The sequence below is a fragment of the Solanum pennellii genome, chromosome 5, assembly GCF_001406875.1.
Source record: "Solanum pennellii chromosome 5, SPENNV200".
Lineage (NCBI taxonomy): Eukaryota > Viridiplantae > Streptophyta > Magnoliopsida > Solanales > Solanaceae > Solanum > Solanum pennellii.
In genome coordinates this window covers 35,572,811-35,643,051 of record NC_028641.1, presented here as the reverse complement: position 1 = coordinate 35,643,051, position 70,241 = coordinate 35,572,811, and the positions used below count along the sequence as shown (strand labels likewise).

At 39.3% G+C, this 70,241-nt stretch overlaps 3 protein-coding genes across 3 annotated transcripts; 1 reads left to right on the top strand and 2 right to left on the bottom strand.

Annotated features, from left to right (window-relative positions):
- Nucleotides 1–6,231: 6,231 nt before the first annotated feature.
- Nucleotides 6,232–7,539, bottom strand: LOC107019453 (transcription factor SPT20 homolog). Its single transcript, XM_015219952.1, has 3 exons — nt 7,125–7,539; nt 7,022–7,074; nt 6,232–6,954 (listed from the first exon to the last, which is right to left on the bottom strand). The coding sequence occupies exons 1-3, from the start codon at nt 7,537–7,539 to the stop codon at nt 6,232–6,234; spliced, it is 1,191 nt and encodes a 396-aa protein (XP_015075438.1).
- Nucleotides 7,540–43,609: 36,070 nt separating this feature from the next.
- LOC114077170 lies at nt 43,610–44,090 on the top strand. Its single transcript, XM_027916853.1, has 2 exons — nt 43,610–43,991; nt 44,086–44,090. The coding sequence occupies exons 1-2, from the start codon at nt 43,610–43,612 to the stop codon at nt 44,088–44,090; spliced, it is 387 nt and encodes a 128-aa protein (XP_027772654.1).
- A 9,282-nt stretch (nt 44,091–53,372) lies between these two features.
- On the bottom strand, nt 53,373–54,656 carry LOC107019451. Its single transcript, XM_015219950.1, has 2 exons — nt 54,385–54,656; nt 53,373–54,162 (listed from the first exon to the last, which is right to left on the bottom strand). Exons 1-2 carry the CDS (start codon nt 54,654–54,656, stop codon nt 53,373–53,375), a joined length of 1,062 nt encoding a protein of 353 aa, XP_015075436.1.
- Between the last annotated feature and the right edge of the window lie 15,585 nt (nt 54,657–70,241).

The following is a 70,241-nucleotide window of genomic DNA, read 5'->3' as shown; positions in this document are numbered from 1 at the left end:
CCCCTTCTTAACATTAATGGCTAATTAACAAAGGTATTCTAAGGAATTAACACACCAAGCAAAGAGATTACTAACCAAATTCTTTGCAGATGCTGACCAAGAGTTGCATGGTTGGTTTTCTCCATTTCCATGGCTGCCTAAGCCAAGTGGTGAAGAAGATGATATGTTGCAATGCATTTCACCACCTCATTTATAATATGACGTGGAGGCAGCCCCCCTCTACACGTGTCCCACTAAGGCCAGCTCCCAATCTGATTCCTTTTAATTTGCCTTGAGTGGTGGGGCCCACTAGATTAATTTAATCCTAATCAGCCACTAATTAATCCCTCACTTAAAGTTAATGGCACTTACATTAGCCAAATCATACTTAGTATCACATTTGGAATTAACATCCTTGCCTAATATTTCTTTAATCACTTGGAACTTAAAATAAAATCTCATTCCCCGGACTTACATCTACTAGTTCATGACGCGCACTACGTATAAAAATACGAGGCATAACAGTTTAGGTCCTCAACTTTCAAGGGCAATGCAATCTTCTAGCTTTAGATTTTGTTATGAGCTTATTGACTCTATCATTTATTTCCTTGTTATTTGAATATTATATTTTTGTATGACCTATATATGGTCTTGTTGAATTGATGTAAGGGCTATGCATATATTGTGATATCCATTTAGATGGTATGAGAGGAGACAATCATTGAGACTATTTCTATGTTTTTATATATATATGTGCAATAAAAGTAGAATACTATGTAAAATTCCTATATGAAGGGTCTATGTATACTCGATATGAATATATATTATGTGTATGTAGAGGTCTATGTAAACCTCCAAGTACAGAAAATAAAAGTTGTAAAATATTCCGCAATTTTCAACCTATGAAATGTAATTACATGAAACTAAGAGGCTAGTCTTAGTCATTCAAAAGGACATCAACACCGGTTACGTCTAAGGGGTTTAGCATTTGAGGTTTAAAATCTATGGTTTAATATTTAATGTTTGGGTTTTGGTATTTTGGGTTAGGATTTTGGGTTTATTATTTAGGGTTAGGACTAGGGTTAAGGTTAGTTTTTTAGGGTTTTTGGATTTATGGTTTAGGATTTTAGGTTTTGTATAAATGGTTTAGTGTTTAATGTTTGGGTATTTGTATTTTGGGATTTGTGTTTAGGGTTTATGGTAGGGCTAGGGTTAGGGTTAGGGTTAATATTAGGGTTAGGGTTAGCTTTTAGGTTGATTTTTAGGTTTAAGAGTTAGTGGTTAAGGATTTAAGTTGTAAAAACTATGGTTTAGGTTTAATGTTAGGGATTTGGTATTTTGGGCTTTGGGTTTAGGTTTTAGGTTTTAGGGTTAGGGTTAAGGATAAGGGTAGTGTTAGGGTTCGTGTTAGGTTTAGGTTTTAGGTTTTTTTTTATAGGTTTTAGGTTTTGGTGTTTAGGATTTTTGGTTTAAAATCTATTGTTTAGTGTTTAATTTTTGGGTTTTGGTACTTTGGGCTTTTTTTTGTTTAGTTGAATAACCCTTGGAGGGGTAGGGGCTGAGCGACACCCCCAGGCCTTATCATTAATAACAAAAAACAAAATACAAGGAGGGGGGCATAGACCTATCCTCCGATCCTAATATGGTTTAGAGTCGACTTTCCAAAAGAATGTCAACTCCGCCCCTTACAATTGCAAGATGAAACCAAAATACTAAGAACCTAAGGAGAGGACTCCTCTCGTTACAAAGTATCTAGGAAGCATAAATTAGGGAGACTCTCCCTTTACAAGAAAGCCTATAAACTAACTAACCTATACCCCTATTCAAAGTAGCTATATTTTTCAAATATAGCTAAGTTGAAAAGGTAATAATATCAAGGAGGATCAAACATCATCTTAGTCTTCTTTCTTCTAAAGCTTGGCATGTTCAGTAAGTCGATTTGGTAATAGGCTTGTGCTTCTTTAGGTAATTGATTGCTGTTGAAGTAAACTTGAGGAGCTGCTGTGTTGTGGCTGTGCTTTGAAAGTGCATCTGCTACCCAATTTGCTTCTCTGAAAATATGAGAGCATTTGAAGTTATGAGTTTGCATGATAAGGTGTTGGAGTCTTTCAAGCTAATTGGTAATACTCCATTGTGGGGCTGTTTTCTTTGAAATCCAGTACACCACCAATTGAGAGTCTAACTCAAGTAATATATTTCTGTATCCTAGTTCAAGTGCCCAAGTCAGTCCAAAGAGGGCAGCCTCAATCTCAGCCTTGTTGTTCGATCCTTCTCCAAGAGGTGTTGAGAAGGCCATCACCAATTTGCCTTCTTTATCTCTGAGGATACCTCCAGCCCCAGTCTTTCCCGGATTAGTGAGTGCACTTCCATCTGTATTTATCTTGATCCATTGATCCGGAGGTTTCATCCATGCTACCATGCACACTTTGATGTCATGGATACACTTTTCAGTCGTTTGGATTAAAGTCGTCCAGCTTGCAGGCCATTTAATGTGAGGGAAAACATTTTTCAGCATTTTGAATGTGTCTTTGTAGACTGCATACTTGACGCGGCTGATGTTAGTTGCTTTGCCTCCGTATTTGCATGCACACCTGTTCTTCCATAAATTCCAGCAAATGAAAATTGGTGTGGCTTGCAGCAATAGTTGATGGCCTGCATTTCTTGGCCTGACTGTCCACCACTGTTTGACCAGTGCCTGCAGTGTGGAGTGGTCAGCCTGCAGCCCTGCACTTCCTGCAAAAAAATTCCACACTCTTGCTGCAAATTGTCCTGAATTGAAGGTGTGATCAATGTTGTCCATGCCTGCTCTACCAAAACAACAAAAACAATGTGATGGCTCAATGCCAAAATTAGATAACTTTTCATTGGTAGGGAGTTTACCCCTTAGTGTTCTCCATAAAAGAAATGAAGATTTGAAAGGAATGCATTTATGCCATAAAAGAGAGTTGAAGTAGTTCTTATCCTTTTTGTTCCTGATTTCTTCCCAGGCAGAGGAGCAGCTGAAGCTGCCATGACTGTTGAGTTTCCAAACAGCTTGATCAGGCATGTGCTGTTGGTGAGGAATTTCTGTAGCCAGGATGCTGGATAGTTGGCTGACTGGCGCATGCTCCACCAATTTGCTCCAATTCCATTCCCCATTTCCCCAAAATTCTGCAACTGTACTGTTGTTGAACCTGTTGCTGCTGCTTGTGTGTTAAGCTAGTGGCCCTGTGCCAAGCCAATTGTCCCACCAAAAAGAACAATTCCCGGCTTGAAGTCTCCAATGAATGTGCTGCTCAACCTGTTGTCTATTAACTAACGTATGTTTCCAAGTCAATGACTCTCCAGTGTCCCATTTCTTGCTAACCGGATTTGATCTTTGACAATATTTAGCTCTCAAGAAATCTCCCCACAAGGTTTGTTTTGTTATGAAAATCCACCATTGCTTGAATTGGAAAGATTTACAAACATCTTGTAGGTTCCTCATCCCCACCCCCCTTCCTCATAAGGGTAGCTCAGATTTTTCCATGAAGACCAATGGTATTTTTTTCTATTACTTTTCCATCCCCATAAAAAATCTGCAATAAGCATTTGAATCTGTCTGATGATTGTAGTTGGAGGGGTTACTGCAGATAGTAGATGTATAGACAAGACCTGAAGAACATGTTTGGAAAGTACAGCCTTGCCTCCATTACTAAGTTGTTTTGTTTGCCAACCTGTAATTCTGGAAACGACTTTGTTAAGAAGATCAGAAAAATAAACATTCCTAGGTCTGCCAACAAATAAAGGGCAGCCTAGGTAAGTGATAGGGCCCTGTTTTTGCTTGAAACCTGTCAGCCTTTTAAATTTATCCCTAGTGCTATTGAAAGCATTAGAGTGTAGCATAAAATGGCTTTTATCTCCATTGATGAGCTGCCCCGAAGTATTTTCGTACTCCTTTAAGGTATTCATTAGGAGTTTAAAGGTTTTGCATCTTCCAGAAGTAAAAAAGAATTATGTCATCCGCAAAACTCAGATGGTTCACTTGGGGCCCCCTCTTTTCCATGGTGAAACCATGATAGTCTTGGTGATTGTGAAGCCTATTGAGAGATCTTGATAACACCTCGGCACCTAAAATAAATAGGGCCGGGGAAAGTGGATCACCTTGTTTGAGGCCTCTCGTAGAGCGGAAGAAACCATACCTTTTGCCATTGACAATAATAGAGTACCAATTGTTGGCCATGATTCTCCAAACCATATCAATAAACACCTCATTAAACCCCATTTTCCTTAGAACCAGGCAAATATATGACCAAGAGACCCTGTCATAAGCTTTTGCCATGTCTAATTTAATAATTACATTACTTCCAATGTTGGGTTTCTTGATTTGGTGAATGATTTCCTGAGCAAGCATAATATTCTCAGAAATACTTCTCCCTTTCACAAAACCAGACTGATTAGTTGAAATTAAAGACGAAAGGATAGGACTAAGTCTGTTACTTACTAGTTTAGATAAAATCTTACTAGTGAAGTTACTCAGACTTATCGGCCTAAACTTATTAAGCTTGTTTGGATTATTCACTTCAGGGAGCAACACAATGCAAGAATGAGAGAAGTACTTAGGAATCATTTGGCCACTGAGAAAAGCATGAAGTACTTCTACCAAATCATTCTTCATGATGTTCCAGCACTTTTGAAAGAAGTACCCATTCATACCATCAGGACCAGCTGCAGAGTTAGAATTCATAGAAAATACTACCTCTTTAAGCTCATCCATATTAGGCAACTTGGTAAGCTGAGTGTTTTGGTCCTGATTAACCATCCTTGGTATGCATTCCAAGGTGTGTTCATTAATATGCTTATCTTCACCTGTGAAAATGGTATTGAAGTGCTCACAAGCCGCCTGAGCAATATTGTTCTCACCTTGTATCCAATCTCCATTTTCAGTGACAATTTTGTGAATAAATAATTTCCTCCTTCTTCCCCTTATAATGGAGTGAAAATATTTGGATTTGGTGTCACCATCTTTAAACCATTGGAGCTGAGTTTTCTGTTTCAAGATAGTGTCCTCTAGTTTGAGGAATTTGATATATTGAGCATTTAGTTCATGGAGGGCACTCCTATTTGAATCCGTTTGGTCCAGGATGTATTTTTCTTCCGCTTCATGCACTTGTTCCTCATACATCCTAACTTTTTGAAAAATATCCCCAAATTCATTTCTAGACCAAACACTAAGAGTATTTGATAATCTTTTCATCTTCTGATGAAACTTCTACATAGCATTACCCTCCACATGTCTATCCCAGCAATTTTTAACAGTAAGCATGAAGTTGGGACTGTCAACCCAACAGTTAAGGAATCTGAAATATTTAATGTGGTCGGCTTCAGTGGATACCATTTCTAAGAGTAAAGGACAGTGATCTGACCCCGTAGTATATAAATGAGTTATGGTAGTTTGAGGCATCTTTTCTAACCATAGGTCATTAACTAAGGCCCTATCGAGTCTCTTCCAAATTTTGTGATTAATGCCCCTCTTATTAGACCAAGTGAATCTGTGTCCACTGAAACCTATGTCTACAAGACCACAGGCTTGAATGACAGCAATGAAGTCCATACTCTTCCTCATATTGTAAGGTAGATTTCCTAATTTTTCATCAACATCAGATATAACATTGTAATCCCCCACTGCACGCCAAGGATTGGTACTCACTGAGGCATGATGAAGCATTTTATCTCAAAGAGGTCTCCTAAGATACTCTTTGCACTTTGCAGCGATAAAAGTACTAGTAAATTGGTATTGTAAGTCTTTGTGTTTCATGTCACAAGTGATTTGCTGTTCATCTTCATCAAGAATCAATATCACTGTTCCAAAAAGCCCAAATCTTACTATTACAATTACTAGTAGCATTATCCATGTTCAACTGCACTTTGAAGCTTTGAATATTAACACTATCTGAGAAAGGTTCCAAAATTGCAATAACTGATATATGGTGCATTTTCCTGAGCATTTTGAATCTTTCCAACACTCCTTGAGTGTTGATCCCTCTCACATTCCATATATTTGTACTAATCATTGGGATGATCTGGATGAAAATAGCCTTGTATTAGGTCTGCCTGCAGTGACAATATTGGCATCTTGTTTTTTGAAGTGGAATCTGTCATGTTGAAAACCCCTAGGAGATAAACACTGACTTTTAGTTACTTGTTGAATCTCATTCTCTAGTGTCTGATCATTATGAGGGCTAAAGGCCCTAATGAGAGCCTCACTAGTCTCATCATTATCCTCAGAATCTTCTAGAGACCAACAAGTTCATCTTCAGAATTAACCACAACATATTCATCCAAGATAGGTTCAGGATTAACCCTACACCTCTGTTGCATCTTATCATGAGGGTCTGATGTTTGAGGAGTCATATACTGAACCTGTAAGGGAAGAATATTTAAACCTTGGTTATCATCGACCATTACAAATTTGTTACATGATTCTTCCCTTACTTCCTGCTCTTGTTCACTGTCCTTGTCTTGCAGCCTGTTTTGCCTCTTTTTTGCAGCATCTCTTTTTTGTTTACTGGGCTTATTTTTACTCTTAGGAGTGCTGTCTGTAACCATAGTAACACTTTGCTTCCCTTGATCTTTATCATTCCTTTTTTCAAAGTGTTGTTCCTCTATATTTCCTTTGGCGATCTGTTTACTGTTGTCACTGTTCTGAGTTTGCTGCTGAAGTTGTTGTTCTTTTTGTTTCTGAGTGTTTTTAGCATTATTAGAGGCTCTATGGTTTGTCCTAGGGTCAAAATCCAACCCCTCATGCATAACATGAGTCAAATTCCCCCCTTTGGTATCCCCTTCCTGCATGTTAGTGGCTATCTCCTGACACCCCCCATCCATACCTCCAGAAACTTCTTCATTATGACCAGCATCAACATTAATAATATTGGGGGTTTTGGGGTTTGGGAGAGTTAAGCCAATACCTGAGTTCCTGTTTTTGTTGCTATCAATAACCTGCTGTCTTGGAGTCTTCTAGTTATTTGGATTGTTCTTGACAGGTTGATCAGTCAAGTTCCCATTTCTGGGATGATCCATATGCCTTGCTGTTTCCCTGATTCCATCCTGCCCTGTTTGTTGCCTTTCTTGCTTTTCCTGCATTACAAGATTTGTAAAAATATTTTGAGTTGAAAGGATAGATATACCTGCATTTCCCTGCTCTTGTTGATGGCTGCCACTGTTTCTTTGCATTGGAGGAGTGACATGTCTCCACACAGATTTGGAGGTATCTTGTTCCTGAGTTTTTTGGTGTTTCCTTTTTTGTACTTGCCACTGTTCTTCTTGTATTTCTTCTTGCTGCCCCTGCTCCTCTTGACTTTGTATGTTTTTCTTTTGTTGTTGACCTGTCTGTTGTGTTCTTGATTGATTCTGATCCTCATTTTTTCCATTTCCTCCCTGTTGATTTTTGTTTGGTTGATTTGATGTCTTTGTTGTATCTTCCTTTTGATTTTTCCCCTGTTCTTGCAATTTTCCAGAACCCCTTTCTTTACTGTTTTTTCCACCTCTAGTTCCTTTTTTTCTTGATCTCCTCATCTCTTCTTTTGATTGTGCACTCTTCATCCTTGTGACCTTGGTGTTTGCAATAAAAACAATAACTAGGGATCCCTTCATATTCAACTTTTAGACATCTTCCCTTGTTGGGGTTGGAATGTTTGAATCCCAACCACACATGGGAAGGTCTTTCCTTGGTAAGATCCACCTGGACCTTAACTCTAGTGGTACTGCCCCTAGTTCTTTGAGATGTAGGTGTATCCAAGAACAACACTTTCCCAATTCTCTCCAAAATAGTTGATAAAAAAACTTTGTTGTAGCAATGCCAAGGAAGGCCCGGAATAGACACCCATATAGGAACAACTGGTGTTTCCTCTTCAGGAGTAAAATCAGGGGTCCAAGCTTGTATTCTCATAGCTTGTCCTTAAATATTCATTTTCAGCTTTGTCCAAACAGTTTTGTAGTCAAGTTCATTATCCAGGTCAATGTAAACATGTCTAGAATTGAAATATGTGATTTTAACACCCCCCATCAGTTGAGTTTGCAAAATGAAGCTTTCTCTAACTTGCTCCATCCTAGGCATTGTGTTAGTAAACTTTCCCACAAGAGTATATTTACAAATCTCCGCTAATCTAACATAATAATCATTCTCATCAATAAGCACAGCGGGGAATCCTTGTCTAGTCGTATGAACAGGCTCATTCAAAGTAATTGGAGTTTCATTTTTTTCCTGATTATACCTCAACCTAGCAGCAAAAGACTGTACCACAGTGTAGGGGGCAGGTTCTGAGGTTTGATCATTTTTACGGTTGTTATCAGGTTGTTGGCCCCGCTGTTGATTAATTGGGTTCCTAGTAGTAGCCTCAGCAGCCTGGCCAACCTTGAAAAGTTATTGGAAATTTTGGGAAAGTTGTTGTGATACTCCTCCCTTGCCCTCTCAACTTGGTTATCAGAATTACCTCCCCCCTGCTTATAGGTGTGCCTACTGTGATCAGGTTTCTTCCCACTATTCCCTTGTCTCTGATCTGATTTGGCTCCTTCGAAATTCCTTTTTCCTTTCTCAGTTTGCTGCTCCTGCCTGTCTGATTGATCAGATTTTTCCTTAGCCTGTTCATGTCTTTGCTCATTTGCCTTCCCTTATCTTCCACCTTTGTCATCATTTTGCAAATTACCTGCATTAAGAATAGGAGTTAGGTGTGATGAATTACCTGTCATGGCAAAGGAGAAATTGGACGTTTCAGTTGTTGATGTTGTTGAGTGTGTGCTTATGTTCTTCGTGTTAGTGCCCTGTTGCTCATTCGAATCTTCCCCCTGCTGATTGTTGTTTCCTGTGTTTGTTGTTTTTGCTTCAATTTCTTGAGGAACAATTGTAGTGATGTCTCGTTCCTCCCTTCGAACACAGCTTGAGGTATCCCCTGCACTTTCATGTCTCCCATGTTGAGCCATGGACTTGTGATCAGTGGAAGGTGTTGGATTGTTGTTATTGATGCTTCCCCTGTTAGAATAATTGAAGAAACCTGTTACTAGAGTGTTTTGGGCCTGAGAGTCAGCCTCTTTCGACGGCCATCCATTGATTCCGGCATATGGAGCTGTAGCGTCGCCATAGTTCTCACCGCCGGCATTAACGACCGTCCATTTGCTTCGAAATTTGGCTGAGAGGGGCCTCATCATTAGGGGAACAAACCCCAGTGATCAAATCCCTTCGAATTTGACTGGAAGTTGCTCGAATATGGGTGCGCGACTCCGGCGATTTTGACGCGATTCCTCCCAAAATCGCCTCTCGATTTTGAGTGTTTGGGACGATGGAAATGGCAAATTTTTTGACCTGTAATAGATCCTGATGAGAAGAGTTCATTTCCATAGTCTGTTCCTCTCGATTCCTACCAGAAACTCGCAGGTTCCATCGCATCTTTGACCTGCAAATTCGAGGCGATCTGAGGTTGTTCTTGGGGCGTGCTATACAGGGTAAGGAGCCTTCATCAAGGCGCACCTTTTGGGTTTGGTCCGGCGGCCATTTGACGGCTACCGGCGGCCCACGCGCTGTTGCGGCGCTGGGCGAGTCTGGAATTCCAGCCGTTGTGAGAGAGAGAGTCTGCGAAGAGAGAGAAAATTCTAGAGAGAGAAAAAATCCGAAAAATGAGGCGCGATGTACTTTGGGCTTGGGGTTTCGGGTTAATGGTTTAGGGTTAGTGTTAGGGTTTGGGTTAATGTTAGGGTTAGAGTTTATGTTTTTTTTAAAAAAAATTTACGGTTTGTGGTTTGGGATTTGAGGTTTAAAATCTATGGTTTAGGGTTTAATGTTTGGATTTTCATATTTTGGACTTAAGATATTTTCTTGGACTTAGTGTTTAGGGTTAGGGTAAGGGTATTTTTTTTTTATGTTTTATGTTTTAGGGTTTAAGTATTTGAGGTTTAAAATATATGGTTTTGTATTTAATGTTCGGATTTTGGTATTTTGGGCTTAGGTTTTGGGTTTATGGTTTAGGGTTAGGTCTAGAGTTAAGGTTAGTTTTAGGGTTAGAGTTAATGTTAGGGTTAGGATTCGGGCTTAGGTTGTTTTTAGGTTTTAGGATTTGAGTTGTAATATCTTTGTTTAGTGTTTAGTGCTAGGGTTTTGGTGTTTTGGGATTTGGTTTTAGGGTTTAGGTTTAGGGTTAGGGTTAATGATAGGTTTAGGGTTAGGGTTAACGTTCGTGTTAGGGATAGGGTTAGGGTTTAAGGTTTTTTTAGGTTTTAGATGTTGGGGTGTAGAATTTTTTGTTTAAAATCTACGGTTTATTATTTAATGTTTGGGTTTTGGTACTTTAGGCTTTGGTTTTGGGTTTATGGTTAAGGGTTACAGTTATGGTTAGAGTTTTGGATTTGTTTTAGGTTTAGGGTTCAGGATTTGAGGTTTAACATAAATGATTTAGTGCTTAATGTTTGGGTTTTGGTATTTTGGGCTTGGGGTTTAGGGTTTATGGTAGGGTTTAGGGTTAATGTTAGGGTTAGGGTCATGGTTTAGGTTGTTTTTTAGGTTTTAGGTTTTTGGGTTAAGGATTTGAGTTGTAATATCTAGGTTTAGTGTTTAATGTTAGGATTTTGGTATTTTGGACTTAGGGTTTTTTAGACTTTTTTTTGACTTAGGGTTTGGGGTTAAGGGTTAGGTTTAGGTTTAGGGTGTAAAATTAAGGTTAGGGTTAAGGTTAGGGTTAGGGTTAGGGCTAGAATTTTGCATTTTTTACGGTTTTTTTAGGGTTTAGGATTTGAGGTTTAATATCACTTCTATAGTGTTTAATGTTTGGGTTTTGGTATTTTGGGCGTGGTATTAGGGTTTATAGTATGGTTAGGGTTAGGGTTAATGTTAATGTTTGGGTTAGAGTTTAGGTTGGTTTTTAGGTTTAGTGTTTGGGTTAAGGATTTGAGTTGTAATATCTATGGTTAGTGTTTAATGTTAGGGTTTTGGTATTTTGGGCTTTGGGTTTATAGTTTATGGTTTACGGTTAGAGTTAAGGATAGGGTTAGGGTTAGGTTCGTGTTAGGTATAGGGTTAGGGTTAAGTTTTAGGGTTTTTATAGGTTTTAGGTTTTGGGGTTAAGCATTTTTGGTTTAAAATCTATGGTTTGGTGTTTAATGTTAGGTTTTTGGTATTTTTAGGTTGGGTTCCGGGTTATTGGTTCAGGGTTAGGGTTAGGATTTAGTTTTTTTTTAAGATTTTAGGGTTTGTGGTTTAGGATTTTAGGTTTAAATCTATGTTTTAGTTTTTAATGTTTGGGTTTTTGTATTTTGATCTTAGGTTTCATTTTGACTTAAGGTTTAGGGTTTAAGGTTAGGGTTAGGATTATGATTAGGGTTAGGGTGTAGGTTATTTTTAGGTTTTATGGTTCAGGGTTTAGCATTTGAGGTTTAAAATATAATATTTAGTATTTAATATTTGGGTTTTGATATTTTGGGCTTTCTTTTTTAGTTGAATACCCTTGGAGGGGTAAGGGCTGAGCAGCACCCCCAAGCCTTAATTAATAGAAAGAAAAATACAAGGAGAGGGACATAGACCTTACCTCCGAAGCTTAAGGTGGTTCAGAGTGAAATTTCCAAAAGGAAGTTATCTCTTCCCCTTACAAAAAAGGTGAAACCAAAATACTAAGCTCCTATAAGAGAGGACTCCTCTCAATACAAAGCATCTAGGAAAAATAAACAAGGGAGACTCTCCCTTTACATTTTTCAAAAAAGAAATCAAAAAACTATTCTAACCTATCCAAAGTAGCTACAATTTTAAATTACTATTAAGTTGAAAAGGGAAAATTCAGTGTCTAATGAGGCTCTTTAATTTTCTTAGTCTTTTTTCGTGTAAAGCTTGGCACTTCCTGTTCGTCTAGTTGATAGTAGGCTCTAGCTTCTTTAGGTAAGCTGTGGTTGCTGAAGAATATTTCTGGGGAAGGAATCGTGTGACTATATTTGGATAAGGAGTCAGCCACCCAGTTGGCTTCTCTGAATGTATGCATACACTTGAATTCTTGAGTCTGTGTGATGAGAAGTTGAAGTGTCTCCACATGAATGATGATGCTCCATTTAAGCTTTGATTTTTGCATAATCCATTCCATCAACAGTTTGGAATCTACTTCTAGTAGGATTTTCCTGTATCCCACTTCCAGAGCCCAAGTCATTCCTAATATGGCTACTTTGATCTCAGGTTCATTATTTGTTACCTCTCCCAAAGGTGATGCAAAAGCTACCAATAAACCTCATGTTTTTTCTCTCACCACATCACCTGAACCAATCTTACCAGGATTGGATAGTGCACTGCAATCAATGTTTATTTTGATCCACTAATCTGGTGGTCTTGTCCATGTTACAATAGTTACTTTAGTAACATGGACACATCTTTCTCCAAGCTGGATTAGCTCCCTCTATGTAGCAGGCCATTTAATATGGGGGAAGTTAGATGTCATCAATCTAAAATTGTCCATGCTATTTCATATTGGAACTTCCTTAGATTAGATGGTTTGCCCCCATATTTTCTAGCACATCTGTTCTTCCATGGTTTCCAACAAATTATAATAGGTGTGGCCTATAACATAAGTTTGTCTGCCTCATTTTTGGATTTGGTTGTCCACCATTGTATGATGAGTTGCTGCAGTGAGGCTTGGTCTATCTTAAATCCAGCCACTGGTGCAAAGCTCTTCCATACATATGTTGCATATGCCCCACTGTTGAAGATGTGTTCAATCGTATCCCAACCTGATTTGTTCCTGCAACAAAAATATTTAACAAGTTCAATGCGAAATCTATTTACTTTTTCATTAGTAGGGATTGTCCTCTTAGGGCTCTCCATACTAAAAACTGAAGCTTTAAAGGGAATATTATTTTGCCAAATCAGAGAGTTGAAAGAATAAGGTCTGATAGTTTCTTTTGGACTTAGTGTTTGGAGTTTAGGGTTAGGGTTAGGGTTAGGATTAGGATTAGCGTATAGGTTTTTCTATAGGTTTTTTGGGTTAGGGTTTAGGATTTGAGGTTTAACATCAATGGTTTAGTGCTTAATGTTTGGGTTTTGGTATTTTGGGCTTGGGGTTTAGGGTTTATGATAGGGTTAGGGTTAGTGTTAATGTTAGGGTTAGGGTCATTGCTTAGGTTTATTTTTTAGGTTTTAGGTTTTTGGGTTAAGGATTTGAGTTGTAATATATAGTTTAGTGTTTAATGTTAAGGTTTTGGTATTTTGGACTTGGGGTTTTTTTCTAGACTTTTTTTTTTGAGTTAGGATTTGGGGTTTAGGGTTAGGTTAAGGTTTAGGGTGTAAGATTAATGTTTGGTTTAAGGTTAGGGTTAGGGTTAGGGTTAAGGTTAGGTTTAGGGTTAGGTTTAGGGGTAGGGTTAGAATATTGGATTTTTTTAGGGTTTTCGTTTTAGGGTTTAGGATTTGAGGTTTAATATCAATGCTATAGTGTTTAATGTTTGGATTTTGGTATTTTGGGCTTGGGGTTTAGGGTTATGGTAGAGTTATGGTTAGGGATAATGTTAAGGTTTGGGTTAGGGCTTAGGTTGTTTTTTAGGTTTAGCGTTTGGGTCAAGGATTTGAGTTGTAATATCTATGGTTTAGTTTTTAATGTTAGGTTTGGGAATTTTGGGCTTTGGGTTTAGGGTTTAGGGTTTAGGGTTAGATTTAAGAATAAGGTAGGGTTAGGTTCGTCTTAGGTATAGGGTTAGGGTTAAGTTTTAATGTTTTCATAGGTTTTAGGTTTTGGGGTTTAGGATTTTTGGTGTAAAATATATGGTTTAGTGTTTAATGTTAGGTTTTTTTGTATTTTTGGCTTGGGTTTCGGGTTAATGGTGTAGGGTTAGGGTTAGGATTTAGTGTTTTTTTTTAGATTTTAGGGTTTGTGGTTTAGGATTTGAGGTTTAAATCTATGGTTTAGTATTTAATGTTTGACTGTTTGTATTTTGGACTTAGGTTTTATTTTGGATATAGGTTTTAGGGTTTAAGTTTAGGGTTAGGGTTAGGATTAGGATGTATGCTATTTTTTATTTTATGGTTCAGGGTTTAGCATTTGAGGTTTAAAATATATGATTTAATAGAAAGCAAAATCCAAATAGGGGGACATAGACCTTATCTCCGAAGCTTAAAGGTGTTCAAAGTCAACTTTCCAAAAGGAAGTTAACACTTCCCCTTACAAAAAAGGTTAAACGAAAATACTAAGCACCTATAAGAGAGGACTCCTCTCAACACAAAGCATATAGGAAGCATAAATAAGGAAGACTCTCCCTTTACATTTAAAAAAAAATCAAAAAAGTATTTTAACCTATCCAAAGTAGCTATAATTTTAAATTATAGCTAAGTTGAAAAGGGAAAATTCAGTGTCTAAGGAGGCTCTTTAATTTTCTTAGTCTTTTTTCATCTGAAACTTGGCATTTCCTGTTTGTCTAGTTGATAGTAGGCTCTAGCTTCTTGAGGTAAGTTGTGGTTGCTCAAGAATATTTGTGGGGAGGAATCATGTGACTATATTTGGATAATGAGTCAGCCACCCAGTTGGCTTCTCTGAATGTATGCATACACTTGAATTCTTGAGTATGTGTGATGAGAAGTTGAGGTCTCTCCACATGAGTGATGATGCTCTATTGAGGCTTCGATTTTTGCATAATCCATTCCACCACAATATGGAATCTACTTCTAGTAGGATTTTCCTGTATCCCATTTCCAGAGCCAAAGTCATTACAAATATGGCTTCTTTGATGTTAGCTTAATTATTTGTGCCCTCTCCCGAAAGTGATGCAAAAGCTACCAATAAACCTCATGTTTTGTCTCTAACCACACCACCTGAACCAATCTTACCAGGATTGTATAGTACACTGCCATCAGTGTTTATTTTGATCCGCTAATCTGGTGGTCTTGTCCATGTTACCATAGTTACTTTAGTAACATGGACATATCTTTCTCCAAGCTGGATTAGCTCCCACTATGTAGAAGGACATTTAATTTGGGGGAAGTTAGATATCATCAATCTAAAACTGTCCATGTAGATTTCATATTTGACCTTCCTTAGATTAGATGGATTGCCCCCATGTTTTCTATCACATCTGTTCTTCCATAGTTTCCAACAAATTATAATAGGTGTGGCCTTAACATAAGTTTGTGTGCCTCATTTTTTGATTTGGTTGTCCATCATTGTATGATGAGTTATTGCAATGAGGTTTGGTCTATCTTGATTCCAGCCATACATATGTTGACAATCCCCACTGTTGAAGATGTGTTCAATCCTATCCCAACCTGATTTGTTCCTGCAGCAAAAACATTTAACAGGTTCAATGCCAAATCTATTTACTTTTTCATTAGTAGTGAGTTTGCCTCTTAGGGATCTCCATACTAAAAATGAAGCTTTAAATGGAATATTTTTATGCCAAATCAGAGAGTTAAAAACAAGACCTTGATTTTTTTCTCCCTAATTTCATTCCAGGAAATAGAGCAACTGAATTGTCCATTGTTGTTGAGCTTCCAAATGGCCTGGTCTGATAGTTGTTGCTGCATCCAAGGAATTGTTGTCACTAAAATATTTGACAGTTGACAATCAGGAGCCTGTTGCATCAGTTTGTTCCAGTTCTAGTGCCCTTCTTCCCAAAAATCTGCTATTGTGCTATTGTTAAATCTGTTGCTGTTGGAGGAGAGAAGTGCAAGTGGCCCTACTCCTAGCCATTTATCCTACCAAAAGTAACATGTGCCTGAGTTGATTTTCCATTGAATGTGCTATTCTACCTTGTATCTATTTTGTACCATGTGTTTAGTCACCATTGTCCCATTTCTTACACAATGGGTTTGACCTTTTGCAATACTTTGCTTTCAGGAACTCTCCCCATAAAGTGTGTTTGGATTGGAATGTCCACCATTGTTTATATGGGAATGCCAGACATACATCTGTGAGATTCCTCATTCCCGTCTCTTTCTCTTCATAAGGAAATCTCAAATTTTTCCATGATGACCAGCGATATTTTTTCTTTTCACTCTTCCATCCCAGAAAAAGTCAGCCATCGTCATTTGGATCTTCTTGAGTACAGTAGGGGGGGGGGTACGCAGTTTATAGATGAATGGGAAGGGCTTGGAGTACATGTTTGACCAGGACTGCCCTACCACCATAACTGTGTTGTTTTATTTGCTAACCTGTAATCCTGCAAACCATTTTGCTAACAATGTCAGAAAAGTAAATAATCCTAGGTCTACCCATAAAGAGAGGGGCATCCAAGATAAGTTATGGGACCCTGTTTGTGCCTGAAACCTATGATTTGCTTGATTCTGCTTCTTCTAATAGTGAATGCATTAGAATAAAGCATGACATGACTTTTATCACTGTTGATCATTTGGCGTGAAGTTTCTTTATAAGTCCTAAGTGTTTGCATGATGAGCCTAAGAGTTTGGCCCTCCCTGATGTAAACAGAATGGTGTCATCTGAAATACTCAAGTGGTAAACTTGAGGTCCTCTCACTCCCATATAGAATTTATGATAGTCAAGATGATTTTGCATACTATTAAATGATCTTGAAAGCACTTCTGCACCTAAAGTAAATAGGGCAGGGGAGAGGGTGTCTGTTTGAGCCACCTAGTGGAATGAAAGAAGCCATATCTCTCTCTATGTATAATTATAGAGTACCAATTTTTGTCCATATCTTTCCAAACCATATTAATGAATGTTTCATGAAATCCCATTTTCCTAAGTACTAGACAAATATATGACCAAGAGACTCAATCATAATGCTTTGCCATATCCAACTTTATAATCACATTAGTTCCCACAGTAGGTTCTATTAGTTGGTGGATGATCTCTTGAGCTAACATGTTCTCAGAAATACTTCTACCTTTGACAAAGCCAGATTGATTGAAAGAAATCAGGTTGGGAGAATGGGGCTGAGTCTGTTGCTCATTAGCTTGGAGATGATCTTACTATTGACATTGCTAAGACTGATTGGTCTGAACTCATTCACCTTGTTGGGATTATTCACTTTGGGGAGTAAAACAATACAAGAGCGGGAGAAGTACTCAGGAATCATTTGGCTACTGAAGAAGGCCTGAATAACTCCCATGAGATCATGATTAATGATATTCCGACATTTCTGGAAGAATAAACCATTCATGCCATTAGGTTCAGCTGCTAAAGTAGGGTTCACGAAGAATACCAGCTCTTTCAGTTCTTCCATAGTAGGCATTGCAGTTAGCTTTTGATTTTGTTCATCATTGACCAAATTTTTTATGCATTCTAAGGGAATTGCATTGATGACCTTGTATTCCCCAGTAAACACCTGTTGAAAGTAGTCACAGGCTGCCTTTGCAATATTTCCATCACCCTGTATCCATTCCCCATCCTTATTGTGAAGTTTGTGAATAAAAAAATTCCTCCTTCTCCCCTTTAACAAGGAGTGAAAATACTTGGAGTTACTGTCACCTTCATTAAACCAATGCATTTGAGTCTTTTGTTTCATAATAGAATCCTCCAACTTTAGAAATCTAATATATTTGACCAAGTAATTTTTTGGCCATATCTCTCTTAACCATATCAATTTCTGGACCAGTCACTAAGAGTCTTAGATACTCTTTTCATCTTATGGTGAAACTTCCACATATTGTCACCATTAGCTTCTCTTTGCCTACATGCTTTCAGAGTGTCAATGAAATGAGGGGTACCAACCCAATAATTGAGGAATTTAAAGTATTTGATGTAATCTGTCTCAACTGATTTCATTTCGGATAATAGAGGACAATGATCTGAACCTGTGGATGAAAGGTGAGTAATGGTGGTTTGGGGCATAGTGTCCAACCAATTGTCATTAATCAGGCCTCTGTCAAGTAAATTTTTGGCCACTAAAGCCTATGTCTATTAGACCACAAGCTTCAATGACAACAATGAACTCAAAACTTCTCCTCATATTGTAACGTACCCCCCCCTAATCACACCCGGGTCGTAAACCCTAGATAAGACTGGCGTTGTTAACCTCTCAGAGGTCGCAGACAATCCTCTTCATAGCTTTCATCACATTCATACAGTTAAATTTAGCGAAAAATTTAAAACTTTTTAACATTACTGAAGGGTACTTAGATTAGACTTCATATAATTCTTGCATAAGAGTGATATACTTACAACTCAAAATAAACAACCATCTATTAACAGATTGAACAATTGAAATAAAGAATTCATAATATTATTGATAGTTTCCAAGTTGGCCTTAATACAAAAGCATGAACAAATGTTTGAAAGGAAACGCTAGGGACAACATCCACTAGCTATGTCTAATATACTAAAAGGTTGGCATCCTCGAAATCAAGAGGACCTACCAAAGTCTGGAGGTACTAGTCCAAACGGATTCAACTGATCTTCAATCTTCTTCAAGAACATGCACCTATAAAAATAGTAATTTTATATGGGTTAGTACACACTTGTACTAAGTATGGGTGTATGCACATAAATACATAAGGACTATGCATGATCAAGGAAAGCTCTTCATATAGCAACATGCCATTTTTGGAAAGTGAAGTCACTTGACTTTCTTAATTCGTTATTTATGAGTCATGCTATGAATATGACATTTTTTTCATGTATTTAAATCACACAACTCATTTCTATATTAACATGAGACCTTGGAATTATGAACATAATTTTAGAACTAGTAAAGAAAAATTTAATATTTTTGCTCCCCTTAGGCCGAGAGCTCCCTCTCCCAGACTTAGTTTATTTTTCATTATTTTCTTCTTTTAGTTGTTTAGTTCAATGATCTCCTTTTATCCTATGTTTTACTTACGAGTGAACTGATTCATTGTAGTCCCATTGCTACAATAAATCAAGTATGTAATCCAAAAGACTAAGGAAATGATTTGACTACCCTACTCACAAGTTATTCTTTCCATTCTTGTTAAATTGGGCATGAAGTCTTTATAAGCCGATCTTTATTGTCTATAACCATTATCTTATTATTTGCATAATATAAAGAAGATGGAGCATATATTCATACTCCAATTGATGAGTCATTATGTTTTGCTCCCTTTATTGGCATAAGCCAATAACTGTTAAAACTTCATTCTTATCAAACACTGATGATTTGATATACTTATGTTTTTCCTTACTTAGTTCACTTTGAACTTACATTTCTTCTTCTTTGATCTCATGTTCACTTTGAACATGCTAGGTTGACTTAGATATAATTTTTAGACTTCCATTGGGATCTTTCTGTGCAATGACTAACATGACTTACATCATTACGTAGTCAAACCTCACCCTTTGGTCATCCTATCCGAACATCCCTCATCTTCCTAGTTCTTTCATTTTCTCTTTCTTACTTTCATAAAGAAATCTTTAGCATTAACCGACATAGATCATGTGAGCTAACATGAAATCCAGTGTCTTTCCTACACTAAAAAAGAGGTTGTTCACTGGTCAAAGTGAAACCGTATACTTCCTAGCTTTCTTAGGTGGATCCACTAGCTAGTAACATATGCTGGTGACATAGTTCAAAAAGACTAGGAGAATTTGGAGACCCTTATCTACCTTGGTGGTAGTCTCATCTCATGAGGCTTACATGTGTTTTCACAAGCTCATTACTAGTCTATCGGTGCTTAGCTCAATTTATCATACTTTACAACTTTTAGAATTGGGTCATACATTATGGAAACTTGCTTCTAGTATGAGGTTTGCATAGCTCAATGGATGACTTGTCATCCCTTTCTATACTTGATGAATGTGAACTTAAATCTTACATTATCATTATGGTGTGAATGAGAATTGTCTCACTATTTCTAACACCGTCTTACGTGAGTATCTTTAACATAATTGATTAGGTGCATGTGAGACTTGTGTCACTTCCTGTAACACCCCATACTATGGTCAATTTCATAACTCATAAGCTTTTAGTTATTCATTACTCACCTTATCTTGTTCAATGTTATTTGGTAGTCTTGTACCATTCTTTATGAAAGTTATAAGGACTTATTCAATGTGCTACTATGTTCACAAGTTCATTTAGATAGGGTATGTTGGTACTTGTCCCAATCATTGGCAAACCCTAGGTTATGAGTTCATTGAGTTACATCTTGTCAAGTCAATCTTTAACATGTATTTGGCCTTACAAGAAACATAATAATTTACATTGGCCATATAAGATTGGTATGACATAGTCATAGGCCAATTCTATTACATATTTTCAAAATAATGTTGCTGGCCAATTTATTGGCATAAACCAAACTTTCACTAAACACTTGTCATGATATTATAACTAGCCAATTAAATTAATTTCTTGTATATACTATAGTAATTTCATCATTTTAAGCAAGCCAACTTTTAATATTTGATTAGATTATAAGAACAATTCAGTGCTTAGTTTGGCCAAGCTATAAAGTTGATTTGGCATTGAAGATTCATTAACTAGCTTTGATTCTCATTCTTATTTCTTCTTCGAAACATTGCATTCCAAACACTTACAAACATATCTACTATAAACACACACAATAATCAAAACCTTCTTTCCTTTCAACAGTAAACTGAATTTCATAATGACTTATGACAATTTCATCTTCTCGAACACAATTTGGCATTACAATATTTTTTATCTCATGGAAATGATACTCTAATCATACGGATCTAACGTATAGGTCTCATTTGACATTATCAAATCACAGAACCTACACATAATGATCACTTAGCACCACATACCAACACATGCTCGATATTTGCATTATACATACTACTAGAATCGGAAATAGGGAGAACTAGGGAGATGAACATTTGACAATTTCATTGGGAATAACCCTAGTTTCACTTTTCTTGAATTCAAAATGTTTGAAAAGCCTACTGGGGAAAGGAATACAAGAGAGAAAACCCATACCTTACTATAGAATTAAATCTACGAAGATCACCCTAAAATTTGCATGAAAATCTTAAAGAATTTCCTTGAAATTGCCTAAGGAAACCTTAGAGTATTTTTCTATTTTTTGTACGTTTGTTCACTGTTTTTCAGTCGTGGGTTTCTAGTGGATAAACGTGAGTCTAACTCATAGGAACTGAATATTGACTAAATAAACTTAGGATAAATAACTTAATTAAATAAACAAATTAGCTAATTACCAAAACATCCCTCCTAAATTGACTAAAAATAGGAGAGCATTTGACTTAGCCAAATTCGGAAAATTTGCTAAGGGTTCGGGTTTGACCATAAATCTCAATCAATTAATTAAGTTGCTAATTTAATTAATTAAGTGACCTAGGGTAATTACCAAAGTACCCCTAAATCATTAGGACCATAACCAACCCCTTTGGACCATCCTAGGTTAAGTACTAGGATGTTTCTTTAGTTAGTTACTCGGCTAGTGTAACCCGGTTAGGTCTTAGGATTTCGGGCACACTAGTTAGTTAATTTTGGTTAGTCCTAGGTTAGTTATCTAGTTAGGTAAGTTAGTTAGAGACTAGGATTTGTTAGGAAGATCGGCCACACGTGGCTTGACCCGACACGCGCCTGCCCCCTAACCGAATTTGGTTGGGCTTGGTTTTTTGGTCTCTCGGCCGGTAGAACATGTGCTTGTACATATGTTGCACATGGAAAGTTAACTTCTTGTCCAAAGGATCCTGGGATATGCTTAATCTATATGATAATTTTATATGATCATGTGCTATGGTACCTAGGCTTGACACTTGGATGCCTCGTACCTAATGTGTGTAATCTATGAAATCAAAAAATTTAGCTTAGGGTCTTCATTACAAGTACAATTCCTAAACAAGCTTGGATTGGAGCATTTGAACATCAATGTATATCTTAAGTTACTTGTTTAGTACATATAAATTTGTCTTACACTCTTAAGCCAATATTCTCTAACATGCCCAATATTACTCAATATTGGGCATTGAGATGCCTATGTACCCCAATACATATTTTTAAAACCTAATAGAATCTTCACTAGACAAGTACATTTTCTAGAATGTTATATTATCCCCCCCCCCTTAGGAACATTCTCCCCCGAATGATACTACACATCATTTTGAATCAAAGAGGGTTTTTTCGAAAAACACATCAACATACTTGAAACTTTACTCTTTGTGAATATCTGATTCACAACTTACTCTGGATGATGCACATCACTTAAAGATTATCTGAAGCTTCATAGCTGAGATTGAGGATCTTCCTTCTCAATCTAACTTAACTCAATACACATCACAACTCATGCAACACAAAACTCACGTCAACGCTATACAAAAACAGCAACATAAATGCAATCATGACCTCATATTAACTCATATAGTGCAAGATAAAACACATAGTTATGGACTTAAAACACCAAAACCGACTAATGCACTAAAATTTAGAGTTTCATAAACAAAATTAGACTTAAGAAGAGTATATCTAACCTCAAGAACAAGTGAGAGTAACGGGATCTGATGTCGGCCTCGGCCTCCCATGTTGCTCGCTCAACAAGGTGGTTCCTCGATAACACCTTTACGGTGGCAACCTCCTTGTTTCTCAGATGCTTCACTTGGCGATCTAAAATTTCAACTGGAACCTCTTCATAAGAAAGGTTCTCACCGACTCCTAACCCCTCAACAGGAAGGATGGATGTTGGATCACCTAGACACTTTTTAAGCATCAAAACATGAAACACTGGATGAATAGAAGCCAAGTCATTTGGTAACTTCAGTTCATACCCAACATTCCCTACTCGTTGTAAGACCTCATAAGGACCTACATATCTCAGACTCAACTTCCCTTTCATTCCAAACCTCATCACCCCTTTCATGGGTGATATCTTCAGGTAGACTTGATCACCTACCTCGAATTTAAGAGCCATCTTCCTGTTATCAGCATAGGAGTTTTGACTACTGTAAGCTACAGCCAATCTATCCGTGATCATTCTCACCTTTTCCGTAGCCTCATGTATGATCTCAGGGCCAAGGATGGAAGACTCTCCTACCTCAGACCACCCAACTGGGGACCTACATCTCCTGCCATACAGTGCTTCAAAAGGTGTCATCCCAATACTGGAATGGTAACTATTATTACAAGAGAACTCAATCAGTGGCAAGTGATCATCCCAACTCCCCTTGAAGTCCATAACACATTCTCTCAGCATGTCTTGAAGGGTCTATAAGGTACACTTTGCTTGTCCAAGCTCTTTTGGAAAGATCTCCAAAAGTGAGAAGTGAACTAGGCTCCCCTATCCGGATAGATAAAGGGATCCCATGCCACCTCACTATCTCATCAATATACATCTTGGCATAATCTTCGACCCTGTAAGTAGACTTCACAAGAATGAAGTCAGTAGACTTAGTCATCTTGTCAAAAATGACCCAAATAGAATCATGCAGTTTCCTGGTACTGAGCAGACCAATCACAAAGTCCATATTAATAGCCTCCCACTTCCATGTTGGGTCTCAATCGACTGGGTAAGACCTCCAGGCTTAAGGTTTCAGCCTTAACGTGTTGTCAATTGGGGCATTCCTCCACAATAATAAAAATATCTCGCTTCATACCTTCCCACCAATAGATCTCCTTGAGATCATGATACATCTTGGTGGAACCTGGATTAATGGAATACATGGAGCCATGAGCCTCTGCAATAATATTAGGTCTCAGATTATCAATATTGGGCACACAGCACAGAATCTGCCCTAGTATCTGTAACACCATCCCCACTAAGGAGAATGATTCATTCATCTTACTCAACACTGAGTCTTCCAACTCCACGAGTACTAGGTCGAGATGCTTCTTAGCTTTAACATCTACAAAAAATGAGGATTCAAAACTTAAATGAACTGAAACACCCCCACTTGGTGTATCTACCAGCCGTACACCTAACCTAGGCAATTGGTGTACCTCTTTAACTAGCTCCTTCTTCTCATCATCAATATGAGACACACTGCCCATGCTCAATCGGCTCAAAGCATCGCCACTACATTGGCCTTACCTGGGTGATAGTGGACACATGTCATAATCCTTGTGCAGCTCTAGCCATCTTCTCTGACGAAGATTCAATTCTCTCTGTGTAAAAACATATTGAAGACATTTATGGTCAGTAAATACATTAATATCTCCAAAGTTTTAATGCAAATACCACCACAGCTAACTCAGGATCATGGGTAGGATAATTCTTCTCGTGGATTTTCAACTGCCTTGATGCATATGCAATCACCTTGCCATCCTGCATAAGAACTCATCCCAAAACTACTTGGGAAGCATCACATTACACCACATACCCTTCACCACTACTCGGCAATGTGAGATCCGGGGCTGAAGTGAGTCAATCTTTGATCTCTTGGAAGCTCTTTTCACAAGTTTCAGAACACTCAAACTTTGCCTTCTTCTTTGTTAAATCTATCAATGGAGAAGCAATAGCGGAATAGCCCTCAACAAACCTGCAATAGTAATTAGCCAAACCCAAGAAACTCCGGATGTCTATAGGAGTTAGGGGTCTCGTCCAGTTCTTTACTGACTCAATCATTTTCGGATCAACCTCTAAACCTTGGTCGGATACAACATGACCAAGGAAGGTCACTGATCTCAACCAAAACTCACATTTGCTGAATTTTGCATACAACTGATGTTCCTTGAGTACCTGCGATGTCATTCTCAAATGTTGTTCATGCTCTTCTCTAGTCTTAGAGTATATGAGGATGTCATCTATGAATACTACGACAAAAGAATGAAGGTATTCATGGAAGACACTATTAATAAGGTCCATAAATGCGGCTGGTGCGTTAGTGAAACAAAATGACATGACAAGAAACTCTTAATGACCATACCTAGTACGGAAGGTAGTCTTAGAAATATCCTCTTGTCTCACTCTAACCTTCTGATACCCTGACCGGAGATCTATTTTAGAAAAGAAACTTCAACTTTGGAGCTAATAAATAGATCATAAATTCGGGGAAGATGGTATTTTTTCTTTATTGTTACTTTGTTGAGTTGCCGATAATGGATACACATTCTAAGGGTTCCATCCTTTTTCTTAACGAACAACACTGGAGCACCCCATGGGATATGCTCGGCCGGATGAAGCCCTTATCAAGTAGATCTTTTAACGGCAACTTCAACTCTTTGAGTTCCACTGGAGCCATTCTATATGCAGGAATGGAAATTGGTTTGGTGTTGGGATCTAAGTCGAATTCTAAAGCCAATTTCGCATTCAGAAGGGATTCCTTGGTAAATCCTCCGAAAAGACATCTTGAAACTCATTCACTATGGACACAGAGTCTATGGAAGGAACTTCATGTTCTAAGTCATTGACTCTTACTAAGTGTTATAAATACCCCTTAGATAACGATGTTATTGGCTTTAAGATGGGAAACTATTTGGCCCGTTGGATTTGAACTACGCCCTTCCAATTCAAACTCTTACTCATTAGGAAACTGAAACCTTACAACCCTGTTTCGACAGTGTATGGTAGCATAGCATTTATGGAGCCAATCCATACCCAAAAATTATATCAAAACAAGCAAGGTTAATTCTATTAGGTCAACATCAATAATTCTATCAAGAACAATTATTGGGCAATCTCTATATACTCTTTCAGCTCTAATGCTATCTCCTATGGGAGTACTAACTAGAAAAGGTTCATGCAAGATCTCAGGAAGCAAGTCAAATTTACTAGCTACTAAAGGAGTAACAAAAGACAAGGTGGATCCTGGATCTCACAATGCATTCAAAGAAAAAGAAAAGACATGCAAGTTACTAGTGACCACATTAGCTGACTTCTCCTGCTCCAATCTACCTTTCAAAGTGTAGAACCTGTTCCTCTTGGGAGGCTCGGCTGCAGCAGTAGGATTAGGCCGAGGCTGAGTATCTGCCTTGGCCTGATTCTTCACATGTGGGCAGTCCCTGATCTATGCCCACTCTTGCCGCACCCATAGCAGGCATTAGAACCTACCATGCACTCACCTTCACGCAGACGGCCACACTTACCACACGACTTTCTGTCAAGCAGGGCATTTCTATCATTGCCCTTCTTGGGCCAGATTTCCCTCCTTTGGCATTAGTGTTCCTTGAAGGAGTAGGATTACCTGAGTGCTGCTGCCCCTTATTGAACTTGGGCCTGTGTTGGACTCCAGACGAACTCCTACCAGTGCTAGAACCAGCCTAATCCAATGGCCTAGGCTTATTGCCTTCTCGGCCTCTCTTCCTCCGAAGACTCTCCTCCACCTGTTGTGCATATAACATCAACCTAGCAAGGTCCATGTTATCAAGCAACATGGCTGATCGACATTCATCCTCCAGATCCTCCGATACACCAGTCACAAACCTGCTCATCTCGTCCCTGCTACTAGACACCAGGGAAGAAGCATATTTGGAAAGTTTAAAAAACTTCAAGGAGTATTCCTTGACTGACATACCTCCCTAACGTAGGTTGATGAACTCCTCAACCTTAGCCTCTCTCTTCTCTCTGGGAAATAACCTATCCAGGAATGCAGTCTTGAGAATTCCCCAAAGTAATGGGGACTTCTCCTGGTGCTCGGCCATCTGCCCACATCTTGTACCATACCTGAGCCACTTCCTCGAGCTGGTATGTAGACAACTCAAACTTCTCTTCTTCATCAACACCCATAGCACAAAGAATCTTGTGGACCTCATCCACAAACTCCTACAGATCCTCATTGGTTCTGGAGCCAAAGTAGACTGGAGGATTAATCCTGGTTAAATCTCTCAGTCTGCTAGCCATGGTCCTAGCATGTGGGTTCTCTTTGGGAGCACCCTCTATAGTGTCCTGGGGTGTGATAGCATGTGCCTGAGGAGTGATGGCTTGGGCCATCTGAGCCAGTGCTGCTCTCACTTCTCCATCCGTCAACGCAGCTGGGTTGACAGGCACATGCACTCCAGCAGTTGGGGCTTGAGGAGGAGCTTGGTTTCCCCCAGCAGCTGCTTCTCCATTCTCCTGCCTATATATCCCTAGTGTTCATTTTTCTACAAAGCACACACAAGAAGGAAATTAGATGCTAGAATGACACAAAATGTCAAAACTCTACACAGCACGATAAGGAAAGAAGGGAAGATTCTTAACATCACCAAATCTCTAAGTCATGGTTGTGGTGCACTTCACAACCATAAGCTAAAAACTACGTGACGTGGTTGTTTTCAGCCTTAGTTCCTATGCAATTTAACCTCATGCTCTGATACCAAGTTTGTCACACACCGGTCCTAGACCCTAGATGAGACCAGCGTCATTAACCTCTCAGAGGTCGCAGACAAACCTCTTCTTAGCTTTCATCACAATCATACAGTTAAATTTAGCAGAAAATTTAAAACTTTTTAACTTTAATGAAGTGTACTTAGACTTCATACAATTCTTGCATAGGAGTGATATACTAACATCTCAAAGCAGCCTGAGCAATGTTATCATCACCTTGTATCCAATCTCCATTTTTAGTGACAAATTTGTGGACAGATAACTTCCTCCTTCTTCCCCTTATGACCGAGTGGAAATATTTCGAATTGGTATCACCTTCCTTAAACCATTGGAGTTGGGTTTTCTGTTTCAAAATAGTGTCCTCCAACTTGAGGAATTTGATATATTGGGCATTAACTTCATGAAGAGCAGTCCTGTGAGAACCACTTTGATTAAGGATCTAATTTTCTTCTGCTTTATGCAAACTTGTTCCTCATACATCCTCACTTTTTGGAAAATATCACCAAATTCTATTTTTGACCAAACACTTAGAGTATTGGATAACCTTTTCATCTTATGGTGAAATCCCATTACCTGTCACTTCCTTCTCCCAACAAGTTTTTACAGTGTCCATGAAATGAGGATTATCAACCCAACAATTGAGGAATCTGAAATATTTGATGTGTTCAGCTTCCTTGGAAATCATTTCCATGAGAAGAGGACAATGATCTGATTCTATAGCTAGCAAATGAGTTATAGTGGTTTGTGGTATCTTTTCCAACCAAGAGTCATTTACCATAGCCCTGTCAAGCCTTTTCCAGATTCTATGATTAATACCCCTTTTATTGGACCAAGTGAATTTGTGTCCACTAAAACCAATGTCCAAGAGCCCACATGCTTCAATAAAAGTAATGAAGTCCAGGCTTTTCCTTATATAATAAGGCACCGCTCCAAGTTTTTCCTCCACAGAAGTTATGACATTGAAATCACCTACAGTAAACCAGGGGTTATCATTCAAAGTGTCTTGCTGAATCATTTTGTCCTAAAGAGGTCTCCTAAGGTGATCTTTGCATTTAGCATAGACACATGTACTAGTAAATTGGTATTGTAATTCATTGTGTTTCATGTTGCAAGTGATTTGCTATTCATCTTCATCAAGAATATTACCCTCAAATATCACTACTCAAAAAAACCCAAATTTTACCATTACAATTACTAGTAGCATTTTCCATGTTTAATTGGACCTTAAAGCTTTGAACATGAACACACAGATAATGGTTCAAAAATAGTGATAACAGATAAATGGTGATGTTTTCTGAACATCTTGATTCTCTCAAACACCCCTTGAGTGTTGATCCTCTCACATTCCATATGATTGTAATAATCATTGGGAAGATCTAGAGGAAAAGAAATTAGTGTTAGGTCTGCCAGCAGTGACAGTATTGACATCTTGTTTCTTGAAGTGGAATTTGTCATGTTGGAACCCTCTTGGGGATAGGCGCTGACCTTGTACTACCTGATGAATATCCTCCTCTAGGGCCTAATCATTATGAGGACTAAAGGCCTTAATAAGAGCCTCACTAGTCTCATCATCCTCATCAAGGATCATCTAGAGAGTGGTTGTCCTTATCTAGCTCATCCTCAGAATTATCCACTGCATACTCATCAAAAAGAGGTTCTGTATTAATCTAGCACACTTATTGTCTCTTATCAGGAGGTTCAGCTGATGGAGAAGTCATATACTGAGCCTGTAGAGGAAGAATATCCATCCCTTGGTTGTCATTGACCATAATAATTTTTTGGGGTTTAGGGTTCAGGGTTACAGTGCAGGATAGGGTTAGGGTTTAGGGTTTTTTTAGGTTTTTGGTTTTGGGGTTTAGTATTTTTGGTTTAAAATCTGTGATTTAGTGTTTAATGTTTGGGTTTTCGTCTTTTGGACTTAAGGTTTTTCTTTGGACATAGCGTTTAGGTTTTAGGTTTTAGGGTAAGGGTTAGGATTTGGATTAGGGTTAGGGTATAGGTTTATTTTAGGTTTTATGGTTCAGGGTTAGCATTTGAAGTTTAAAATCTATGGTTTAATATTTAATTTTTGGGTTTTGGAATTTTTTTTATTCGAACGATCCTTGTGGTCGGTTAGGGGCTGAGCAACATCCCCAGGCCTTATCAATTCACAAAATAAAATTGTATCCGAAGGGGGGCTTGACCTTACCTTCATACATATGATGGGTCAAAATGATTCAACCTAATAAGGTTAGTTAATTTACCCTTACAATATATATATTTTTTAAAATCTATGGTTTAGCTTTTAATGTTTGGATTTTGGTATTTTGGGATTGGGGTTTTGGGTTAACGGTTTAAGGTTAGGGTTACGGTTAAGGTTAGGATTAGGGTTTTGGTTAGGGTTTAGTTTTTATTTTTATTTTTTAGGGATAGTGGTTTAGAATTTGAGGTTTAAATTCTATGTTTTAGTATTTAATATTTGGATTTTCGTATATTGGACTTAGGATTTTTTGGACTTTTGTTTTTGGACTTAGGATGAGGGTTTAGGGTTAGGGTTACGATTAGGGTTTGGGTGTATGTTTTTTATAGGTTTCATGTTTCAGGGTTTAACATTGAAGGTTTAAAAATTATGGTTTAGTATTTGATGTTTCGGTTTTCATATTTTGGACTTAGGTTTTGTTTTGGACTACTTTTTTTGGACTTATATTTTCGGGTTTAGGGTTTAGGGTTAGGGTTAGGGTTAGGTTAGGTTAGGTTTAGGATTAGGGTTAGGGTTAGGTTAGGTTTAGGATTAGGGTTAGGGTTTAGATTTTCTTTAGATTTTATGGTTAAGGTTAAGCATTTGAGGTTTAACATCTATGATTTAGTTTTTAATGTTTGGGTTTAGGTATTTTTGGCTTACGATTTCGGGTTTATGGTTTATGGTTAGGGTTTAGGGTTAAGGTTAGGGTTTTGGTTTTTTAAGATTTTTGTGTTTAGGGTTTAGCATTTGAAGTATAATATCAAGGGTTTAGTGTTTAAAGTTTGGGTTTTAGTATTTTGGGCTTGTGGTTTAGGGTGTAGGGTTAGGGTTAGGGTTTTGGTTGTTTTATAGGTTTTAGGGTTTGGGTTTACGGATTTGAGTTCTAATATCTATGGTATAGTGCTTAATGTTAGTGTTTTGGTGTTTTAGGCTTTGAGTGTAGGGTTTAGGGTTTAGGGTTAGTTTTAAGGATAGAGTTAGGGTTAGAGTTCATGTTACGGATAGGGTTAGGGTGAGGATTTAGATTTTTTTTAGGTTTTAGGTTTTGGGGTTTAGGATTTGAGGTTTAAAATTTATGGTTTAGTGTTTAATGATTGGGTTTTTGTGCTTTGGGCTTTGGGCTTTAGGTTAATGGTTTAGGATTAGGGTTAGGGTTAGAGTTGAGGATAGGGTTAGGATTCATATGTAGGATATGGTTGGGTTAGGGTTTAGTTTTTTTTAGGTTTTAAGTAATGGGGTTTAGCATTTTTTATATAAAATATATGGTTTAGTGATTAATGTTTGGATTTTTGTACTTTGGGTTTGGGGTTTCGAGTTAGGGTTAGTGTTAAGATGAGGGAAGGTTACAGTTAGAGTTTTGGATTTTTTTTAGGTTTTAGGGTTTGTGGTTTAGAATTTGAGATTCAAAATCTATGGTTTAGTGTTTAGTGTTTTAGTTTTCATATTTTGGACTTATGTTTTTTTTTGGACTTTTTTTAAACTAGGTTTAAGGTTTAAGTTTAGGGTTAGGGTTAGGGTTAGAATTAGGATTAGGGTTAGGATTTAGGGTTTTTTTAAGGTTTTATGGTTCAGGGTTTACATTTGAGGTTTAAAACATATGGTTCAGTATATAATGTTTGGATTTTTGTATTTTGGACTTAATTGAAAAGTTAGTAGAATGTTTAAGGAGGTTCTTTGATCTTTTTTGTTTTCTTCCTTCTGAAGCTTGGCATCTCCATTAAGTCCAATTGAAAATAAGCCTTTGCCTTCTTAGGTAGCTCTTGAAGAGTATAGTAGATTTCCGGACAAGCAATATTGTGGCTATGTTTGGACAGTGCATCAGCCACCCAGTTAGCTTCCCTGTAAACATGAGTACATTTGAATTCATAATTTTGAGCTATGAGACCCTTCATATGTCTAGTTGATTGCAAATGCTCCACTAAGGATTAGTTTTTTTGTAGTATCCATATGTTTGCTAGCATGGAATCCGTTTCCAATATGCTTTTCCTGTATCCTAGTTCCAAAGCCCAAGATATACCAAAGATAGCTGCTCCTAGTTTTGCTTGATTTTTGGTACCACTTCCCAGGGGTGAGGTAAATGCTAATATGAGATTGCCTTCATTATCTCTTAGTATACCTCCTGCCCCTATCTTGCCTGGATTATCAATTGCACTTCCATCTGTATTAACTTTGATCCATTGATCAGGTGGTCTTGTCCAGGCTATCTTCTGCACCGTTGTCACATAGATACATCTTTCAGCTAGTTGGATTATTCCACACCAAGTAGTGGGCCAGCTAACCTGAGGAAAAATAGATTTTATAAGTTTATAAATATCACTATAAATTGCATACCTGACCCTGGTGCCATTAGGGGTTTTGCCTCCATATTTACAAGCACATCTATGTTTCCATAAATTCCAGCAAACTAGCAAGCTCTCCATTGTTAAAGATATGGTTGATGGTATCTAATCCTGCCCTACTCCTGCAAAAAAAAGATAGAAGGTTTTAAACCAAAGTTAATTAACCTGTCATTAGTAGGTAGCTTTCCATTTAAAGCTCTCCAAAGAAGAAATGAGGCTTTAAATGGTGTATGCATGTGCCAAATGAGAGCCCTAAATTGATCCTTGGGCCTTTTTTCCTGATTTCACTCTAGGCTGAAGCACAAGTGAACATGCCATTGGGGTTTTAATTTTCCAGTAAGCTTGGTTAGAATATTGATGCTGAGGAACTGGTATTGCTAGGATAGTAGCAATATTGATGCTGAGGAACTGGTATTGCTAGGATAGTTGCCTAAGGGGTGCCTGTTGAACTTGTATTTGATAGTTCTATTAGCCTTCTACCCAAAAATCATCTACTTTCCTGTTATCAAACCTCTGGCTGTTACTAAAAATTGAGCAAGATGCCCTTCCCAGTCCAGTTGTCCACCAAAAGGAACAATTCCCTGAGTTCAGCTTCCATTGAATGTGTTGCTCCACCTTACACCTATTATGAATCATATGTTTCCATTTTAGTGAATCCCCAAAATCCCATTTCTTGCAGATAGGATTTGATCTCTGGCAATATTTGGCTTTGATGAATTCTCCCCATAATGTGTGCTTAGCTCTAAAGTCCCACCACTGTTTATATGGGAAAGCTAAACACACATCCTTCAGATTTTTCATTCCCCCCCCCCCTTCATCAATAGGATTGCTAAGGTTCCTCTAGGAAGCCCTATGATACCTCTTTTTGTCACTCTTCCAGCCCCAAAAGAAATCTGCCATCAGCATTTGTATTTTCTTAATTACATTGGCAGGGGAGTGATAGCTGAGATTAAATGAATGGGTAAGGCTTGAATAACATGATTAATAAACACAGCTCTTCCACCATTGTTTAATTGCTTGGTTTTTCACCCTGTAATCCTGCAAAAAAACTTTAGGAATAAGGTCAGAAAAATATGAAATCCTGGGCCTACCCACAAAGAGTGGACATACCAGATAATTGGTAATCCCTTGCCTTTGTTTGAACCCAATGATCCTTTTAATTCTCTCTTTTGTGGTGTCAAACACACTTTGATGAATCGTGAAGTGACTTTTCTCACTGTTAATCAACTGGCCAGAAGTATCTTCATAGGTTCTGAGAGTCTGCATGATGAGTTTAAGAGACTTAACCCTTCCTAGAGTAAATAGGACGATGTCAGACTAGGGCTGGCAAGGGGACGGGGAAGGGGACTGGGGGACGGGACGAAGGGGGACGGGACAGGGCATGGGGAGAGGGGATTTTACACGGGACCGGGATTGGGGACCGGGATTGGGGGGACAAAAATAGGTCACATCCCGTTCCACTATATATACAGGATGGGATGGGATTTGGGGGGACGGGACGGCATGGGACGGGGTTTTTTTTTAAAATTACACGTCTTTAGCTAATAAATTTTAAATTTAATTTTTGACTTTCAAATATCAAAATAAATTTCAAATTTAAAGTTTCAATTTTCAAATTTTAAGATTCATGTTTCAAATTTCAAGTTTCAACTTAAATTTCAAATTTGAGAAGTTTAAATTTGTAATATAAATATTTTAAAGTAATGTAAATTGTAAACTTTAAATTAAATATTTTAAAATTAGTTTAGTACTTTAGTATATATTTAATTGTATATATTAAAATTAAAATGCAAAACAATAATTGTATAAAAAAAACTTGAACAAAAGTTAAAACGTTCAAATTTATTCAATAGAACTTAGAAGTTACAATTAACAAATATTAGTGGAGTAACTAATCTACGCAGCCACCTTCTAGGAAGGGTTCTGTTTTAATAAGTTCTCATTAGATGAGTAACTAAATTTACGCATCCACCTTCTAGGAAGGGTTCTGTTTCAATTAGTTCTCGAATGTAATCTAAAAATATCTGTTTTGTCCTTTAAAATTTAATTCTAATTGTCGCATCATATCGATGGTGATATCCTCCGGTGTTGGCAAACTTGTTAGAAATTCTTGTTCCTCTAATTCATCATCACTGCATTCAATTTGTGTTTTGATCCAACTTGCTTGTTTTTTACTTAACTTTGGCAAATTGTTATTCCTCCTTTCGGCATTGGACGAGTCTCTAAATAAAACTGTTGTTTCCGAACCGTCTTCCGCCAATGAATGTCTATGATCACCAATTTGAAACCTTGCCGCACTGAATGCAGCCTTCGATGCAACTGATGAAGCTTGAATAGCTAGAACATCACGAACCATTTTGCTCAAAGTTGGAAATGCATCGCTTCGCCTACTCCACCATCCTAATAAATCTTCATTGCCATCTTTGATTTCCAATACTTCTAAAGATTGATTAAGATATTCTTCAAAATCATGAAATTGAAAGTGACAAATCTATCTCAACATTAGAAGTTTGACCAACTTCTCCTTTAAAATTTTCAATAGTTCTATATTTTTCATACAACAGTTTTGCTTCTAATTTTATGCTAGACTTACACGTTTGACAATTTGGAATTTCTTTCGGTAAAACTTCTAAAGTTTCATAAGAAGTATCAACAAGGCCTTGCACACCTTGTAATTTATAAGCAGGATGAAGTAAAGTAGCCGTTAAAAAAACTTAAGGAATAGGAAAAAAAAAATTTAAAATTTTTCAATCATTCCTTCAATTGCAACTCTAAATTTATCTATTTTTTTATATTTACAAAATTGAATTGAAAGAGCACAAATATTTATTAATACGGATGAAATAGTAGGATAATAAATTCCTCAAAACATGGTAGTAGCATCATAAAAAAAGTCTTAAAATTGTAATAGTTCTTTAATTTCTTCCCAATCTTCATCACAAATTCTATCTAATCGGTCAGCATTATGAGCATTAAAATCATTTGTATAGGTCTTCTATATTTATAAGCAACCGAAAGCATTTTGTAAAGAGAATTCCACCTTGTTTTAATATGTTTTGGAATTTTTGTAGGTGACAATTCACATAGTAAACAATCATTAAATTCCTAATTCTAGCAGCATTGTTTGTATGAAAAATTCAGGTAACAACATATTCAACTTTTACGCTACCACAATCAAATAATGAAATACCATCTTGTACAACTAAATTTAATATATGTGCAAAACATCTAACATGAAAAACATTATTGTCAATAGGACATAATCTAACTTTTAACATTTTAGCAGCATTTGTATTATTAGATGCTTTATCTAATGTGACAGACATTATTTTATCTATAATCATGTAATAATCTAAAACACTTAAAATATTTGAAGCTAAATATGCACTTGTTTTTTTCTCTATACATAGTTTATAACTAATAATTCTTTTTTGCAAATTCCAATTATTATCAATCCAATGTGCAGTAATAGTTAAATAATCATTTCCATTAACACTACGACCCATGTCCGAAGTTATAGACACTCTACTATCTAATATGCTAAATAGACAACGAAGAAATTGACAATGTTTACCTTGATATTCAAAAACATCATATTTAATAGTATTTCTTGAAAAGACTCTATAATCCGGATTATAAGTTTGTTGAATATATTCAATAAAACCGGGATTTGAAGGAAAACTATAAGGCAAACCACAAACAGAAACCATTTTAGCTAAATTTTCCCTATCTAATTCCTTATTATATTTACGTTGTGTTATTGGACCAGCGGGGTTAAAAGGATCTAATGTTCCTTGAACCATGTTAGCAGCCCCTATCGATGCATTACCGGTAATATCTGATTCATTAATTGAAATTCCCTTTTTTCTATTGGCTAATGCTTTAGCTTCTTTATATTGAATCGGCACACAAGATAACAAATGTCTATTTAATCCCCCCGTTCCACCTTGACCCCCACCTTATTTCTGTTTAAAGGTTGCTTACACTTATTACAAATAGCAACCCTATTTTCTTTATCAAAAGTCATAAATTGCCACACAATAGAAGTTTTAGGTCGTTGATACTTCACCTTCTCCCTTGTGGGAGGTATAAGGGGTGGATGTCAAAAATTTTGCTCCGGTAATTTGATAGTCTCATTTGGAACTTATGTCACCGGACTAGTAGGTGTTTCTTCTAACTCCTCTTCTCCCAAATAAGCTTCTACTTCTTCACCTGAATTTTCATCAACATTAGGATTAATATTACCATAACGCCATTCTAAACTTTCGTGATCGAGTTGAACATTTGAATCAATATTATAAGAAGTATCATCAACATAAGTAGAATCATTTATGTTAAATCTAACTCTACTCGTTGATTTAGATGAAGTACCACCACTTTTACTACTGTTTTTTTCTTTACTCGTTGAAGCTTGTGATTTGTTGTAACTTGTAATTTGTAACTCCAACCAATACTTGATTACATGAGATAATATAATTATATTTATTGATATAATATGAAAATTTTGAATTGAAAATTGAAATATATGGATTCTAATAATATGAGAATTAAAATGGAATAGAAATTAAGATTGACACTTGAGAGTTGAGAGTTGAGAGGATATAGAAAATAGATGAGACAAAAGAGAATAGATGATTTTGTAAGAAATAGTAGGGGATAGGTGTATTTATCGTATTAAAAATGGGTTAAAGGTAATTATTATAACTTGAGGGTTTAAAATAAAGTTTTAAAATTAGGGGGGTGGTAGGGGGAGTTTGGGAACACAAAAAGGAGAAAAAATCCGTTGGGGGGGGGGGGCACTAGCCGTTTCCCCAACGGATCTAAACGGTCAAATTTTTAAAATTTTTTTTTAAAAAAGGGGATCCCGCGAACCGGTCGGTTCAACCGGGCCGAGACCGGGCCGGGTCGACCGGGACGCAGGGGTGAACCGGCCTCTGACCGGTCCCGTCATCCCCCACCCCTTAAACCCCTTAAACCCTAGGGGATGGGCCGGGTTCGAAACGGGGCGGGTGTTACGCCTCGTATTTTTATACGTAGTGCGCGTCATGAACTAGTAGATGTAAGTCTGGGGAATGAGATTTTATTTTAAGTTCCAAGTGATTAAAGAAATATTAGGCAAGGATGTTAATTCCAAATGTGATATTAAGTATGATTTGGCTAATGTAAGTGTCATTAACATTAAGTGAGGGATTAATTAGTGGCTGATTAGGATTAAATTAATCAAGTGGGCCCCACCACTCAAGGCAAATTAAAAGAAATCAGATTGGGAGCTGGCCCTTAGTGGAGCACGTATAGAGGGGGGCTGCCTCCACTTCATATTATGAATGAGGTGGTGAAATGCATTGCAAACATATCATCTTCTTCATCACTTAGCTTATGAAGCCATGGAAATGGAGAAAACCAACCATGCAACTCTCGGCCAGCAGCTACAAAAGAATTTGGTTAGTAATCTCTTTGCTTGGTGTGTTAATTCCTTAGAATGCCATTGTTCATTAGCCATTAATGTTAAGAAGGGGGCGTGACCAGTAGCTTAGGAAATTTGTTTTAGTTATTGAATGTGCTAAGTACGAACGGAAACCATAATCGGATTACTAGTGGTGCCGTGTTAGTCTTTGGGCTGTTTTGATTAAAAGCAAAATGCAGGAAATTCTGTTTTGGCGTTATGTATATGTTAATGTGATTATGGGTATATACTCCAAAGGATGAATACGGTAAGGTAGATGTGTTGCAAATTATAAAACAAGTAATCGCTCGGTGTGTCGTTGTTTCGTTACTATGGTTACCGAGACGGAACTGCTTTTTTTTTAGGGGGGGGGGGCTGTTTAATATGATTCGTTGGGTTATATGTGTTATTGGTATTGCTGTGGATAATTTGGGTTGTTGTCGGATTGGGACGAAGTAAGGAAAATAGGGGAAGTGCTGCCAGATTTTCGTTAGATTATTAGCTAGCTTACAATAAGTAGTAAAGCGCGACGTCTATCTAATTGCGACACGATTGTTGCTTGCTATAGATTAATAGCTTGAGCAGTAAGTATTGGACATGCGGCTCGACTATACGGTATGTAACGCTATCCTTTCTTTCTTTGTTTGGCATGACTTTTAAAAATGAGCGAATGACGAACAGGTTTGATACTTACTTCTAGAGCGTCTAGGTGACGTATATTCTTGCTTCCACAACTATTCCTCTATATATCGGCTATGTCTAAGGCTATGGTGATTTCTCATATCTATGGTAGTGCTTCTTAGAGTCATTGAGATTTTACGTTTCCATATCGTATTAAAGGTTCATAATCTTGATAAAACGTTAATCTTTGGTAATACTCCTTGCTGGTTCACGTTGATTGTTCTATTGAGTTATAAGAAATGATTTTAATTGCATATGGTTGCTCATAATATTCTGCTCGTGCATAGAGTCATTTATCATTTCACCGAGTCCCGGGCCGGGTAATGTTCGTGCGGAGTTTCTTGCATATGTCACCGAGTCCCTCACTAGAGGGCCGGGTATGTATATTATATATATGATTGGTGATGAGGATGGTTATGATGATGATGATGACGGAGATGACGTGATGACTATTTTGCCGAGCCCCTTACTAGGGAAGCTGGGCACCTTAAATGTTAAATATATGCATGATTTTCACTTAAAAGGGTATATGTGTAGCGATATTTTGTTTCGACTTGCCATATTGGTATCCTGTCATCTTTACCTTATGCTTTACATACTCAGTACATTGTCCGTACTGACCCCCCTTTCCTCGGGGGGCTGCGTTTCATGCCCGCAGGTGTAGACGCACAGTTCGGTGATCCTCCCGCCTAGGATATCTACTCTGCTGATTGGGAGAGCTCCACTGTTCCGGAGCCCAGTCGTTTTGGTACATAACTTTTTGTGTAGTCTTTTGCTTGTCTATGGGTATGGCGGGGCCCTGTCCCGTCGAGTTTCACTACTGTACTCTTAGAGGTCTGTGGACATTATGTGGGTTGTATATATATGTTTTGGATAATGGTCTGGACATGGTTTGTTTGGGATGTCCGCTTGTACAGGGGCAGCCTTGTCGGCTGCGTACATCATTGTGTATTGTGTAGTGGCAGCCTTGTCGGCTTGCGCATGCTATTATGCTTTGGATAGTGGCGGCCTTGTCGGCTCGCGTATGTTGTTACGGTTGAATGGTTATGACTCCTTATGAGACAGGTCCTCTTTATATATATATGACGTTGGGGTTGGCTTGATTTGATTAAATTCCATATTGTCTTAGTTTCAGTTGGTTATACTTAACAGGTTTGTATGTGAGTGTCCAAAATGGGCACTAGTCACGGCCCATCGGGTTGGGTCGTGACATAGAGTGGTATCAGAGCAGTTCTTCCTCGGAAGTGTCTACAGACCGTGTCTAGTAGAGTCTTGTTTATCGGTGTGTTGTGCACCACATCTATAAACAGGAAGCTACAGGACATTTAGGATGTCATCCTTTCTTCTTATTCTAGATCGTGCGATAGAGCTATATTAATAGGATAATCCCTCTCTAACGAATCACTGTGTTTTCAGCTATGCCTCCAAAGAAAGGGACAGCCGCCCAGAAGGGCAAATTGGTAGCAGAAGGTACTAGTCAGACCCGGAGAGTTACTAGGGCCCGTGCCCAGTCTATGCCTGGTATTGTGCTCCAGTCGGAGAGCTCTGCTACAACGCCACCGCTAGAGGAGCTTAGAGCAGCAGCAACTCCAGTTCGGGGGACACCACCACCAGCCCCCGAGGCCCCAGCACCTAAACCTCCAGCTCCTCAGCCAGGGGCGGAGGATAGGGCCATGAGGGATTCGGTTCAGTTGCTGACTAGATTAGTGGCAGGTCAGGCTCGCAGACATGGACTAGGAGTTGATCATGCGGACAGATCTGATAGCTTAAGGGCTCGTGACTTCTTAAGTTGTAATCCCCAGAGTTCTTTGGGACAAGGCCCCAGGATGATCCGCAAGAGTTTATTCGTCAGATGCAGCGTACATTGAGGATAATTAAGGCTTCAGAGGCCGAATCTGTTGAGTTGGCTACGCATCGTTTGCGGGATATAGCTATTAATTGGTATGAGTCTTGGGAGTTATCTAGGGGTGAGGGTGCTCCTCCAGCGGTATGAGATGAATTTGTGGAGGCTTTCCAGGGCCACTTCTTTCCTCCAGAGATGAAGCGAGCTAGAGTCGATAGATTCTTGCGTTTGAGGCAGAATGGCAGGAGCGTTCGAGAGTATAGCCTCGAGTTTGATTCATTGGCTAGGCATGCGTCTACTATTGTGGCTGATATGGCAGACATGGTACATCGTTATGTGATTGAATTGGATCGTTATCTGATTGACGGTTGTATGGCAGTGACTCTTCAGCCAGGTGTGGACATTGCTCGGGTGCAGGCATATGCACAGGGGGTAGAGGATCGGCACCGGGGACGTCAACCAAATAGAGATTATAATAGAGGCCAGCATAAGAGGGCTAGATCAGCAGGTTATACTGACGAGTTTCGAGGCGGGCAGTCTCAGCAGCATGTTAGATTTTCTTCCCAGCCAGCACAGAGTGCACCCCAACGTTCCATGTGTAGGGGGTTCGATCGTACGGGATATTCGGAAGCTGGTCAGAGCTCTAGGGTACCAGGGTCACAGATGGGCAGGGGTTTGAGCCAGTCGAGGCCACCTTTGCCTCGGTGTTCTCGTTGTGGTAGGTCCCATCCTGGGGAATGTCGTTGGGCTACAGGTGCATGTTTTTCTTATGGCCGTCAGTGTCATACTATGAGGGAGTGTCACCTTAGAGGTAGTGCAGGTGGTATGGCACAACCTACTGGGTCCGTTGCTGGTTCATCTTTTTCTGTGGTTATGCGCCCTACGGGGCAGGGTATTCAGGCGCCAACAGGCCATGGTAGAGGACGTGGTGGAGCTTCTAGTTCTAGCGGTCCCTCGAACCGCATATATGCTTTGACTAGTAGGCAGGATCAGGAGACGTCACCTAATATGATGACATGTATATTATCACTATTCTCCCGAAGTGTGTATGCATTGATAGACCCAGGTTCCACCTTATCATTTATATCCCCCTTCGTTGCTAGTAGGATCGGAATAGAGTCTAAGTTGATAGAACCATTTGAGGTAGCTACACCTGCAGGAGATTCTGTCATAGCTACGCGAGTATATAAGAATTGTTCAGTGGTTATATATAATCGTCGTACCATAGCAGATCTAATAGAGTTAAATACGATTGAGTTTGATATTATCATGGGCATGGATTGGTTGGCTGCTTGTTATGCTAATGTTGATTGCGGAGGAAAGATAGTTCGATTTCAATTTCCAAGGGAACCGATTATAGAGTGGAAGGGGAGTACAGTATCGCCGAAAGGTAAGTTTATTTCATACCGTAAGGCCAGGAAGATGGTTAGAAAAGGCTATATTTATCATCTGGGTTGGGTGCATGACATAAAGGAAGAGGCACTGACTCTTCAATCAATCGTGGTAGTTAATGAATTTCCCGATGTAGTCCCAGAGGAACTTCCAGGCCTTCCTCCAGAACGAGAGATAGAGTTTACTATAGATGTACTGCCAGATACCCAGCCTATATCTATACCTCCTTATAGAATGGCACCTGCTAAGTTGAAAAAATTGAAAGAGAAATTGAGAGATTTACTAGAAAAGGGCTTCATCAGGCCTAGTACGTCACCTTGGGGAGCACCGGTACTGTTTGTGAGGAAGAAGGATGGGTCGCTGCGGATGTGTATTGATTATAGGCAGCTGAACAAAGTAACAGTAAAGAACAGGTATCCCCTCCCAAGGATTGACGATCTATTTGACCAGTTGCAGGGTGCTAAGTGTTTTCAAAGATAGACTTGCGGTCAGGTTATCATCAGGTGCGGGTAAGGGAGGCAGATATTCCAAAGACGACATTCCGGACCCGATACGGGCATTATGAGTTTAGATTGCTGTATTTTGGGTGGACTAATTCTCCAGCGCTGTTTATGGATTTAATGAATCGAGTGTTTAAACCATTCCTTGATATGCTTGTTATTTTATTTATAGACGACATTCTGGTCTATTCACGTTAAGAAGAGGATCATGCAGACCATTTAAGGATGGTACTTAGGGTGCTTCAGCACCAGAAATTGTATGCTAAGTTCTCCAAGTGCGAGTTCTGGTGGACTTCAGTGGCATTCTTGGGGCATATTATTGGAGCTGATGGTATTCGGGTAGACACGCAGAAGATTGAGGCGGTAAAGACTTGGCCCAGACCTACGACACCTACTAAGGTACGCAGCTTTCTGGGGTTAGCAGGATATTACAGCAGATTCATAGAAAAGTTTGCCTCAATTTCAGCGCCTTTGACAAGGCTAACTCAAAAGGCAGCCAAGTTCCACTGGACTGATGTTTGTGAGAGAAGCTTCCAGCTATTAAAAGACAAATTGACTACAGCTCCAGTCCTAACTCTTTCGGAGGGACCAGACGGCTATGTTATTTATTGTGATGCTTCGGGTGTTGGGCTAGGATGTGTATTGATGTAGCATGGCAAAGTTATAGCCTATGCCTCCCGACAGCTTAGGAAGCATAAAAAGAATTATCCTACTCACGATCTGGAGTTAGCAGTCGTGGTTCATGCCTTGAAGATATGGAGGCATTATTTATATGGTGTCCATGTGGACATCTATACAGATCATAAGAGTCTCCAATATATCTTTAAACAGAAGGAGCTGAACTTACGACGGAGGCGGTGGTTAGAGTTGCTAAAGGATTATGATGATGTTTTATATCATCCTGGGAAAGCAAATGTTGTAGCAGATGCTCTTAGCCGTAAGTCCATGGGTAGCTTGACAGATGTACAACCAGAAAGGAGGGAGATGGTTCGGGAGATTCAGCGGCTATCCAGCCTTGGAGTCCGTCTGGCTAATTCAGAAGATAGTGGAGTTTCTATTCGAGAGGTTGATGAGTCCTCAATCATAGATGAGGTAAAGAGACACCAGTACGAGGACCCTATTCTGGCACAGTATAGAGAAGAAGACCCCATTTAAGCTTAGACCTGACGGAGTGTTACGATATGAAGGCAGATTGTGTGTACCCGATATTGCGGGGCTACGACGGCAGGTTATGGGAGAGGCACACTCTTCCCGTTATTCTATTCACGCAGGTCAACGAAAATGTATCATGACCTCAGATGCTTATACTGGTGGGATGGCATGAAAAAGGACATAGCGGAGTTTGTTGCTCAGTGCCCGAATTGTCAACAAGTCAAGATCGAACATCAAAAGCCTGGTGGATTATTACAGGAGATAGAGATCCCGAATTGGAAATGGGAGATGATTAATATGGACTTCATTACAGGCTTACCTCGCACTCAACGGAAGTATGACTCTATATGGGTTATTGTAAATAGGCTGACGAAATCGGCCCATTTTCTTCCAGTCAGGACTACTTATTCGGCTGAAGATTATGCGAGGTTATATGTCAGGGAGATAGTGAGACTCATGGGGTTCCCACGTCCATTATATCAGACAGAGGAGCTCAATTTATAGCCAACTTTTGGAGATCATTTCAGAAGGGATTAGGGACACAGGTGAACGTTAGCACATCATTTCACCCTCAGACTGATGGGCAGGCTGAGCGTACTATTCAGACATTAGAAGATATGTTGCGGGCCTGTGTTATTGACTTCAAAGGTAGTTGGGATGACCACTTGCCGCTCATTGAGTTTGCCTATAATAATAGCTACCATTCTAGTATCCAGATGGCACCGTACGAGGCCTTATATGGGAGGAAGTGCAGGTCACCTATTGGTTGGTTCGATGTTGGCGAGACTAAGTTAATAGGCCTGGATATGATTCAGCAAGCTGTTGACAAGGTGAAGCTTATTCATGAAAGATTATTAGCAGCCTAGAGTCGACAGAAGTCATATGCAGATAATCGGCATCGAGATCTGGAGTTTCAGATTGGTGACTGGGTATTCCTGAAGATATCACCCATGAAGGGTGTGATGAGATTCGGCAGGAAGGGGAAGCTCAGTCCGAGATACATTGGGCCTTATCAGATTGTTAGTAGGATATGCAAGGTTGCCTATGAGTTGGATCTACCATCTGATTTGGATGTGGTACATCCTGTCTTCCATGTATCGATGCTACGTAAATGTATTGGTGATCCTTCTAGAGTATTTCCTGTAGATGATGTTCAGGTAACAGAGGAGTTGTCATATGAGGAGAAACCCGTAGCTATACTTGATCGCCAGGTTAGAAGGTTACGTACTAAGGATGTGGCTTCCGTCAAAGTGTTGTGGCGAAATAATAATAGGGAGGAGATGACTTGGGAAGCGGAAGACGAAATGAAGAATAAGTATCCTTACTTGTTCCCCGTACCTGCAGGTAATTCAATTCCTAGCTTGACTATATTGAATGATAAACGAGATTATGTAGTAAGTTGTGACTCTGTGAGGCATCTGTAAGTTACGGAATGCAGGTTGATAGGTATAACTGTTAGAGAGACCTCGCTGGAATTTCTTTTTGTAAGACGCTAACATAACATTTGAGGACGAATGTTCCTAAGGGGGGAAAGATGTTACGCCTCGTATTTTTATACGTAGTGTGCGTCATGAACTAGTAGATGTAAGTCCGGGGAATGAGATTTTATTTTAAGTTCCAAGTGATTAAAGAAATATTAGGCAAGGATGTTAATTCCAAATGTGATAAAGTATGATTTGGCTAATGTAAGTGTCATTAACATTAAGTGAGGGATTAATTAGTGGCTGATTAGGATTAAATTAATCAAGTGGGCCCCACCACTCAAGGCAAATTAAAAGAAATCAGATTGGGAGCTGGCCCTTAGTGGGGCACGTGTAGAGGGGGACTGCCTCCACTTCATATTATGAATGAGGTGGTGAAATGCATGGCAAACATATAATCTTCTTCACCACTTAGCTTAGGCAGCCATGGAAATGGAGAAAACCAACCATGCAACCCTCGGCCAGCAGCTACAAAAGAATTTGGTTAGTAATCTCTTTGCTTGGTGTGTTAATTCCTTAGAATGCCATTGTTAATTAGCCATTAATGTTAAGAAGGGGGCGTGACCAGTAGCTTAGGAAATTTGTTTTAGTTATTGAATGTGTTAAGTATGAACGGAAACTATAATCGGATTATTAGTGGTGTCGTGTTAGTGTTTGGGCTGTTTTGATTAAAAGCAAAATGCGGGAAATTCTGTTTTGGCGTTATGTATATGTTAATGTGATTATGGGTATATACTCAAAAGGATGAATACGATAAGGTAGATGTGTTGCGAATTATAAAACGAGTTATTGCTCGATGTGTCGTTGTTTCGTTACTATGGTTGCCAAGACGGAATTGTTTTGGGGGGGGGGTTGTTTAATATGATTTGTTTGGTTATATGTGTTATTGGTATTGCTGTGGATAATTTGGGTTGTTGTCGGATTGGGACGAAGTAAGGAAAATAGGGGAAGCGCTGCCGGATTTTCGTTAGATTATTAGCTAGCTTACAATAAGTAGTAAAGCGCGACTTCTATCTAATTGCGGCACGATTGTTGCTTGTTATAGATTAATAGCTTGAGTAGTAAATATTGGACGTGCGGCTCGACTATAGGTATGTAACGCTATCCATTCTTTGTTTGTTTGGCATGACTTTTAAAAATGAGCGAATGACGGACAAGTTTGATACTTACTTCTAGAGCGTCTAGGTGACGTATATTCTTGCTTCCACAACTATTCCTCTATATATCAGCTATGTCTAAGGCTATGGTGATTTCTCATATCTATGGTAGTGCTTCTTAGAGTCATTGAGATTTTATGTTTCCATATCGTATTAAAGGTTCATAATCTTGATAAAACGTTAATCTTTTGTAATACTCCTTGCTGGTTCACGTTGATTGTTCTATTGAGTTATAAGAAATGATTTTAATTGCATATGGTTGCTCATAATATTCTGCTCGTGCATAGAGTCATTTATCATTTCACCGAGTCCCGGGCCGGGTAATGTTCGTGCGGAGTTTCTTGCATATGTCACCGAGTTCCTCACTAGAGGGCCGGGTATGTATATTATATATATGATTGGTGATGAGGATGGTTATGATGATGATGATGACGGAGATGATGTGATGACTATTTCACCGAGTCCCTCACTAGAGGGCCGGGTACGTATGATGTATATATATGATGATTATTTTGCCGAGTCCCTTACTAGGGAAGCTGGGCACCTTATATGTTAAAGATATGTCTGATTTTCACTTAAAAGGTACATGTGTAGCGATATCTTGTTTCGACTTATCATGTTGGTATCCTGTCATATTTACCTTATGCTTTACATACTCAGTACATTGTCCGTACTGGCCCCCTTTCCTCGGGGGCTGCGTTTCATGCCCGCAGGTGTAGACGCACAGTTCGGTGATCCTCCCGCCTAGGATATCTACTCTGCTGATTGGGAGAGCTCCACTGTTTCGGAGCCCCGTCGTTTTGGTACATAACTTTCTGTGTAGTCTTTTCCTTGTCTATGGGTACGGTGGGGCCCTGTCCCGTCGAGTTTCACTACTATACTCTTAGAGGTCTGTAGACATTATGTGGGTTGCATATATATGTTTTGGATAATGGTCTGGACATGGTTTGTTTGGGATGTCCGCTTGTACTGGGGTAGCCTTGTCGGCTATGTACATCATTGTGTATTGTGTAGTGGCAGCCTTGTCGGCTTGCGTATGCTATTATACTTTGGATAGTGGCGGCCTTGTCGGCTCGCGTATGTTGTTACGGTTGAATGGTTATGACTCCTCATGAGACAGATCCACTTTATATATATATGGCGTTGGGGTTGGCTTGATTTGATTAAATTCCATATTGTCTTAGTTTCAGTTGGTTATACTTAACAGGTTTGTATGTGAGTGTCCAAAACGGGCACTAGTCACGGCCCATCGGGTTGGGTCGTGACAGCGGGTCGGGACGCGGGTCGGGGCGGGCCATCCCGGTCCCCCTGCCACCCCTAGTGTCATCTGCAATACTCAGATGATTCACTTGGGGGCCCCTTCTTTCCATGAAACATCTATGATAGTCTTGATGATTATGGAGTTCATTTAAGGATCTTGAAAGCATATCAGAACCTAAAATAAATAGGGCATGGGAGAGGGGATCTCCTTTCTTAAGGCCCCTAGAAAATTGGAAAAACCCAAATCTTCTACCCTTTACAAACCCAGACTGGTTGAGAGAGATCAAGTTAGGCAGAATAGTTCTCAATCTTGTACTTAACTGTTTGGAAATGATTTTGCTGATGAAGTTGCTCACACTAATAGGCCTGAACTCTTTCAACTTGTTAGGATTATTCAGTTTTGGTAGAAGCACTATACAAGAATGAGAAAAATACTTGGGGATCTCCTGACCACTGAGAAAAGCTAATACAACTCTGATCAAGTCTAGATTGATAATGTGCCAACATTTTGGAAAAAAATACACATTTATACCATCAGGCCCTGCGGTAGAGTTGGGGTTCATAGAGAAGACCACTTCTTGTTATTCATTGATAGTAGGCTGAGAAATAAGTCTGTCATTTTGCTCTTGAGTAACCATTTTAGAGATGCATTATAGGTTTGTCTCATTCATACTTTTACTCTCCCCTGTAAACAACTCCTAAAAGTATTCACATGCAGCCTTACTTATGTTTTCATCTCCTTGAATCCATTCCTCATTGTCATGGATCTTGTGAATGAAGAGCCTTCTCCTTCTACCCCTTATCTAGGAGTGGAAGAATTTGGAATTATTATCCCCTTCTTTGAACCAATGTAGCTGAAATTTCTGTTTCATAATAGCACCCTCCAACTTGAGATATCTAATGTATTTGGCATTAATTCATGTAGACTCTCTCTTTTGGTAACACTATTATTTTGTATCAACTTCTCCTCAGCCTCTTTAACTTTTTCTTCAAGCTCTCTCACAGTCCTGAAAATTTCCCCAAATTCCTCTTTGGACCACTTACTTAGAGTATTAGAGCGCCTTTTCATCTTATGGTGAAATATCAATATACTATTTCTATTCACCTCCCTATCCCAACAAGCTTTCACTATTCCTAAAAAATTAGGGCTATCCACCCAACAATTAAGGGATTTTATATACTTGGTATGGCTCCCCTCATTGTTAATAATCTCCAATAACGAAGGACAATGGTCAGAACCAGTGGAAGGAAGATGGGTGATTGTAGTTTGAGGCATAGTTTCTAGCCACTTATCATTTATCGACCCTCTGTCAAGCCTTTTCCAAATCCTTTGATTATGCCCCTATTATTAGACCAAGTGTACTTTTGACCACTAAAGCCCATGTCCATCAGGCCACAACCTTCTATGATGAAAATGAAATCAAGGCTTTTCCTGATATTCTAAGGAATGCCCCTTAATTTTTCCTCAGTGGAGGTTATAACATTATAATCTTCCACTGAGCACCAGGGTCTTTCTTCCACCTCAGCCTGTAGGAGAATTTTATCCCAAAGAGGTCTTCTCAGATTCTCTTTACATTTGGCATATACAAAAGTAATAGTGAAATGCTTTAGAAGCTCATTGTGGCTGAAATCACAAGTAATTTGTTGATCATCCTGATACTTCACCACATAGTCAACATCCCCATTCTAAAACAGACAAATTTTGCCGTTACAATTGGCTATAGCATTATCCATGGCTAGCTTATTTTTAAAGTTCACGACATTACTACTATCAGCAAAAGTTTCTAGAATAGCAATAATGGCAAGGTGATACATTTTTTTTTGAAAATTTTGATTCTTTCCATGACTCCATGAGTGTTGATACCTCTCACATTCCAAATGATTGTACTAATCATTGGGGAACTCTAGAGGAGAAAAGTCTTGTATTTGGTCTGCCAGCAGTGGCAGTTTTAATGTCTTGTTTTTGGAAATGAAACTTCTCAAGTTTCAATTTTCTTGGAGATAAACCTTGCTTTTGTGTCACTTGCTGAACCTCCTCCTCCAAATCTTTGTCATTTTGAGGACTAAATGCTCTTGTCAGAGCATCACTAGTCTCATCATCTTCATCAAGTTCATGTCCATAATGATAATTTTTTTCAACCTCATCCTCAAAATTGATAACCTCATATTCATCTATTAGAGGGTCAATATTGACCTGACATTTGCTATAATCTTTATTAGGTAATGCTCTAGGAGGGGGGGGGGGTATAATATTCTAGTTTTATTTGATCTATTGATCTGACCCTGCATTTTGTCTTCAACCCCCAACTCCTTACCTGAATTCACACTCTTTTCCTGATGGTTTTCCTGGTCTGCCTCTTATTGCTTATTGAGTTTTCTCTTAGTTGCATCCCTTTTCTGCTTGCTAGGCTTGTTTTTACTTCTGGGGATATTCTCCACAATATCTTTGCTAATATTGTTCTGCATCTCCTTTTCCTTTTTTCTTTATTTTGGGCCTTCATGATTTGTGTGTCTCTACCTTGTATTCCTTTATGCACTTCCTTGTTGATGGTAAGTCTATTGTCCCTGTATTGCTCCTTTTTTTGACTTTTTTTGTACATTCTCCTTCTGTTGCATTTTCCTACTATTGTGATCTCAATAGAGTTTTGGTCAGTATAATCCTCCTCATGCCCATCCTGAGGTATGTTCTTCCTTACCTCCAACAGCTACAACCAACCTACTAACAGAGATATCTAATTCAATATTTGTAGGGTTCTCAGCTATGATACCTGGATTGTTATATGTCCCTTCTTTTTGTTGAACTTGTTTTTGTTGGTCTGCCCTTTTTCTCATGTGCTCCTTGATTAGAATTCTTGTACTTCTGTTCCTTTCCTGAATTGTTGCAATGTTTTCTTTTATTACATTGTTTGTTGCATCTCCCATTCTTTGATCTTTATTTCCTTTATCCCCTCCTAGTGCATAATGATCATCCTGCATTTCTAGATTAGTAAAAAATAAATGAGGAGAATTAGTGTTTATACCTTCTTGGTGATCCTCCTCTGCAATCAAGTTTATGGCAGTAGGTCTCCACACAGTCTCTGAGGTTGCTTGCTCTTGTTGTCTTGTGTTTTTTCCTTTTTTGAGTTTGCCATTCCTCCTCCTTTTGCTGCACTTCATGCCATTGCCTGTTATTACCTATACCTTGTTGTTGTTGTTGCTCACTATTTTCCTTGCTTTTGATTTGTCTATCTTCCTATTCCTTTGCTCTGCTGGAATCTTTGTTTTTGTTCTTTTTCTCCCCTTCTTTTTCTTTCCTTTTTCTGTACTCTTCATCCCTCAATTTAGATTTACATTCATCAATATCATGTCCCTGATGTTTACAATACTCACAATAGGGGGGAACATTCTCATATTCCACAGGTTGCCAGAATCCAATGGTATCATCTTTAGGATCTAGTCCTATCCAAACATGTCTAGGTCTAGGCTTAGTCAAGTCTATTTGCATCTTAACTTTGCCCATTCCTGGACTAGACCTTTTGATAGAAGCAGTGGCTTGAAAAAGAACCTTACCAACAGATTCCAACAATGAAGTAAGTAAAGCTTTCTTGTAGTAGTGACATGGTAATCCAAGAAGCAAAATCCAGGCAGGCACAATAGGAGTATCTTCCTCAGGTTTAAAAAATGGTGTCCATGTAATCATACATATCAAAGATTAAAGCAAGCTGCCCCTGCTTGGTAGTTTGTTTGGGTGGTTTCTCAACACCACAGTAGGAGCTTGAGCAGCATGTATGTGCCTCAATCTTGCAGCCACAGTTTGGATAACAGTATAAGGAGAAGGTTCCTGAACCTGATCATGTTTAGTAGCTAGACTACTCTTATTATTATTAAAAGAGTTAGTATTGAGTTTAGATATATTCTGAACAATATTTTGGACATTAGAACTCTTTCATTCAAAGTTACTAGAAATTTCAGGGAATTCTCTATGGTACAGACTCTGTCTACTGTTATCTTGTTGCTCTTCCTGCTGTTTCATGTGTTGATGATTCCTTACCTCAATGATCTTATTTTAAGCCCATTGATTTTGATCACCCTTACCCATTTTCTTGTTTCCCTGACTATTACTTTCCTTTTCCAAGTTAGTATTGTTATTGCCCTTCTCATCATACACCTTTTCTGCTAACATTCATTTTGACTGTTTACCTCACACTTATCCTGACCACTAGTCCTACCAGCAGACTTTCCCATAGCATTTTTATGCTCATGGCCATTCTTATCAACATTATTAGCATATTTGAACTTAGAGTTGTGGTTAGTATGGTTACCTGCATGATTTGCCTCCCCTGCCTGCTCCTTGAAGGTTTGCTGAGGGCCTTGTTTTTGAGCATCTGCCTCTTTGGGATTGAATGCAAATGAGGAGTTTGCAGAACTCTCCACCTAAATAATGTCCTGCTCTCCTGCTAAAGCTTTGTTGTGAAGACCTTTAGATATTAGGCTTGCTTCCACAGATTCCTTCCTTCGATTTCTTTCATCATTGTTTTTCTCCTTGCTCACCTGTTTATGAATATCGCCTGCGATTTTAGGGTTCATTTCACTGGATATTGTTGTGAGATGAACATCTTCCTTTTGCGAGTCCACCCCAATCAGTGTTTCCTCGTGACTCCATTGGGAGGATGGTCGATATTGCCTCTCACCTTCCTGGGTACGATTCGCAACATTCCCAGAGCTTTCCCCTTCGTTTCTTTCGGTTGTTTCATCAGTATTTCTAGATAAATAATTATTGAGTAACTTCAACTGATAAGACTCATCAACTTCACGATTGTATTCTTGATTACACCTGATTGATTCTTGGGAAATATTGTTGTTGGTCTTCTCTTCACCCCTCTGGGAAAGCTCACTGTTCATCGCACTTTGAGATTGCACTTTGCCGGAGTTATTCGATGCGTTAGAGAAGGATTCAGCTGAGGGTTGATTCTTTTCCTCTGAGCGCCCCTGTTGAGGCTTGTCCGGCGGTCTGAGGTTTGCCGCCAGCATCTCACGCGCCATGTTAGGCCCTTTCAGACTAGCCATTTGACTAGTCGTTGGACGCGCAACTGTATAAAAGTTAGGGAGCGTTTGTTTTAGAAAGATAAGTTAGAGAGAGAACTAATTTGGCTTTTGCAATTTTTTGGGCTTGGGATTTTGAGTTAATGGTTTAGGATTAGGGTTAGGGTTAAGTTTAGGGTTCGGGTTAGGGTTTAGTTTCATTTTTTGATTTTAGGGTTTATTGTTTAGGATTTGAGGTTTAAAATCTATGGTTTAGTGTCTAATGTTTGGGGTTTTCGTATTTTGGATTAGGGTTAGTGTAGTTTTTTTTTTAAGTTTTATGGTTCATGGTTTGACATTTTATGTTTAATATCTATTGTTTAGTATTTAATGTTTGGGTTTTTATCTTTTGGGCTTATGGTTTTGGGTTTATAGTTTAGGGTTAGGGTTAGGGTTAAGGTTAGGGTTAAGGTTTCAGTTTTTTTTTTGTTTTTGGGTTTAGAGTTTAGGATTTGAGGTTTAATATAAATGATTTAGTGTTTAACATTAAAGTTTTGGTATTTTGGGATTGGGGTTTAGGGTTTATGGTAGGATTAGGGTTAATGTTAGAGTTAGAGCTAGGGTTTAGGTTTTTTTTTTTAGGTTTTAGGGCTTGTGGATAAGGATTTCAGTTCTAATATCTATGGTTTAGTGTTTAATATTAGTGGTTTTATATTTTGGGATTTGGGTTTAGGGTTAGGGTTAAAGATAGGTTTAGGGTTAGCGTTCGTGTTAGGGATAGGATTATGGTTAGGGTTTAGGGTTTCGGATTTGAGGTTTAAAATCTATGGTTTGGTGTTTAATGTTTGGGTTTTTGTATTTTGTGCTTAGGCTTTGGGGATTATGCTTTAGGATTAAGGTTAGGGTTAGGGGTTTGTTTTTTTTAGGTTTTTGGGTTTAGGATTTTGCATTTGAGGTTTATTATCAAAGATTTCGTGTTTAATGTTTGAGATTTGATATTTTGGGCTTGGGGTTTAGGGTTTATGGTAGGGTTAGGTTTGTGGTTAATGTCAGTGTTAGGGTTTTAGGGTTTAGGTTGTTTTTTAGGTTTTAGGGTTTGGGATTAAGGATTTGAGTTGTAATATCTATGTGTTAGTGTTTAATGTTAGGGCTTTGGTATTTTTGTCTTTGGGTATAGGGTTTAGGATTAGGGTTAAATTAGGGTTCGTGTTAGGGTTAGGGTTTGTGTTAGGGATAGGGTTAGGGTTAGGTTTTAGGGTTTTTTTAGGTTTTAGATTTGGATTTTAGGATATTTGGTTTAAAATTTATGGTTTATTATATTTAATGTTTAGTTTTTTGTATCTTGGGTTTTTTTTTGGTTGAATTACCCTTGGAGGGGTAGGGACTGAGCAACACCCCTAGGCCTTATCATTAAAACAAAAAACAAAATACAAGGAGGGGGCATAAACCTAACCTCCAACCTAAGATGGTTTAGAGTCAACTTCCCAAAGGAAGTCAACTCCTTCCCTTACAGAAAAGATGAACCAAAATATTAAGCACCTAAGGAGAGGACTCCTCTCAATTCAAAGTATCTAGGAAACATAAATTAGGGAGACTCTCCCTTTACAAGAAAGCCTATACTAAAACTAACCTATTCAAAGTAGCTATAATTTTAATTATAGCTAAATTGAAAAGATTAACAATCTCAAGGAGGTTCAAAAATTCTCTTTGTCTTCTTTCTTCTAAAATTAGGCCTCCAATAAGTCAAGTTGATAATAAGACTTCGCTTCTTTAGGTAATTGATGGCTGTTGAAATATACCTGAGGAGTGTCAGTGTTGTGATTGTGTTATGATAATGCATCTGCTACGCAATTTGCTTCTCTGAATACATGAGTGCATTTGAAGTTGTGGACTTGAGCGATAAGCTGTTGCAGCCTTCCAAGTTGAGTGATGATACTCCACCGAGGGACTGCCTTCTTTAGGATCCAATGCACTAGTAGTTGAGAGTCAAGTTCCAATATTATGTTCCTGTATCCAAGCTCAAGTGCCCAAGTTAAACCAAAGATGGCTGCCTCTATTTCGGCTTTGTTGTTTGTCCCTTCTCCAAGTGGTGTTGTGAAAGCCATCACCAATTTGCCATGTTTGTCTCTCAAGATTCCACCAGCCCCCAGCCTGCCAAGGTTCATGAGTGCACTGCCATCAGTGTTCACTTTGAGCCACTGATTTGCAGGTTTAAGCCACTTCACCATGTTCACCTTGATTTCATGCACACACTTTTCACTCTTTTGGATTAGATCAGTCCACTTTGCAGGCCATTGGAGATGTGGAAATGCACTGTTCAGCATTTTGAAGTTGTCTTTGTAGACTGCATACTTCACCCTGATGATGTTGGTTGCTTTACCTCCATACTTGCAGGCACACCTGTTCTTCCACAGTTTCCAGCAGATGAATATTGGAGTAGCTTGTAGCAGCAGTTTGTGGGCTGCATTTTTGGACTTTGTTGTCCACCATTGCTGTAGCAGCAGCTGCAGTGAGGAATGGTCCGAATGTAGGCCTGCACTTCCTGCAAAATAACTCCATACCTTGGCTGCAAATTGTCCTGATTTGAATGTGTGTTCTATGCTGTCAATACGTGCTCTATCAAGACAACAAAAACAATGTGATGGCTCAATGTTAAAGTTAGTCAATCTTTCATTAGTAGGGAGTTTACTCCTAATATTTCTCCATAATAAAAAGGATGATTTAAAAGGAATATTCTTATGTCATAGGAAGGAATTGAATTGGTTCTTGACTCTTTTATCCCTGATTTCCTCCCAAGCTGAAGAACAGGTGAAGCTCCCATGATCGTTGAGTTTCCACAATGCCCTGTCTGGAATGTGTTGCTGTGGAAATATCTCTGTTGTCAATATGTTGGAGAACTGGCTGGCTGGTACCTGCCTTATCATCTTGCTCCAACTCCACTTCCCTTCCTCCCAGAAATCAGCCACTGTAGAGTTGTTGAAACTGTTACTATTGGTGGTGAATTGTGCTAATGGTCCTATGCCAAGCCAATTATCCCACCAAAAGGAACAATTTCCAGCTTGAAGTTTCCATTGGATGTGTTGCTCCACTTGTTGTCTGTTCATCGGCATGTATTTCCCAGTTAAAGAGTCTCCATTATCCCATTTTTTGCTGACAAGGCTGGACCTTTGACAGTATTTTGCTCTAAAAAAGTCTCCCCACAAGGTTTGTTTGGTTCTAAAAATCCACCATTGTTTGAATTGGAAGGCCTGCAAATGTCTTTTAGATTCCTCATGCCCACCCCTCCCTCATCATAAGGGAAGCTTAGGTTTTTCCAAGAAGCCCAATGGTACCTCTTCCTATTTCCATCCCTAGAAGAAGTCAGCCATAAGCATTTGAATTTGTGTAAGTACAGTTGCTGGAGGAGTTACTGCAGAAAGTAGGTGAATAGGGAGGGCTTGTAGCACATGTTTTGTAAGAACAGCCTTCCCACCATAGCTAAGTTGTTTGGTTTGCCAACCTGTAATCTTGCCGACAACTTTATTCACAAGGTCAGAGAAATATATATTCCTAGGCCTACCAACAAATAAAGGGCAGCCTAGGTAAGTAATAGGACCTTGCTTTTGTTTAAAACCTGTAAGTCGCTTTTATTCTATCTCTTGTGCTATTGAATGAATTAGAGTGTAGCATAAAATGACTTTTGTCTCCATTGATGAGTTGTCCTGAAGGATGTTCATACTCCTATAAGGTAGTCATTAATAACTTCAAAGTTTTGAATCTTCCTTAAGTGAACAAAATTATATCATCAGCAAAACTAAGATGGTTTACTTGAGGTCCCCTCATTTCCATGAAGAAACCATGGTAGTCTAGGTGATTGTGAAGTCTGTTGAGAGATCTTGATAATACTACCTCTACACCTAAAATAAATAGGGCCGGAGAGAGAGGATCACCTTGTTTGAGACCCCTAGTGAAATGAAAGAAGCCATATCTCTTACCATTGACAATGATTGAATACCAATTGTTAGCGATAATTCTCCACACCATATCAATAAATATCTTAGAAAATCCCATTTTCCTTAGAAAAAAAACCCTCTTTAAGTTCATCCATACTAGGAATATTGGTAAGCTGAGTATTTTGGTCTTGACTAATTATCCTTGGAATGCATTCCAAAGTATGCTCATTGATAAGCTTTTATTCACCATTAAAGATTTCTTTGAAGTGTTCACAAGCTACCTGAGCAATGTTTGTCATCACTTTGTATCCAATCTCCATTTTCATTGACAACTTTATGAATAAATAACTTCCTTCTTCTTCCCCTTATCACAAAATGAAGTATTTAGAGTTAGTATCACCCTCTTTAAACCATTGAAGCTGGGTGTTTTGTTTCAAAATAGTGGCTTCCAACTTGAGAAACTTGATGTACTTTGCATTAATTTCATGAAGGATACATCTATTTGAGTGACTTTGGTGAGTTATATAGTTTTCTTCAGCTTTGTGCACTTGTTCCTCATACATCCTAACCTTTTGGAAAATATCATCAAATTCTTTCTTAGACAAAACACTAAGAGTGTTTGATAGCCTTTTTATTTTTTAGTGAAATCTCCACATACCAGTACCTGCCACTTCCTTCTCCCAGCAGGTTTTAACAGTTTCCATGAAATGAGGGCTGTCCACCCAACAATTGAGAAATCTGAAGTACTTGATGTGATCAGTTGTTGTGGAAACCATTTCCATAAGAAGAGGACAATGATCAGACCCAGTAGCTGACAAGTGAGTTATAGTGAATTGAGGAATCTTTTCCAATCATGAATCATTTACCATAGCCCTGTCAAGCCTCTTCCAAATTCTTTGATTGATGCCCCTCTTGTTGGACCATGTAAATTAATGACCACTAAAGCCAATGTCCAAAAGGCCACAGGCTTAAATGACAACTATAAAATCAACACTTTTCCTCATGTTATAAGGCAACCCTCCAAGTTTTTCCTCCACAGAAGTTATAACATTGAAATCATCTACTGTACACCAAGGGTTGTCATTCAAAGAGGCTTGCTGTAGCATTTTGTCCCAAAGAGGTGTCCTAAGGTGATCTTTGCATTTAGCATAAACAAATGTACTAGTAAATTGGTATTGTAATTCATTGTTTTTCATGTTTTAAGTGACTTGTCGTTCATCTTCATCAAGAATATTACAGTCAATATCACTGCTCCAAAAAACCAAAATTTACCAGTACAATTACTAGTAGCATTTTCCATGTTTAATTGGACCTTAAAGCTTTGAACATGCACACTATCCGAGAAAGGTTCCAAAATAGTGATAACAGATATATGGTGAAGCTTAGTGAGCATCTTGAGTCTCTCCAACACCCCTTGAGTGTTGATCCCTCTCACATTCCATATGATTGTACTAATCATTGGGAAGATCTAGAGGAAAAGAGCCTAGTATTGGGTCTGCCAGCAGTGACAGTCTTGACATCTTATTTCTTGAAGTGAAATTTGTCATTGTGGACACTCCTTTGAGATAGGCATTGACTTTGTGTTACTTGTTGGATCTCTTTCTTTAGGGCTTGATCATTATGAGGACTAAAGGCCTTAATAAGGGCCTCACTAGTCTCATCATCCTCATCAAACCTTCTAAGGAGTGATTATCCCCCTCAATTTCATCTTCAGAATTATCCACAACATATTCATCTATAGTACAAGTGGCAACCTGTTTCTCTTTATCTTTGTTTTCCTCTTTTTCAGCATGCTGTTTTTCCTTATTATTTTTAGAATCTTGTGACCTGTTATTACTGATTCTTTGATTGATGTAATCTGATTCTTTGATTGATGTTGTGTTTCCTATTTTCCAGCTTCTCCCTTTTGCTGATTGTTTAGTTGAGCTGAAGACTTTGTTATAGCCTCCTAAGTACTCTTTTCATGCTTATTGGATTTTATGTTATTCCCTTTTTCCCTGTTGTTTTTTTCAGTTTCCTGCTCCTTCCTTTTCGTTAACCATCTCCCTTTATTTGGGTCGGAATTCTTAAACCCCAGCCAAACATAATTGGGTCTAGTTTTGGTAAGGTCCACTTGAACTTTTACCTTTAAAGTGCTACCTCTAGTTCTTTGGGAGGATGGTGAGTCTAGGAATAACACCTTCCCAATTGACTCCAAAATAACTTTGTTATAACAATGCCAAGGTAAGCAAGGGATAGCCACCCAAATGGGAGCAATGGGAGTTTCCTCTTCCGGGGTAATTTCAGAGGTCCAAGTTTTTATTCTCATCACTTGCCCTTCAATATTCATTCTAAGCTTCGTCCAAACTGTTTGGTAGTCAAACTCATTATCAAGGTCAATATAAACATGTCTAGCATTAAAATATGTGATCTTCACACTTCCTGTGAGTTGAGTTTGGAGAATAAAGCTTTTTCTCACCAATTCCATTTTAGGCATCGTATTAGTGAGCTTGCCCCTCGTCAAGTAACACAGCCGGGAATCCCTGTCTAGTCGTATGTATGGGATCCTTTAAGACAATAGGAATTTCATTTTTGGACTGGTTGTATCTCAACCTTGTATCAAAAGATTGCACCACAGTATAAGGTGCAGGTTCAATATTTTTTTCAGTTTTAGCATTGTTGTTAGGATTCTGAACATGGTGTTGGTTGTTAGAACTTCTAGCAGTAACCTGAACCACATTAGTGCCCTGCATATTAGTTCTATCAGCTTGAGTATTAGACTCATACCTGGAATAGTTGTTGGATATTTTGGGGAAGTTATTATGATAGTCCACTGTTGCTTGGTTGATTGGATTTGATGAGCTGACTCCTCTTTGATTGTAGGTGTGTTTGGATTGATCCTTTTGCTTGACATCACTCCCTTGAACCTACTTGGTAATACTTCCTTGAACGTGTTCTAAGACAAGCTTGCAGCTTCCAGCAATCCTTTGTTCCTTACCTCCCTGCTGCAAATCTTTGCTTTGCAGCTGTACATTTCCATGTTCCTCACCATTGTCATCCTGGTGAGGTGTGATTTGCGAGTTACCTACATTAAAGGAAGGAGTAGTTATATATGATGAATTACCTATTAAACCAAAGGAAAATTTTGATTCTGTCCTTTGATGAGGTTTTTGGGTGCATCTTCATATTGTTCCTGTTAGTGCCCTGCTGCTCGATGACATTTTCCTCCTGTTGTGTTTTGTTTCCTTCTCCAGTTTTTGTTGCTTCAATCGAATGAGAAGACTCCAAGCTAGTGTTTTGCTCGACCTTTCGTTCAGAATCAGAGTTCACCCCTTCACTTTCGTGCTTTTCTCTATGTACTATAGATGGTTGTTCTTGGCCTGAGGATCATTCTTCTTCGACAGTATTCCAGGAGTTCCGACGATTTGAGTACTCTCATCACCGGAGTTCTCGCCGGCAGCGCTTCCTTTGTCCATTTCGCCTGAGATTGTAGTAGGATGGACCTCATCGTTGGGGTAACAAACCCCAGTGGTCGAATTCTTACGAGTTTGACTAGAAGTTGATCGAAAATGCGTGTTTGACTCAGGCTACTCCATTGCAATTCCTTCAATCTGCGTCTCTCGATTCTGACTGATTACCATGGTGTAATCGGATGATTTTTTGGATATGTGATAGATTATGAAGCAACGTATTTGTTTCCGTCATCCTTTCTCCATGATTCCCTTCAGAAATTCCTTGGGAAATATTTTCTCGATCTTCATCGAACTCTTCCAAATTCGCAGATTTCCTCGCCGCTTTTACCTACTATTTTGAGGCGTTCTAAGATTGACCTTGGAGCGTGCCATATTGGGGTTTGTTGCCGTCTTCATGGCGCCTCATTTGGCTTTGTTCCGGCGGTATTTGTAGGTCCACCGGCGGCGCACGCGCCAGCACAGTGGCGCGTGTTTGTAGAATTTTTGTAGCCGTTATAGCAGAGATAGAGCGTCTGAAGAGAGAGAAAATCCGCTTTGGTATTTTGGCTTAGTGGTTTAGGGTTAGGGTTAGGGTTAGGGTTAAGGTTAGGGTTCTGGTTACGGTTTAGATTCTTTTTTTTTTGGTTTTAAGGTCTGTGGTTTAGGATTTGAGATTTAAAATCTATGGTTTATTTTCTAATGTTTGGGTTTTCGTATTTTGGATTTAGGGATTTTTTTCGGACATAGGGTTTAGGGTTTAGGGTTAGGATTAGTGTTAGGGTGTAGGTTTTTTATTTAGGTTTTATTATTCATGGTTTAGCATTTTAAATATGAAATCTATGGTTTAGTATTTAGTATTTTGGATTTTTTTTATTTTGGGCTTAGGGTTTAGGGTTAGGGTTAGGATTAAGGTTTTGGTTAGGGTTTTGATTTTTTTTGTTTTTGGGTTTAGGGTTCAGGTTTAGAGGTTTTATATCAATGATTTAGTGTTTAGTGTCTGAGTTTTGGTGTTTTGGGCTTGTGGTTTAGGGTTTACGGTAGGGTTAGGGTTAGGGTGAGGGTTTAGGTTGATTTTAGGATTTAGGGCTTGGGGTTAAGGATTTGAGTTGTAATATCTATGGTTTAGTGTTTAATATTAGGGTTTTTATATTTTGGGCTTTGTGTTTAGGGTTTAAGGTTTAGGGTTAGGGTTAAAGATAGGGTTAGGGTTAGGGTTCGTGTTAGTTATACGCTCCAATTTACTTCTCGAAAAGAAGTATAAGCGGTAGTATCAAGTAAAGAACCCAACTATGAGGTTGGGGTCAATCCCACAAGGAAAATGATTTAGACTTAACTTTAACCTATTATTACTTCTGTTTAGTCAAGTCATTTCCGAAAACAAGTAACAAACAGGGGTTTTTTAAGCAATAAATGTAATGAGCTATTTCTAAATAAACAAGTGACAGGTTTAAAGATTTGATTTTTATCAAGTAATGAGAGTAACTAGGGCTTAAGTGTTACCCACATGTTCATAACGCGGTAATTCTAGCTATAACAATCCTTTCCTAGTATCTTGCATGCAAAGTGGGAAGTTATGTACCCCTAATTCCTTGGTCCGGCAACAAGGGAATTGCACTACGCACCTTGGTCGGCTACATGTGTATGCTTTACTAAAACTTACCTTTACCTCATATTAAGCATCATATTCGATGTTTGGCTTAGTTGTTACTTCGCACCAATCAACACTAGCCTATTAGATATTGTATACTAAACCTACATTGATAATTCTTTTCTTATTATCTACCTCATTGGTCCGGTGTCACGACCAAACCCGATGGGCCGTGACTAGTGCCCGTTTTGGACACTCACATACAAACCTGTTAAGTATAACCAATTGAAACTAAGACAATATGGAATTTAATCAAATCAAGCCAACCCCAACGCCATATATATGTAAAGTGGATCTGTCTCATAAGAAGTCATAACCATTCAACCGTAACAACATACGCGAGACGACAAGGCCGCCACTATCCAAAGCATAATAGCATACGCAAGCTGACAAGGCTGCCACTACACAATACACAATGATGTACGCAGCCGACAAGGCTGCCACTGAACAAGCGGACATCCCAAACAAACCATGTCCAGACCATTATCCAAAACATATATATGCAACCCACATAATGTCTACAGTCTTCTAAGAGTATAGTAGTGAAACTAGACGGGGCAGGGCCCCGCCGTACCCATAGACAAGCAAAAGACTACACAGAAAGTTATGTACCAAAACGATTGGGCTCCGGAACAGTGGAGCTCTCGCAATCAGCAGAGTAGATATCCTAGGAGGGAGGATCACCGAACTGTGCGTCTACACCTGCGGGCATGAAACGCAGCCCCCCGAGGAAAGGGGGTCAGTACGGACAATGTACTAAGTATGTAAAGCATAAGGTAAAGATGACAGGATACCAACATGATAAGTCGAAACAAGATATCGCTACACATGTACCTTTTAAGTGAAAATTATGCATATCTTTAACATATAAGGTGCCCAGCTTCCCTAGTAAGGGACTCGGCAAAATAATCATCATATATATACATCATATGTACCCGGCCCTCTAGTGAGGGACTCGGTGAAATAGTCATCACATCATCTCCGTCATCATCATCATCATAACCATCCTCATAACCAATCATATATATAATACACATACCCGGCCCTTTAGTGAGGGACTCGGTGACATATGCAAGAAACTCCGCACGAACATTACCCGGGCCGGGACTCGGTGAAATGATAAATGACTCTACGCACGAGCAGAATATTATGAGCAACCATATGCAATTAAAATCAATTCTTATAAATCAATAGAACAATCAACGTGAACCAGCAAGGAGTATTACCAAAGATTAACATTTTATCAAGATTATGAACCTTTAATACGATATGGAAACGTAAAATCTCAACGACTCTAAGAAGCACTACCATGGATATGAGAAATCACCCTAGCCTTAGACATAGCCGATATAGAGGAACAGAATATACGTCACCTAGACGCTCTAGAAGTAAGTATCAAACCTGTCCGTCATTCGCTCATTTTTAAAAGTCATGCCAAACAAAGAAAGAAAGGATAGCGTTACATACCGTATAGTCGAGCCGCACGTCCAATATTTACTGCTCAAGCTATTAATATATAACAAGCAACAATCGTGCCGCAATTAGATAGACGTCGCGCTTTACTACTTATTGGAAGCTAGCTAATAATCTAACGAAAATCCGGCAGCACTTCCCCTATTTTCCTTACTTCTTCCCAATCCGACAACAACCCAAATTATCCACAGCAATACCAATAACACATATAACCCAACGAATCATATTAAATTGCCCCCCCAAAACATTTCCGTCTCGGCAACCATAGTAACGAAACAACGACACACCGAGCGATAACTCGTTTTATAATTTGCAACACATCTACCTTATCGTATTCATCCTTTGGAGTATACACCCATAATCACATTAACATATACATAACGCCAAAACAGAATTTCCCGCATTTTGCTTTAATCAAAACAGCCCAAACACTAACACGACACCAGTAATATTCCGATTATGGTTTCCGTTCATACTTAGCACATTCAATAACTAAAACAAATTTCCTAAGCTACTGGTCACACCCCCTTTTTAACATTAATGGCTAATTAACAATGGCATTCTAAGGAATTAACACACCAAGCAAAGAGATTACTAACCAAATTCTTTTGTAGCTGCTGGCCGAGAGTTGCATGGTTGGTTTTCTCCATTTCCATGGCTGCCTAAGCTAAGTGGTGAAGAAGATGATATGTTTTCAATGCATTTCACCACCTCATTCATAATATGAAGTGGAGGCAGCCCCCCTCTACACGTGCCCCACTAAGGGCCAGCTCCCAATCTGATTTCTTTTAATTTGCCTTGAGTGGTAGGTCCCACTTGATTAATTTTATCCTAATTAGCCACTAATTAATCCCTCTCTTAATGTTCATGACACTTACATTAGCCAAATCATACTTAATATCACATTTGGCATTAACATCCTTGCCTAATATATATTTAATCACTTGGAACTTAAAATAAAATCTCATTCCCCGGACATACATCTACTAGTTCATGAAGCGCACTACGTATAAAAATACGAGGCGTACCATACGGGAAGTAGCAAAAAGGATTGTTCTAATGCGTGCACTCGTTAAAAAGACTTTTAAATGAAAGAACTATCAATACATGTAAGACGCTATTCTAGGATTATTAATTTTTTCTAGTTTTTACCTTATTAATTACCCATGGTTCCCACAACCCTAGCTAAGGATTTAGTTACCCATGTTAATAATCACACAATTCATATTAGTTTGATAAGAATTCGTGCACTTACTTTGGTGAGATTGAAGAAAACCTAGAAAATTACTTGAATTAATCAATAAGCTTGCAATAACGATTTCCGGAAAATAGAATAATCTCCCAAAATCAAAAGTTCACAACTACAACAATAATATATGAAAATAATTAAGAGTCTAACCTTAAAAATAAGTTTTTTACAAGTATTTATAATAATAGAGTCCTAACAAAAGAGGGAAATCTATTTAAGCAAAATCTGCCCAAAACCCGCTTCTTAGTCGACGACCTAAATAACAGACTATCGAGGCCATGACGGACCATCGTGGTCCTCTGTCGTTCCTCACTTAGCTTCTTTTCAATAGAGGTACTGGGCTACTTTCTGTTGACGATGACGGATGTGCAGGATGGTCCGTCGTGGAGATGACGATCTGTCGAAAGCCTCCGTAGCCCCACACTTAGTCTGAATTCTCCAATCTTCTTTGCATTTTCTCCTTCATACGACGGTGGCCACCTACGTACCATCGAGGGGTCGACGGACCATTGATGGCTCCGTAGGTAGTCACTTTTGTAGTTTCAGCACAATTCTTCCACGTTTTCATTCTGGACAGATTTCCTGCAAACAAAGAGAAAAATACATTAAAAATAATACAAAAAGGCCTTAGACACACACTAAACTTAAGGAAAAAGTATTGAAAGTATCGTGAAACCACAGTACATCAACACCCTCAACTAAAATTCGTTATTTGTCCTGAAGCGACGCACTATGACTAACCACAAAATCTTCGTTCAAGAGTATCCTTATTTTAGCTTTCGCAATCATCTGGCTATCAATACCGATTATTTTCATTATGTTTAGGCATGTTATCACTATTAGGCTTGCTCATGCCGATCAGACCATGACACAGACACAGCACACACCGACACCTATCTTCTTAGATCACTCACTAAGGTACCAATTTTTCGGTATTGCAACTAGTGTCCTCACTTCAAAACAACATCCTCCTTTTTCACACAATGATTTCACTTTGAGTATAAGGATTATTTTTCAACACTTCCTTCCAGAACAACTTCACACCTTATTTATACTTATTTTCATAGGTTTGCCCTTATTTTCATTGCTTCAAGTTCACCATAATGGACTCTTAGTATATCACGATAGGACTTTATTAGCTTGTAACTTAGGCTAAGGGTCAAGTAGGGTACATTTGGATGTATATTAGTGACTTATTGTCCTCTTTGACATAACGGCTAAGCGTCCTACCTTTTCATTATTTTATTCTGCCTTATTTCTTAATTTTCTTGTATTCTTTCACCAGAGCATTCCTCATAATAGTCACCCTCAACTCATGGCTTTTCCATGATTAAGGTACACAATACCCAAATTTGGGTCAGGGCCACGACAAGGTTGTTTTCTGCATTAGCCACCCTCACCTTATGCTTTTGGCATAAGCTGAGGTGCAAATGTCCAAGGTGGGACCAGGGCCAACACATTGTTCCTAGAGTAGATCAGTTGGGGTGAGAAAGAAAGGTCTATTTTAAGATCAAATAATTTGGATCAAGAAGGGACTGATTTCATTCGGTTTTCTGTTATTTAGGCAAAAGATTGGCTATATTGAACAAGGGCTTATGATCCTTTCCTAATTGTCTATTATGGCTTACTTTTAGCAAGATTAACCAGGAAAGTTCTAGCTCAGTGCCAATGTTGGAACATTAAAATTTTCCTGACACTCACTTGACATCTCATTACTCTACCAAATTATAAGAAACCTAGTTTGAGTTTTAAATTTAGGGTCATGCATTGGTGTATCTCTATGCATGCTTAGAGCCACACAGTTATCAGTTACTGTGTCTAGTTATGCAACATTTTCTTTAAATCAGGACATCATTTTGTTTAGCCATCATGCTTCAGGGTCCATTTCTATACTATGTACTAAAAATACCAACATGTGGGTTCAACAATAAAGTAACCAGCCTCTTGGGGAAAAAGAACACAGGTAAGATAACCCCAAGAGAGGATCGTGAGTTGGGCTACTCAAACTTCACCCTAGCACTCACTTTCAATTTACCCCACCCCAACAAAAAAATATGCAATTGTCCCCAATGCATAAAAGTATATAAGACAGAGTGGTAGGTGAAGCAAACCTGAGGCACAAAGCGCCGATGATTAACAAGCTGGCGGGTCCGGTTTCCTGGAACCCGCTCCCTCTGAAGTATGTACACCATCAGTAGTGTCCTCATCAATGACAACAACACCAACAGTAGTGCTTCTCTCAGCCTCTGCAACTCTGTAACTAGACGCCCCAGCAGCCACCTCAATAACCCTCAACTGGCGGGCCTCCTCATCTATCAGCGAGGCTCTCCTCGAAGCCTCCAACTCATGGCACACCTTCTTCCGAGCCTGGGACTTATCCTCATCTCTTGTCTGGTGGCTCTTGGCATGCTCTCGTGGTGGAGTTGGTGGCACATCAGTAGTGGCAAACAGGGCAGCCATCACTGTGTCCTTAGCAGGCTCTGCAGAAGGGGCCTCAAACTCAGGCACCCGAGCCTCCAGTATAGGGGCTGTCAGAGCGAGAACCCTCAACTCAAATGTGTCTAAATGCTGGTGGACCTCCATGATCTTCCGCTCAGTTTGCTGGGCCATCTTCCTCTCTATACACTCTTCTGCCTCAGCAATGGACCTCTGTATCCAAGCATGGATGTGATGCAGAAGTGTGGCCATTTGGGACTCTAGTTTCTGGACCCTAGCAAACGGGACCAGTGTAGCAGATGGGATAGAGAGAGAGGAGCTCAGAGTAGTGCTACCACCCAGGATAGACTCGACCGGAGTGGTGTCGGTAGGCTCAGATGTAGCCGGATTATCCCCTTGGCCCTGCTCTACCGTGGTTGCTAGGTTCTCACCTAGCGAGTGCACCTCTGTATGGGGTCCTCTGTTGGGAGTCAACTCATTGGCCTCATCCCGGATGAGACCGATATCAACCCGGCAAGGCGGGGTGTTGATCACATCAATGTTCCACATGGGCACTCCTGCAGACCTGCACAATGCAAAAACCATGCATGGGAATGGGTAAGTAGTAGTGGCCTTAAAGTCCCTCTCATACATCACCGCCTCTAATAGCCATGTGAAGTCCACCTCCAACCCCGCAATCATGGTAGCCATCAGCACTACACAATCCCAGGTGAAAATATTATCAGCAGCAGTGGGGGAAAGGCAGTGTCGAACAAATAGCCATAGGAAATTCGCTGTGAGGTGAGGTTTGCCTTCTAGATACTCCCCTTAGGCTCCCGCACCCAATTGGCAACCTCACCATCTACGGAGAGGTACTGTGAAATCCACCGCTTGGTGGTCTCTCTCACCTCTGGCTCACACTGGAACCGGCCATATTTGATCAATTTCCACTGATACTCAAACTCGGCGGTGAGAGGGGTCTGAGTGGCATCAACATCCGCTCCATAGAGAAATCTGCGGATGGCCTACAAGGAAATGTCAACCCGTTTGTCGCGGACTCGAACATACTCCAATGGTGCATGCTTGGCGGGGGCTACCTGCCTGTCTAGCTGATGAAGAGTCACCGCATATGAGGCGTAGAACTCTCGGACAATCTCCTTACTATAATAGAAGCCTACATCTCGAGCTGTCCACTCCAGCCGATGTCGAGTGAATAACTCATGAATGGCCAGCATGGTGGGAAGACTCCCTGTGAGAACCTGCCACTCAAGTGTCACTGCGTCATGACCCCCTTGTCATTGGGCATCTTGGCATCAGTGTAGATTTGGTACTGCACCTCGACACACCACCGGTTGGGCTAATCAGAAATCAGAGCGGGGATGCCAGTCTGGGGTGCTGGAGTAGAGTCACTACTAGCAGCCTCATCAGACGAGGCAGAAGTAGAAGCTTCCTCTGATCCGGAATCCTCCACAGAGCCAAAAGCTTCCTCATAACCAAATGCCGCCACGGAGCCAGATGCTCCCCGAACTGTCCAGCCATCCCAGAAGGTGTGCCGGACAGTATGCGCTCTTCGTCAGACTGGGAGGCAGTGACTACGCCGGGGCGCCACCCTCGTGGGCGTGGCTCTAGTGGGGCGGGTAGCATGGGTAGGAGTGTGGGTGCCTGGTGGCACTTACTCTGTGTCATGCTCATCATCTGAACCTATGATAAGCCAATTCAATGGGGAGATTGACTTGGAACGCCCTCGTGAGTAGACACGGCCGTGTTTAGGTGCCATTTGTACCTTCAAAGAGAAGTAGTTAGTACCAGTGCAAGCAGCAAAACTTAGAAAAGGAATGACAGTGCAGAAGTACAGAGTGTAGGACGGACCCATCGATGGTCTGTCTAAGACACGACGATCGTTTTGGGGGTTCGTCGAGGGACACTTAGAAACAATTTTTAAAACATCAGAAACAAAGGTTCTAATAGTGTCGACAGTTGTGCAGGATGGACTGTCGAAGGCACGACGGTCCGTCATGAGGGTCCGTCATAGGACACTTAGAAGAAATTATTAAAACATCAAAAACAAAGGTTATAACATCGTCAACGATTATGCAGGATGAACCATCGAAGGGACGACGGTCCATAATAAGGGTCCGTCGCATGACACTTGGAATAATTTATTGAAACATCAGAAATAAAGATTCTGACACCATCGACGCTTGTGCAGGATGGACCGTCGAAGGGACGACGGTCCATCATAAGGGTCCGTCGAGGGACACTTAGATTAATTCTATAAAAAATCAGAAACAAAGGTTCTGAGATTGTCAATGGTTGTGTAGGACGGACTATCGAAGGGACGACGGTCCGTCATAAGGGTCCGTCGATGGACACTTAGATTACTTTTATAAAAAATCAGAAGCAAAGGTTCTGACACCGTCGACGGTTGTGCAGGACGGACCGTCGAAGGGATGACGGTCCGTCATCAAGGTGCGTCGACGGATACTTAGAGTAAACTCGAGAACATGGGGTTGACGGACCCCAAAGACGGTCCGTCGCGGGATCGACGATCCATCGATGGGGTCTCGTACTGACCTTCAGGGAACACAGTTTTGCAGCCAAATTGGTACCTATCATACTAATTTGAAGAATTCTAAGAAGCCTAAGTTTACTAAACATTTACCCAGCATCTCATCATTCGTAACGCATGAATTTTCCTAATTTTAACATGCATTTTCGACAGCCTATCAAACCGTAGGTTAGGAACACAATCATGCAAACACACGCTATTTTTTTTAACAATACACGCCTATTCCTTTCAATTTTAGTGTTCTAAGGGACTTAGGACTTTTGTGTGTAAGTTTTAGCATGCAAAATTTTCAAAAATTAAGTACCCAAATGGTTAGACATCACGGTAATCAGGCATATTAACAAAAGTTAATCTTGTAGCTTAGAAAACATGCCTGACAACTGTAGTAGAGGAGAAAGAGTATGAACACTAGTAGTTGAACAGTAGCAACAACCACCACGAACACCGACCGGCAAAGGAACTGAAGAAAATGGGAGATTTTGGGAGAATTGGATTTTGTGGAAGTGGGGGAAGTGTGAGAATCTGATGACGGAAAGGGAGTGAATGGGTTAGGAAGTGAGGGAAAATGAGAGGAAATAGGGAGGGAATTTGTTATTGGGGTTATGTGAAGAGGTGGGTAACAGAAGAGTTTAAAAACTGTTAATATAGTCGAACCGGTGGGGTCGGGTTGGTGGGTGAGGGATCGATGATTCCCCATCGACGAACCGTAAGACGATCGACGGTCTGTCGACCCCTCCGTCAACAGTGCCCTAACTTAGAAATATTAATAGAACATAAATGGGCACGATGGATCGTACCGACGGTCTGTCGAAGGGAAGACGATCCGTCGATGGGTGCACCAGACCAGTTTTCTGTAGATTTTTGGTGATTTGTTCCCTGTACATTTAACACCTATTAAGCTATTTTTTTGTGTTTTCTAGACACATTTTGGACACTGACCCTACTCTACGCTCTAGCCAACACTTCTAAAGAAAAATAAAAGAACATTTCGATGTTACATAAGTAATAAGAGCAAAAATAATGCAACTATGCCTAGAAAATCATGAAAAACCTATAGTTGGTTACAGGATACATATAGGGTTGCCTCCCAATAAATGCTTGATTTAACAACGCGGCATGACGGAGGACTATTGATTACTCACACTTCATCAAGATGGTATGCCTCGATCACTTCCTTCACTGTTTCAGCATGCCCTAGATAGATTTCGATTCGCTGCCCGTTCACCTTGAACCTCACACCCTCCTTGTTCTCTAACTCAACCACACCATGAGGGAATAGTTGGGTGATCAAATTGGTTTTGGACTTGAGTATGCCCAGAAACAAACGCAACCTATAATTGAAAAAAGCACCAAATCCCCAACCAAAAAATTGGGCTTCTCAATCTTTTTGTCATGGTACTTCTTCATCTTTTATTTGTAGAGGGCTGAACTTTCATATGTCTTCAAGCGAAATTCATCAAGCTCATTTAATACGTTTAACCTCTCGTCCTCGTCCTCATTCCAATCCATTTTCAACTTCTACATTGCCCACATGGCCTTATGCTCTAATTCAACTGGTAAGTTACAAGACTTTCCATATACAAGTTGGTACGGGGACATACTTATTGTCACGACCCAACCCGATGGGCCGTGACTAGTGCCCGTTTTGGACACTCACATACAAACCTGCTAAGTATAACCAACTGAAACTAAGACAATATGGAATTTAATCAAATCAAGATAACGCCAACGCCATATATATATAAAGTGGACCTGTCTCATAAGGAGTCATAACCATTCAACCGTAACAACATACGCGAGCCAACAAGGCCGCCACTATCCAAAGCATAATAGCATACGCAAGCCGACAAGGCTGCCACTACACAATACACAATGATGTACGCAGCCGACAAGGCTGCCCCTGTACAAGCGGACATCCCAAACAAACCATGTCCGGACCATTATCCAAAACATATATATGCAACCCACATAATGTCTA

Bases quoted from the DNA above. Each gene is read 5' to 3' on its own strand.
- LOC107019453 (XM_015219952.1), bottom strand. From the start codon at position 7,539: ATGAAGAGTGCACAATCAAAAGAAGAGATGAGGAGATCAAGAAAAAAA. The intron at 7,075-7,124 runs GTATATCTATCC...CTTGTAATGCAG, and splicing joins ACAAGAGCAGGGAAATGCAG to GAAAAGCAAGAAAGGCAACA. The intron at 6,955-7,021 runs GCATATGGATCA...CCAAATAACTAG, and splicing joins GGAATCAGGGAAACAGCAAG to AAGACTCCAAGACAGCAGGT.
- LOC114077170 (XM_027916853.1), top strand. From the start codon at position 43,610: ATGAGATTCGGCAGGAAGGGGAAGCTCAGTCCGAGATACATTGGGCCT.
- LOC107019451 (XM_015219950.1), bottom strand. From the start codon at position 54,656: ATGCCGATGAACAGACAACAAGTGGAGCAACACATCCAATGGAAACTT. The intron at 54,163-54,384 runs GTGGAAACTCAA...TTGTCTTGATAG, and splicing joins CACATTCCAGACAGGGCATT to AGCACGTATTGACAGCATAG.